Here is a 72,089-nt window from a genome sequence, read left to right on the forward strand (position 1 = left end):
TACCAGACTCTGTAAGACCAGTTTATATTTGAAGACTTCAGTAGAGACGGGTTAGTTGTAATTAGGAAAGGCACCCTTTAAATTCATGAAATCGAACTCTGAAAGATTCAGAATCTCACTTTAAATAAATATATAAACCCCCTCTACCTTATTTCTACATCAGAGCTAATTCAATCTGACTCAACATAGGACTGGCCCCAAACACCACTCAACTAGATGGTTTTATCTACACCTATTAAATGCCTTTTACAATGCAAATATTCTTTTTTATGCTATTTTTGAGATTTCAAATCATTCTTTGAAACTAGACAATTATGAATCAGGAAGGTCATTTTAAGAAAGGGTTAGGCTAAGCTTCAGAAGGGTTAGTTTCCAAATCAAAATTACATTTCCAAGATATCTTGATCTAATATGCAAACTATAATATTCTCCAGAGGTAGTTCAGTCACTATTAGTGTCTGCTCTCTAGGGGAACGCTTGAGATCTTGTCCTATTTTATTGTGAATATGTCCACTTGTTATCATTTCCAATATAACCTAAATCTCTCATATTTCCTAACTAAGCAAATTTAATGTAACCTTAGATCACTGTATGCACAGTATACTTTTCCTTGATTCCTCCCTATTATGTTCCCCATAAACTCTAATTATGTATTGGTTGAAATGGAATATTTTTACCTCTGCCTTCTTTTTCAGGTTAAGCTTCTGAGTGTACTTCGGTAAAACTTGAAAACTTTTCTAACTTTCCTAAGATAATTACTATTAGCTCACCTCAATCATCAGACCTTGTCTCTCTCCTAGAAGATGGGATATTAAAAATATCCTCCTCTCTTTGGCTACCTTCAACCCTAAAAAAAGTGATTTCTTTCACCTTTTCTATTGCTGCTAAGAACATGCGACTTTGACTCTATGCCTCATGGGCATTGTTTAAATCATAGAATCAACACTTTCTAACTCTTAGAGTCACAAAGGAGTTGAGTTGAGAATGAATCTACCTGGGCCTGTATATTTGAATATCCCTATAAAATACAGAATAAATAATAACCGAGGTCCCAGCCAGACACACCCAAAGCTGAAGAACCTGTTTGGGCTCTGACTTCCTTTGGTACATAATGTTTAGAAAACTGTCACATCTTAAGAAATCCTCCTCCCTATAATGCATGTAAATTTATCTGATTCTGGATCCTGGAGCCAGATAAAGAATCTTGACCATGCTTCCATGTAACAATTCTCTAAGCATGTGGGGGAAACTGCACATCTGCTTGTCCTCAACACAAAGTGCTTTGAAGCATGTTTCACCTAAGTATTCTCTTTCATAGCCTCACTCTCTGAGCTATCTTGAAATTTTCCCAAGTGTCCACAATAGCACATATTCTCTCGACTTTTTCTGTGTCCTGTTAAAAAGAAATTGCTCTTCCTTTCTCTCACAGCCCAGTACACATGCACACATTTGAGAATGGCAAAGAAATGGTATGAGTTTGTGCATTTGTGTTCATATAAAGTGTGATAATTTGAATATAGTAAAGAAGTGGCATAACCTTGTGCTTTAGTGTTTATTTGAAATATAATAAAGATCCAGGAAATGAATTGATAATTTCCATGTGCAAGGACAAATGGCTGGACATAACCAATAAATACCTTAATACAAAATCCAAACAAATATGAACTCCTTACAGTTCCAGGCCCTATGAGATCTGGCCCCTGCCTCTCTCTTCAGTCTTGTTTCTTTTGTTATACTCTTCACATAATAAATAAACTAAAAACCAATAATGTAAATCAACAAAAGCCAGCTGCATGGCTCTCTTTACAGTCCATAACCACAGTAAACTCCTGTCACCTCAGGGCATTTGCAAATCTTCTTCCCTCTGCCTCCATCATTTCCCCCTTTACTGACACCTATTCATGTTGAGATTCTTCAAATCCCACCTTAGTTTTCACTTCTTCAAACATGACTACCTGATCTTTCTGTCAGATAGAGCACCATGTGATTTTTTATAACAAACCAGCATTTTTCTTAATTTTGACAGAAACTGCTGAGTGTTGTTTGACTAATTTCAATTAGTTAATTAGATTTCTGATGGTTTTTAAAAATTTTTCTGCCTCCTTCACCAGAAAACATCCTCTGTGAGTCAATGAAAATCATCATCTTTCCCAATGATGATTAAAGTTCAACCCAGAAATCAAAGATGACTTAAATATATGCAGATATACACCATGTTCATGGGTTGGACTAAATATTTTTCAAATGCTCACTCTCTCAAATACCTATAAACTCACCACAATTCCCATCAAAATTTCAGCAGGATATATTTGTAGAAATAAACAAAATAATTAGAGTATTTAGGAAAGACGGCAAAAGAGGCCAGGCACAGTGTCACATGCCAGTAATCCCAGCAGCTCAGGAGGATGAGGCATGAGGATCAGGAGTTCAAAGTCAGACTCAGCAACAGTGAGACACCTAGCAACTTAGTGAGACCCTGTCTCTAAATAAAATAAAAAATAGGGGTAGAGATCAGGCTCAATGATCTAGTGCCCCTGAGTTCAACCCATTAATAATAATAAAATTTTAGAAAGAAGGTAAAAGAATAAGAACAACCAAAATAATCTTGAAAACCTATGTCAGAAGCTTAACACAACCTAACATCAAAAATTACTACAAATTATTAGTAAATGTCTTTTCCATTAACTCATTTTTTCACTAACATAGTGATTATCTGACTACCAGGGAGGAAAAAAACTAAGACAAGTGATGATTCTGACACAAAAGATACAAATGCTTGGCAAAACCCAATTGAATCCACTTATGAACAACTATAATTTCATCCAACAGTGGAATGTTTATGTCTATTGATAAAATAAAACCAGGGAATAAAAGAACCAGTGATTTGGATTTTGAATATATTCAGAATTGATCTCCTATATTAAGCAAATGAAGTGAGAATACTCACATGACCTCAACTACAAAAGGGTACTTTTAAATAACCACAGGTGATATTCAATCCTTGCATAAATGGAGAAATGATGAAATAGGGTATTGTATTGGGGTAAGTATTACTCTTGAAATATTTTAGGGTCATGTTCTGGAATGATGTTCCAACAGCAAAAGGAATAGCATCTCCTCTATCAAAATGTTTGGTAGGCATAGCAACCACAGTCATAGTCAGGCACATATCCAATAGCAATACATGGACTGAAGAGAGTCAAAGCCATAAACAGAGTCCCATAGTTTTCCCCACAGAGGTTACACTACATAATGCCAGAGGGTGGGTTTCAATTGAGGTAAAAAAGAATGTTTCAAAAGATTTAATGTGACCTACTACTCTGTTACCTTTTCAATTAATAAGTTGACAGGAAGGGCCAGGACATACTGTCAATTTTGTGATTTATGAAAAAAACAGTACTTAATGCCTGGCATATAGCCAATTTTTCTAGAAGAGCAGAAAAACCAATAGAATGCATATATAACCATAAAAAGGGATATATTTAATTGCATTGCATGATCATGGGCCAGGTAATCCCACAATGGCTGTCTGCAAGCTGTAGAGTCAAAGAAATGAGTAGCAGTTCAGTCCAAGAAGCTGGATCCTTAGAACCTGAGGGACAATTCATGCACCACCAGCATGAGGCTCAAGCCCTAGAAGCTCCCTGGAGAATCTCTGTTTTGAGCCCATGTTATAAGACTGTAACAACTGGATGCTAATATTCATGTAAAATGACAGCAGAAAGAAACATATCCCATTTAAGAAATCTCAGACTGTACACGTGGATGATGGACTTTCCCATGCTGCTTTTGGTTCCATCTGGACCACATCCAATTGGACAGTGCTGCCTGTATTCTTGAGAGGTCTTCCCCCACAGTTCTCTGACCCACATACCAATCATTTGGACACACCCTCACAGACACCCAGCAGTGTACTTATTAATTAGTTTTCTGTGTCAGTCTCCTCAATTTGATAACCAAAATTATACATCACAAGCAGTATATGCAAGTCACCCCACTCAGTTAATACTGAGAAGACCTGGTCCTTTGAAAGCTATGACAACTGCTTCAACAAACACATTACTATTTTTCTCCAGTTATATAGAGCACCATGCTTGTTTCATATTCAGATTATCCAGTCATTATCTTAAACCGTTCACAAATATATAATGAAAGTTCCAGTTCATCAGTCACTCATCTCAACACAAGATTTCAAACACATAGAGAAAGACTCTGTGGAGGACTGGGAATTGTATGCATGGAAATAAAACATTAAAATGAGTTTGACTAATGACTTCTACTAAGTCACTAATTGCTAAGTAATTTCTAGGTGATTTCCTCAGCACCTAAGGCTACCCTATCCAGAAAATCAATATTTTATAATCTTATGAACCAAAATACTCAAAGATATGACATTCTGATAATATGTTTTTACTTCTAGAGTCATTCCTCAATACATTTTTATCAACTCTAGGTGTACATTAGCTTTTAGGCCAATATAATGCAAGTTTCATTATTATAGCTCTACAATATGATTTGAAGTCAGATATTATAATGCCTACAGTATTGCTTTGCTGGTTTATAATTGCTTTGACTATTCTGCATCTTTAATTCTTCTGTGTGAATTTTAGGATTACTTTTCTAGCTCAGGGAAGAAGGTCATTGGTATTTTGATGGAAATTGCATTGAATCTGTATATTGCTTTTGGTAATATGGACATTTAACAATATCAATTCTGCCTGTTCATGACCCCGGGAATTCATTCATCTACCTGTGTCTTCAATCTCTTTCTGAAGTGTCCTATAGTTTTCATTTCAGAGGTTTTCTATCTCTTTGCTTTGATTTATTCCTAAGTATTTTATTCTTTGGAGACCATTGTGAATGGTATTAATTTCCTGATTTCTCTCTCAGAAGATTTATTATTAGTGTATAGAAAATCTACTGATATTTGTATGTTGATTTTGTAACCTGTTATTTTGCTGAATATGTTCCTTTACTCTAGCAGTCTTCTGGTGAAGATTTTTGGATTTTCTAAAATAGGATATAACATGGAAAATGATAATTTGAATTCCTTCTTTCCTATTTTTATTCCCTTTATTTCCTTCTCATGCCTAATTTCTCTGTATAAACTTTATAACAGTATACTTAACAGGAGTAGTCAGATTGTACATTCTTGTCTTGTTCCAGATTTTAAAGGAAATGCTTTCAGTTTTTATCCATTGACTCTGATGCTGACTTTGGGTTTTCTAGGTATAACCTTTATTATATAGAGGTAAGTTCCTTCTGTTCCTAGTTTATAAGTGTTTTTTTTTTTAAATTTTGAATGAATGATGAATTTTACCAAAAATGTTTTCTACATCTACTGAGATGAAAATGTCATGTTTGCCCTTACTTCTATATGTGTGGTGAATTACATTTTTTGACTTGCATATGTTCAACCATCCTTATAACCCTGGAGTAAAACAAAGTTTATCATTGTATGCAACATCCTTAATATGGAGTTAAGTATGATTTGATAATATTTTATTAAGAATTTTTGTAACTAAGTTCATCAAGGATATCGGTTGATAGTTTTCTGTCCTTCATGTGTCTTTATCTGGTTTAGGTATGACAGTGATACTGAATTCATAGAAAAAGTCATAAGTATTCCATTCCTTTCTATTTCATGAAATAATTCTGGTATAGTTGCATCATTTCTTTTTTAAAGTTCTGCTAGAATTAAGCTGAGAACCCTTTGGATGCTAGGTTTATTTTTACTGGAAAGCTTTATATTACTGCTTCTATCCCATTGCTAGTTATCATTCTCTTAATTTTTCTGTCCCTATGGTTTAATTTTGGCAGAAATGTCTAAAAATATGCCTGTTTATCCTAGGTTTTTGATTTTGTTTTTCAGAATATAAGTTTTCACAATAGTCCCTAGTGATCCAGTGTATTTCTGTGATGTCTGTTGTGATTTCTCCTTTCTCATCTCAAATTTTATTAATTTGATTCTTCTCTATTTTCTTTAGGTTAGTTTGACTTAGAGCTTATCAATATAGTTTATATTTTCAAAGACCCAACTCTTTGTTTCATTGATCCTGGTATTGGTTTTTAACTCTCCGTTCCATTGATTTTGACTCTGATCTTCATTATTTCTTCCCTTCTACTGGTTTTGGAGTTAATAAGTTCTCATTTTTCCAAGGGCCTTGAGATGCACTATTATGTTATTTATATGGAAGCTCTCTGATTTTTTTTTATGAATGATCTCATAGTCATAAACTTCCCTCTTAGAATGACATTCAGTGTCCCAGAGGTTCTGGTATGTTATATTGCTATTGTCATTTGATTCTAAGAATTTTTAAAATGTCTCTTATGATTTATTCTGTCATCCATTTATCTTCAAAAGTTCCCTCTTCAATCTCTGTGTGTTTATATACTTTCAGTAGGTTTTTAGTGTTGACTTCTATTTTTATTCCATTCTGTTCAGATAAGATGAAAGGACTTACATGTATTCTTTTTTTGTATACTTTAAATTTTCCTTTAAGGCTTTTTAAAAAAAAGTTTTCATGATCAGCTGGGAAGAAAGTAAATCTATATCATGCACAACCAAAGAAATGAAAATTTGTACCCCTTTTGTGTACAATGAATCAAAATGCACTCTATAAAAATAAATTAAAATAATAATAATAATAAAATAATAATAACAAAGGACTAGGGATGTTGCTTAGTAGTTAAGCACCCCTGGGCTCAATCCCCATTGCCAAAAATAAATTTAAAAATAAAGAAAAAAGAAAGTGAATTGGCCATTGTTGGATGAAATATTCTATACATGTCTATTAAGCCCATTTTGATTTATGTTTTTTAGGTATGAAGAGAATTTGCTTAATGGGTCTGAATGACCTATCCATTGGTGAGAGAGGTGTGTAGTAATCACCCAGTACTATGTTCCTGGGGTTTATCTAAGTATAGTGTAGTGTCTGTTTTATGTAATTAAATGCACCAATGATTGGGGTCAAAATTTTTACTATTATAATACCTTTTTGATTGATTGTTAATTTTACCAATTTGAAGAGATCTTTTTCTCTTCTGATTAATATTTACTCAAAGTCTGCTGCTTCAGATATGAGAGTGCTTGTTTGGGGTCTCTATTTGTATGGTATACTAATTTCTTCCATCCTTTCACTTTCTGTCCATCACTATCTTTTCCTATAAGGTGATTATCCATGTATATTCAATGTTATTATAGGAATATATTTCTTAAATACTGCAAATTTGATTTGTTTTTAAAATTTACTTTGGTTGTATTTTTCATTTGCTTAGATACTCCTCAAAGGATATTCATTCATTTGAGTTCTAGGGATTGTTTTTGATTTCTTCTATGTGCACTCTTTCTTTAAATATTTTCTGTAGTGCTAACTTGGTTGCCATGAACTTCTTTAGTTACTGCTTAACCTGGAAAGTTTTTATTTCTTTTTTGATTCTCAAAGATATCTTTGTGAATATTGCAATCTTGGTGAAAGCTACTTTCTTTCAAGGATTGGAACACATCATTCCAAACCCTCTTAGATTTTAGATATTGTGCTCAGAAATCATAAATAATTCTGATTGGTTTGTATCTTAATGTGACCTAATATATTTTACTTAAGAAGTTTTAAAATCTAGCCTTGTTCTGCATGTTATGTATTTAAATTATGTGTTATGGAGAGATTCTTTTGTTTGATCTTGTCTATTTGGGATTCTGAATGACTCTTTATCTGAATGTACATATTTTTAACCTACTCACTTTCACTCCTGAATGTTCTATCATTAAAACCCATTGGTGTCACTGGCTCCCTAATTTCTGCTGACATGCAGAGAAGTTGTCCTTGTCACCCATGGCAGCCAAGTCTTTAGCAGATAATTTAGCTAACAAAAGAGAAAAACTATTGGAATTGTCCTGTTTTAGTACATGGCAAATTATAGTAAGAGCAGCTTAAAACATCACCTGTTTATTTTATTTCAGTCTCTGTGGATCAGAAGTCTACGTACACTCTACTTGGGATTTCTGCCTCAGATCTTACAATATCAGAACCAAGAAGTCAGCCAGCACATCTCCCACACCTCTTTATCATATACCTGAACTAGAGTTTCCAAATCTTGTAAGCATGCCCCCAAAGAGTGTATGAAACCTACCTAAAATTCATTATTTGCTCTGAAATTCAAATTTAGCCCTTTTGTGATTTATCCACCCACCTCAAATATGATATTATCATGGAAAGGACACCTATCATCTTTGACAGGGTTAGAGGCAAGTCTCACATCCTTCCCACACATAAGGGAGGAGATCATATATTGTAGGTCATTGGGGCTTATCTTTGCATTCTCCCTATGAACAACTATGGATTCATGTCTTGGGCTCAATTCATGGCTGCATTTCCTCCAGAGAAGTTATCAATAAGATTACAGTTTATGTATATTTCCAAAATGCACTTCGTCTTTTCTCCCTTTCTACCTAATCTAAAAGGAATTTTATCTTCATGTCTGATTGATCATTTCTTCTTTGTACTTTATATTTGAGTCAGAAACTTGTCTCTTTTTAGAAATACTCCTAACCCTTCACTCTACTTATTATTAGTTTGGAATTCTCTTCTATTCTTGTCCCTTTGTATGTGTGTGTGTGTGTGTGTGTGTGTGTGTGTGTACATCTCAAACCCTCATGTGCATAACCATATTACAGCAATACTTTTGAAACTTGCATCTTTTCCTGTTTTTATCTACATGTTTGGATGAAGTATTTTAGTATTCTATTAATAGCATATAATGAAAGCTGTTTTATTGGTAACTGAGAAAATATTTGATGAATGAGACTACCTATCTAATCCATAAGAAGTGGTATTATGCCTCTAAGAATGACAAAATAGACATCCAACTCTTTTTGCTGATCCACTGCTCCAGATAGTCATCCCTTACAATATTCAAGGGCTCTAGGAATGTATGGCAGTTGAATCTGGACTATATTTCTGATAATCATTCTGTATCCCAAATGAAAAATGGGTTTCTACAGCCTAATGTAGAAATATTCTGTACTTTCCTGGCATTAGCATCACCATTTTCACAGAATTAAAATCTCAAATGGATTCATAGCCTATAATAGTCTACAAAAGAGAGGGACGGAAATGGATATGTGAGATCAACTAATCCCATCCCTCTTTCTGAGTTTGCGATTTCACCCCCAATAACCCTAATAGTGGGTGAGTCCACCTGGACTTAAACACAGCTAGTGGTAAAGCACCTGATGAGGAAGTCCTTCTGGTTTTAGATGATGTCATATATTAGGAATAGCTCTTGTTTTGAGATATTTATGTGTCATGATCATCCAGTTGCTTCAAACTTATTATTCTCTAGAAAGACACAGAGCACATCCATAATGCTAGTCTTACTAATTTTGCAATACCTCTTTCAGATTTAGATCTGTACATACCACCCCAGACTTCCTACAATTCTAGTTGCTAAAAGCCAACACATATTGCTGTAGATACTATCTTTGTTGGATTTTCTACTTTCTCCAATGCTGTTGTCTAAGTTCTTCTGGGTCCTACCTTCACAAAGTTCTTATTTTGGAGGGGGAGGTGGTAGGTAACAGGGGATTGAACTCAGGGGCACTCAACCACTGAGCCACATCTCTAATCCAATTTTTTATATTATTTAGAGATAGAGTCTCACTGAAAGTCTTAGTGCTTTACCTTTGCTGAAGCTGGCTTTGAACTCCTAATCCTCCTGCCTGCCTCATGAGCTCTGGGATTACAGGCATGTACCACTGCACCTGGCCCAAAGTTCTTGATGTTCATATGTTCCTTTTTTAAAAATCTGTCAAGACCCAATGTAAGCCCATATTTAACCAGTCTGAAAGTTTTTAAGTAGTTAACATTTTAACTTCTATCACTCCCCTTCCAACACTTTTTACATGGTTAGCAGTTTCATGAAGTGGACTTTGCTGTAATATCCTGTGTTTGTGCATGTGTGTGCATAAATTGATGAGTTGAGGGCACTGATTAATATGGAAAGAATTATCATACCTATATCTGATAAACCCAAGTCATAAAACACAAATGCTTGCAAACAAACCCATGAATGAAATGAAATAAGAACACAAGACTCAGCCAGTGAGAGACTATTTTTTCAGCATCAGTATTATGAGATATGAGACATTAAGTGTATCATGGACACTGATGGATCAAACTGGATACCACACGCACACAATTGGTATAAGTAGCTGATTATTAACCCTTCCAATCCCTGAGAATGTTGCAGAAATATGGAAATATAAGATCAAATATAAGTGAATAGCAAGTCTGTATTAGTTGGTTTTGTTTGATGATATTGAAATGTTTGTTAAAACTTGTCAAAAGAAAGTTTTATTTTGGCTCCCAGTTTTTGAAGTTCCAATCCATGCTCACTGCAATTTGTTTTGGGCCTCTGATGAGATAGCATGTGATGGTGGAGAACATGGTGCAGAAACACCACATTTGTCATGAACCAGAAAGCAGAGAGGAAGAGGAAATGACTGGGAACCCACTATTCACTTCAAGGGTACACCACTAATGACCCAAGGACTTCTGTGTTGCTTTGGCTATGAGATAAATCCCAAAAGCTCATGATTAAATCATCAGGGTTGTAGCCTAATCAGTGAATGAATCCATCTGAAAGGACTTCTCTACTGAGTGATATCTATAGGGTAGGAAGGATGGGGCATGAGGAAGTATGTCACTGGAACATGCCCATGGAGTTTCTAGCTAGACCCCTGGTTCCTCCCACTCTCCCTGTCTTTCTCTTATTCCTGGCTACCATTAGGTGAGCAGCTTTGGTCTGTGAAGTCCTTCTGCCATGATTCTCCACCTCCTGGTGAGCAAAACAAATTGGGTCAGAGGACCACGGACTCAGTTTCTGAAACCATGAGCACAAAACAATCTTTGATCCCTTTAAGGTGTCCTGTTCATGTAATTTGATAACAGCAACAAAAACAACTAACACAACCTTCACTATGCCCTACTTCCTGTTTCTGCCCACTGCCAATAGTGACGATTTGAGGATACAACTTTAAACACAGGAACTTTTGCAGGACAAATAAATAAATTTAATTAAATAAAAATACTAAAATGAAATACACTAATGCTCTTACAACTTTATTAAGATTATCTTAAACCAGAATTAAATCAACTACTTCTACACTAACTCATGACTTCATATTAAATTTCCTTTCTCATTGATCTCCCCATTCTGATACTTCATTATTGCAAGACATACAATTTGAGATGTGATATTTGTTTTAGTGTTGAACATATAAGTAATGAATCAACATTATATGAATTAGAAGAGATAGAAATAAGATAACATTTCAATCTCCCAATAAAAATCATTATATTAGCCCCAGGTTGAGTTTCCCAAACTTGATAAGACACAAAAATTTCACTCATTAATATGATACTCATAGATATAGAGACAATTCTTCTTATTAAATAAATTATTTTATTAAGATACAGCTATTTCTGTTCCATTTTAGTATAACACCAATTATACAGTGCTTCTGCTGACAGTTACAGAATCAATACAAGGAGAAGGTTTTAAGAGATTGCATTAAATATTCAACAAAATAATAATCTGCTTTCAGTGATGTGATGAAACTTCTTAGTCTACTTCAATTGCAAACAGAGGTTGTGATGTCAACTCAGGTGCCCAGCAGAACTTAAATCTTTTCTTCAGTTTAATCTTAATGGATGGGGGCAGATTTCGACTGAACTGGTTGGTGGAGTGGTCATTTCAAGGGCAAAGGATGGCTTGTTGCGATGATTAGCAGCAAGAGGAATAGCATCTTCTGTAGCTGCAGCAGCCAGAGCCATATCCACAGCCACAGCGGGAACCATATCCCCATCCAGAGCCACAGCCGCAGCCACAGCCAGAACCATATCCACAACCTGATCCACAGCCACAGCCTGAGCCATATCCACAGCCTGAGCCGCAGCCACAACCAGATCCATAGCCACAGCCAGATCTGTATCCACAGCCAGAGCCACAGCCACAGTGAGATCTATATACATAGATAGTGCCACAGCCACAGCCTGAGCCACAGCCACAGCCTGAGCCACAGCCACATCCAGAGCCGCAGCCACATCCTGAGCCACAGCCACATCTGTATCCACAGCCTGATCCATAGCCACAGCCTGAACCATATCCACAGCCACAGCCGCAGCCATATCCAGATCTGTATCCACAGCCGCAGCCATATCCAGATCTGCATCCACAGCCAGAGCCACAGCCCCAGCCAGAGCCACAGCCAGAGCCACAGCCAGAGCCACAGCCCCAGCCAGAGCCGCAGCCGCAGCCTCCACAGGAGTTCCCGTAGTAGTTGCTGCACATGGTGTCAGGAGGTGAGGTTTCAGTTGAGGAGTTGGAGGATATTTCTGAAGTTGAATGTCACCCAGTCTTCCACCACCTTTATATACCAACAGGGTTGCATGTGTCATAGCCACATGGGCTCTTGCCTCTCATTTTGTAAACATGTGCCTAAACTGAGCTCAATCTGTACACAATCATATTATTAGAAGATCATGATTTCCTTGAAGCTTCCTTAGGAATTTTCCCTAGGAATTTTCACAACCCTTCAATATCCACACAGATCTAGTTTGTAAACACACAATTTCATACCACTATAATTTTATCATATTCATTGACATTTCATGATCCTATCATTACTTCACATATTTACTAAATATGTTTGACTTATCAATTCTTGTGTGTTTGTCATGCTGTTCTTTCAAGATCATGAAAACTTTAAAGAACAAGATCTTATCACTAAATTGCCATCACCAGCAACAGGATCGGCATCTACCATCCCTCCTTTCTAATATCTTGTTCTTCAAATCACAATAAGTTATTTTTCATGAATTTTGGACAATATAATGAATATTTCAACATACTAATCATAATATCATAATATCTTTTCTTTTCTCTGGAGAGAATTTTTACTCCCAGGCTTTTTTTTTTCTGGAAAGGCATGAACTTCTCTTCCTTTTCTGATGCTAGAATTTTTCTTAAACTCCTAATAGGCCAATTATGATTTGTATCTTAAATAACTAGTCTAGAGTTTCCATTTTGAGGAATGGAAATGTGTTGTTCTAGTACATTCTTAGTTGCTATAGTCCCATTGTTCCACTTCTTAAAAACAAGACTCTGTTGAGTTTACTCAGACCTTAGTCATGATTTTGCCCCCTTCAGTGCTTCCCAGGCAAAGTAGTTAACCAACAGTTAATACTTCAATAGCTGGAATAGATAGGAAACGGAGATATTTTGGTCAAAGGTACCACATTCACATTAGAGTAGAGGAACAATTTGTGTGCTGTAGCACAGAATGGAAACTCTAATAAATAATGCCTGACTTTAACAATTATTAAAAGAATGGATTTATATGTTTGCAGCAGAAATACATCATGTTTATGTGAGGCAATGATCAGACCAATTTACTTGATGTAATAAGTCCACATATTTTCTTCATTGTAGTCTCACCAATCTTTTCCAAGGTACAATTTTAGTAAGTACACATACTTAGGCGTTTTATTCTGTCATTTTAATTATGAGTACAGTAAAATTGACCTTTAAAGCAAGTTCTTTGAACTTCACTTCACTTTCTTTCATAGTTTCTATGATGAATGGGTTTCAACTCCATGGCCATTCTTTTGTTGATAACTCTTTCACTGATTTTTCCCAAATCTTGAACTTCCTATAGATATTTTACACTAAATCTTAACTTCTCAATTCACACAATAATAAGACTTAAATGCTGCAACTGACCACCACCATATACCCACAAATTACTCCTAAACCTAAATATCTGTGCTTTAGTCTGTGTTTAACCAGGAGATGTAAACCACACAGCAGTTCAATTGGGAAAAGTTTAATTTCAGAAACAACTAGACTATGATAAACAACAATGATAATGTATGAGGAAACTCTGTATGGAATTCTTGGCCTATGAGTAACTGCTCACAAAAGGGAAAATTTAGAAAAAAATATTGTGTCCAATGAATAAGTAATAAAGAATTTATTGTGTTTTAATCAAAAATACTATACTGTACACTTAAAACTGGTGAAGATGGTACTATCATGTCAAGAGTTGTGATCATTAGAAAAGAAAAACAGAAATTGAGGAAAGTTATGGAGGTGATAAACATGTTTGTTCCCTTAATTGTGATGATGAACTCATGGGTATGTGCATTTGTCCACATTAATGGAACCACAGGCATTGCATGTGTCAAGTTCTTTATATCAATCAAAACTTGATAAATCTAAGGATGAAATAATTAAGGTAACAATCAAGCATGTGTACCTTCCACTCTAGTCACTGGACAAATAAGACCAGCACTCTATAGTATATGTAGTGAACCAGTGATCATTAGCTGGTGGTGTGGCTATGTGTAGAAAAGAGGCTGGACCACACTGAGATCCTGGGTAGTAAAGGAAGGACAAACTGTAGGGGAGTCTGTTAGGAAGCAAGCAAACCTACAGAGACTCATGCATGAGAAGTATTGTAGGTGCCAGTTCTGTGTTTGGAGTCTAAATTAAGATTACTGTCAGGCTGATGTCTTTTGGCATCTAGCATATTTTGATCCCAGGCTATGGTTGGCTTCGCCAGACATCCACACACCCAATTTACCCATATCCTGTACTTTTCTCCTATACCCAATTGGAAAAAAAAAAAAGAAGAAGAACCAGTGCCTTCTTAAATGTCCATATGCATCCTCTACTCAGAAAGTTCAGAAAGCTGAAGTTTTGCACAAATTTACAGAGAAATACTCAAAAGAATCTCATCTGTTATCACAGAACACAGATTGAAGATTGTGTTCAAAGCTGAGAGGCAGCAAATTGATATCTGGTAGTGACTCTCTTCCATGTTCCATGGGTTCAGTATTACAAACAACATTCTCTAGAAAACAGAGTGAGTAATTGTCTGGCTGAGACATTCACTAATCATATGACTATGGAAAATGTCTTCAACCTGGAAGAACCTCAGTTTCTATAACTGCTGAATTAAAGTATATGTATTTAAAATTTTGTTAAGAGACCTAGGAAAAACATACAGTAAATATAAAGAGCAGAGGCATAGATGCTCATGCATAACAAAAACAATACATTTTCCTCTTTATTCACTTTTCTTTATTCAAATATGAGCATTCACTAAAATGACAGATTTTTGTTCCGATATATGTGTTTTAAAATAGTAGTATTTATTTAATGTTCTTATGTTTTATGCATTTTATATATATATATATACACACACCAAAAAAATGCACATATATTTATATGCTTATATCTAATTGATAAGATATTCATATCAATATTTTCCAAAATTAATTATCTAAAGTTGACAAACCTTCTAAACACAAACTACAATGTGATTGAGCTCACTGCACTCTACTGAAGAATTTTATATAATAAAAAAATTTTAATATAAGATCAAGCAATATTCTGCATGAATATTCATGGAATATTTTCAAACTCCATAATCAAGAAATCCCACTGAAATGGTACCAAAACCTAACTTGGAAACAATGAGTACAAAATTAATTTCTTCATTTTCAGAAAGTCACTGGATAACTACGTAAAACCAGTCTCTGTTGGTCTAGTTTATATTTGAAAATTTCAGTAGAGATAGTTAGGTGTTATTAGGAAGGACATCCTTCAGATTCATGAAATCAAACTCTGAAAGGTCTATCAGAATCTCACTATGAGTAAATATATAAACTCGCTCTTCATCCTGTTTCTACTTCAGAGATAATTCAATCTGAATCGACCTAAGTTTTCCCAAAACCCAATCAATTAGATGGTTTTATGTACACTTGTGAAATGTCTTTTTTCTGCAAATATTCATTTTTTTATGCTTTTTTGAGATTTCAAATCATTCTTTGAAACTAGAAGATTACGAATCAGGTATGTCATTATAAGAAAGTGTTAGGTTAAGACTCAGAAGGGTTAGTTTACAAATCAAAACTACACTTCCAAGATATTTTGATCAATATGCTAACTAAAATAGTCTCCAAATATAGTCCACTCACTATCAGTGCCATCTGTCTAGGGGAACTCTTGAAATCTTGTCCTATTTTATTGTGAATATGCTTATTTATTAGCAGTTGCAATGTAATCTAAATCTCTTGTATTTCCTAATGAAGCATACCTAGTGTAACCTTAAATCACTGCATGCACAATATTTTTTTCCATTATTCTTCACTATTATGTTCCCCATAAAAGAATGTATTTGGTTAAAATGGAATATTTTTATCTTCTGCCTTCTCTTTTAGTTCAAGTGTCTGTGTTAAGAAAAATTTGAAGACATTTTTACTTGGCTAATATGATTACTATTAGCTCACCTCAATCATCAGACCTTGTTTTTATTCTTATTAGATAAGATATTAAAAATAGCCTCCTCTCTCTGACTACCATCAATCCTATAAAAATTGTTTCTTTCACCTTTCCTATTGTTACTAAGAACATGCAACTTTGACTCTGTGCCTCATGGGTATTGTTTAAATTACACAACCAACACTTTCTAAATCTTAGAGTCACAAAAGGAGTTGAGATTAGCATGAGTCTATCTGGGTCCTGTAAGTTTTAATATCCCTATAAAATGCAGAATAAATAATAACTTAGCTCCTACCCAGACACACCCAAGCTGGAGAACTCATTTGAGCTCTGACTTCCAATGCATTTAATATTTATAAAATTGTCATATCTTGAGAAATCCTCCTCCCTATAATGCATGTAAATTTATCTGATTCTGGATCCTGGAGCCAGAAAAAGAATCTTAACCATTCTTCCATGTAACAATTCTCTAAGCATGTGGGGGAAACTGCGTATCTGCTTGTCCTCAACACAAAGTGCTTTGAAGCATATGTTTCACCTAAGTATCCTTAAGTATCACCTAAGTATTCATAGCCTCCCTGTTCCTTCCTCTCACTCTCAGAGCTGCCCTTGAAATTTTCCAAGTCTGTACCATAGCACATATTTGTTCTACATTTCTTGCGTCCTGTTAATAAGAAAGCGTTCTTCCTTTCTCCCACAATCCAATACACATGCACACATTTGAGAAAGGGATAGAAATGATATGGTTGTGTATTCATGTTCAGATAAAGTGTGATACATTTGAATATGATAAAGAAGTGGCATAACCTTGTGTCTTAGTGTTTATATGAAATATAATAATGATGCAGAAAAAGAAATGATGATTTCCATATGCAAGTACAAAATGCTGGGCATAACCAATACATACTTTAATAAAATATCCGAACAAACTTGTGAAATTTAGATAAGCTGGCAAAAGAAGAAGAACAACTAAAATAATTTTGAAAAGCACTGTTGGAAACTTCACACAACTTAACCTCATGAATTAACTCAGATCTTTAGTAAATGTTTCTTCCACTAGCACAAGTTTCCACCAACACAGCATTAATCTGACTTTCCAGGGAGGAAAAAATTGCTAAAACCAGCGATGAATCTGACAACAAGGATACAAATACTTAGAAAAATCCAATTGAATCCATTTATGAGCAACTATAATTTCACCCAACAGTGGAATGTTTATGTCTATTGACTAACTACAACCAGGGAATAAGAGAACTGATCATTGAAATTTTGAATATAATCAGAATTGATCTCCTCTATTAAGCAAATAAAATGGGAATATTCATGTGGTCTCAACTTCATACAGGTACTTTTAAACAAACACAGGTAATATTCAATCCTTGCATAAATGGAGAAATGATGAAATAGGGTATTGTATAGGGGGAAGAATTAGTCTTAAAATATTTTAGAGTCATGTTCTGGGATGATGGTCTAACAATAAAAGTTATAGCATCTTCTGTAGCAAAATGTAGCAAGAGTCATACATGGAATGATGATAGTCACAGTCCTACAGTTTTTTTTTTTTTCCCCCACAATAGTTACTCTATATAAACCCAGAGGTTAGGTTTCAACTAAGGTTCAAAAGAATGTTTCAAAAGTTTTTTTTTACCAAATACCATGTTACCTTTTTCACTTAATAAGTTAACATAAAAGACCAGGACCTACTGTAAATTTTGTGATTCATAAAAAAACATTTAATGCCTGTCATAGAGATAATATTTTCTAGAGGAGCAGAAGTACCAATAGAATGCATATATAATCATAAAAGGGGATATATTTGATTGAATTGCATGATCATGGGCCAAATAGTCCCACAATGGCTGTCTGCAAACTGGAGGGTCAAAAAAAAAAAATAAGTAACTGTTCAGTCCAAGCTGGAGCCTTAGAACCTGAGGGATGATTGATGTACCACCAGTATGAGGCTCAAGACCAAGAAACTCTCTGGAAAGTCTCTGTTTTAAGTTCATTTTTAAAAGACTGTAGCTATAGGGAGCTAATATTAGGTAAAATAGCAGAAGAATAAAACATAACCCACTATGGAAAATTCAAGGTTGTATATGTGAACATTCTTGTCCATCCTGCTTTTGGTTCCATCTAGACCACGTCCAACTGGACAGTGCTGCCTGTATGCTTGAGAGGTCTTCCCCGTCAGTACTCTGACCCACATACCAATCATCTGGGCACACCCTCACAGACACACCCAGAGGTGTGCTTACTAATTAGTTTTCTGTGTGCCAGTCCACTCAAGTAGATAACCAAACTAAACCATCACAAGCAGAAAGCGCGAGTCACCCCACTCAGTTAATACTGAGAAGATCTGGTCTTTTCAAAGTTATGATAACTACTTCAACAAAAACATGACTGTCTGTTCTCCAGTTCTATAGTCTCATGCTTCTTTCTTGTCATTCAGTCATTGTTTTAAACCATTCACATATATATAAGGAAAGTTCCAGTCCCTACCCAGTCATCTGAACACATGATTCCAAAGATATATAGCAAGGCTCTGTGGAGGACTAGGAAGTATATGCCTGGAAATACAACTATTAAAAAGAGTATGACTAATGACTTCTACCAAGTCACTAGTTACTAAAGAATTTCTAGGTGATTTCATTGGGACCTAATGCTGCTCTATCCAGAAAATCAATATTTTATATTCTAATGAACCAAGATACTCAAGGATATGACACTCTGATAATATGTTTTTACTTTTAGAGTCAATTTATTTTTATCAACTCGAGGTGTCCATTAGCTTTTAGGCCAGTATCATGCAAGTTTTGTTACTATAGCTCTACAGTATGATTTGAAGTCAGGTATTATAATACCTCCAGTATTGCTTTGTTGGTTTATAATTGCTTTTGGCTGTTCTGCATGTTTTATTCTTCTATGTGAATTTTAGTGTTATTTTTCTAGTTCTGTGGAGAAGGTCCTTGATATTTTGATAGAAATTGCATTCAATCTGCATATTGTTTTGGAAATACAGACATTTAACAAAATTAATTCTGCCTATCCATGAACCTAGAAATTCATTTCATCTTCCTGTGTCTTCTTCAATTTTTTTCTGAAGTGACCTATAGTCTTTATTTCAGAGGTATCCTACCTCCTTGCTTTGATTCATTCTTAGGTATTTTAATTTTTTTAGGTCACTGTTAATGGTATTATTTCCCTGATTTCTCTGTCAGAAGATTTATTATTGGTATATAGGAAAGATGTTGATGTTTGTATGTTGATTTTGTAACCTGTTACTTTGCCGAGTATGTTCTTTGCTCTAACAGTCTTTTTGGATTTTCTAAGTATATGAAATAATATGGAATTTGATGATATGAATTCTTTTCTTTCCTACTTTTATTTCTTTTATTTCCTTCTCATGCCTAATTGCTCTAGCTAAAATTTATAGCAGTATATTTAACAGGAGAAGTCAGACTGGACATCCTTGTCTTGTTCCAGATTTTAAAGGAAGTTCTTTCAGATTTTCCCCATTAGCTATGATGCTGGCTTTGGGTTTTTCAGGAATAACCTTTAATTAATATATTGAGGTAAGTTCCTTCTGTCCCTAGTTTTCAGGTGTTTTACTAATCATGAATTTTGTCTTAAACTTTTTCTGCAACTACTAACATTACAATGTCATGTTTGTCCTGAAATCTATATATGTGATGAATTACATTTTTTGATTTACTTATGTTCAACCATCCTTGTAACCCTGGAGCAAAAATAACTTGATCATTATGTGCAACATTCTTAATATGGTGTTAAGTATGATTCACTAATAATTTATTCACAACGTTTGTATCCATCATGGATATTGGTCAATGGTTTCTGTACTTGATATGTCTTTATCAGATTTTGCTATGACAGTGATAGTGGTTTCACAAAAAAAGTTGTAAGCATTCCATCCCTTTGTATTTCATGAATTAATTTGTGGTAGATTTGCAACATTTCTGTTATAAAGAATTAAACTGAGAACTAATTGAATCCTAGTTTTTTCTTTGTTGGAAGACTTTAAATTACTGCTTCTATTCCATTGCTGTTTATCAGTATCTTTAGATTTTCTACAACCTTTTGATTCAATTTTGGCAGTTCATACAAGTCTAAGAATGTACCTATTTCTTTTAAGTTTCAAATTTTTCTCAGATATAAAGTTTTCAAAATAGTCCCTAATGATCCACTATATTTCTGTGATGTCTGTGGTGATTTCTCCTTTTTCATCTCAGATTTCATTAATTTGGTTCTTCACTATTTCTCTTATGGTTAGTTCGGCTTAAGACATCAATATAGTTGATATTTTCTAATACTCAACTTTTTTTCTCATTGATCCTTGGTATTGCTTTTTTATTCTCCATTCCATTGATTTTGACTCTGATCTTCGTTATTTCCTCCCTTCTACTGGTTTAGGAATTAATATGTTCTCATTTTTCAAGGGCATTGAGATGCATCTTTATGTTGTTTATATGGAATCTCTCTGATTTTATTCTGAATGAACTCATAGTCCCAAACTTCTCTTTTATATTGACCTTCACAGTGTCCCAGAGGTTCTGGTATGTTATATCACTATTTTGAGTCCTAAAATTTTGTCCATTTTAGAGAAGGTTTCATCAGCAGCTGAGAAGAAAGTGAATTTTCTGCTGTTTGATGAAATATACTATTCATGTCTATTGAGCATATTTGATTTATATTTTTTAGATATGAAGAGCATTTGCTGAATAGGTCTGGATGACCTATCCATTGGTGAGAGAGATGTGTAATAATCACCCAATACTATGTTACTGGGGTCTAAGTATAGTGTAGTGTCTGATTTATATAATTAAATGCACCAATAATTGGGGTAGAAATTTTTATTGTAATACTTTCTTGATGGATTGTTAATTTACCAATTAGAAGTGACCTTCTTTTTCTCTTCTGATTAATTTTTACTTGAAGTCTGCTTCTTCAGATATAAGAGTGTTTGGGGTCTCCATTTGCATGGTATATTAATTTCTTCCATCCTTTCACTTTCTGCATATGGCTATCATTTCCTGTAAAGTCAGTATCTATGTACATTCAATGTTATTACAGGAATATGTTTCTCAATTATGGACAATTTGATTTGTTTTTAAAGTATAATTTTTTTTCATTTACTTAGATACTCTTCAATGATATTTGTTCATTTGTGAGTTCTAGGGATTATTTTTGATTTCTTATGTGTGTACTGTTTAACCATTTTCTGTAGCGCCAGCTCAATTGTCATGAACTCCTTTAATTACTGCCTATCCTTTTTGATTCTGAAAGATATCTTTGTTGTATATTGCAACCTTGTTTGGCAGTGACTTTCTTTCAGGAATTGGAACACATCATTCCAGGTCCTCCTGGATTTTAGAGATTGTACTCAAAAATCATAAATAATTCTGATTAATTTGCATCTAAATGTGACCTAACACATTTATCTTAATGATTATTAAAATCTAGCCATGTTCTGTAGGTTATGCATTTTAAACTATGTGTTATGGAGAGATTATTTTTGTTGTTGTTGTTTTTCTTTTCTATTTAGGGTTCTGAACAACTCCTTTTCTGGATGTCCATCTCATTGTACAGATGTGGTCAATTCTTTTACTTCCCTGAATAGATTATCATTGCAATGAGTCTACCGCTCACAGCCATCTTCAATTCCAATGACTCTTACATTTGGTCTCTTAATTTTGTCCCAGGTTGCTTGTATATTTTGGTCATAGTTACTTATTTATTTTCTTTGATACTGTCTGAATATTCAAGCCAAACCACTTTTCTTCCAATTCTGAGATTCTGTCCTCAGCATGATCTACTCTATTAGAGTGACTTTCAACTGAAAAATTTACTTGATATATTGTGTTTTCACATTTTCAAGATTTCATTTTCAAGATTTCTATTTGGGACTTTTTCAATATCTCTATCATCTTATTAAATTTCTCATTTGTGTTCAATATTGACTATGTGAGTTCATTCACTTCTCGTGTTCTCTTTGAAATCATTGATCATATAATCAATCTTTTGAATTATTTCATTGGTATTGCATCTACTTCAATATCTTTGGAGTTAATCATTGCTGAATTATGAACATTAGCAGACATAATGTTACCTTGTTTTTTCATACTTCGTAAATTCCTGTATTGATTTACATGCATTTATTAAGAGGGTCTTCTCTTCCTATCTTACGTGTGTGTACACAGATGTCTTTCCAAAGAATTTTGGTAATAAATTTTTTTGTAAATTGTTCAATAAATTTCTAAATGTGTTTTATAATATACTTTCCTTCTAGTTCTTTGATTAGACTACTTTCATACACTGTGTATTGTGTCACAGACTGAGGATTCCACTTGCCCTGTAGGTCTCAATAGAATGGGGTCCTTTGTGTAGATCTGGCAGTTATGATGTATACAGCAGAGTACATGACATATGGTCACTGTAATAGTTCCTCCTTCTTCACTTAAGAACTCTGTATGCTCTAAAGCTGTATGGAAGTGGTCTAGGTAGAAACCCTTCATAGATGTGGTGTCCACAGCCTTTGTGTCAATTGTCTCTATTTTTTCTGGAACAGAGTATATCCATTAGTGGGACCTGAGGGTCCCCCTAGCTGTACCTACTTGAAACCAAATTGTTATTTTGTAATTTTTTTCTCTTCTCTTTTAAACTTGCCATCCATTAGTTATTCATGTGACTGCATGATTCCAAAGACATAGCACAGCTCTCCTGAGAACTGGAAAGTATATGTTTGGAAATGCAACTCTTAGAATGAGCCTTTTAAAATACTTCTACTAGTGCAGGAATTGTCAATTAGTTGGTAGGTGTAATTATTTCTACTTAAGTCTGTCATATTCACAAATTTAATATTTTGTATACTTGTGAACAGGAACCCATGAATATGACATTCTGAATGGTTTAATCCCAGAGAAAATCCTCAATAAATTAGCAACTACAGGTAATCATTTGCCCAAAAAAAAAAACCCAAAATAATGAATATCCACCAAAAACTAAAGGCTGCTGAATATTATATAAATTAAAAATTCCTTCAGGTATTTGGTCTATTTGGTCACTATGAAATGTGAAATAGTGGGTAACTTTTAACTCAGAAATGGCAGTTGATAAAGGTTAGGCAATTTAACTGATATCACAAAAATAATATATTACCAAGCTCAGTTTTCTGTTCTTCTTTGCTATACTACACAAAAACCTTTCTTTCTGATCAATGAACACCTGAAAAATTACACTAAGAAATTTTACTAATTCATGTGGTGATCCATTTCACTCTGTGATTATTCTTTTATAAAATCCCCAATCACATTGGGTTTCCTTATTCCCAAATCATTCAGGATCCTCAATAAAATTTATTTCAAAGTTTTGTTCCCAAGCTCTGCCATAAAGTATGACTGATTGCATTTTTAACCTACTCAAGTCACTCCTGAATGTTCTACCATTGAAACCCATTGATTTCCCTGGCTCCCTACCTTCTGCTGACATGCAGAAGTTATTCTGGTCATTCATGGCAGCCAAGTCTTTACCAGATAATTTAGATGACAAAAGAGGAAAACTGTTGCAATTGTTTTATATTAACACATAGAAAATTATAAAAAGAGCAGCTTAAAACAGCACCTGCTTGTTATTTCACTCTTTTGAATCAGAAGTCTAAGTACAGTCTACCTGGAATTTCTGCCTAAGGTTTTACAATATTGCAATCAAGATGTCAGCCAGGACATCTACCTTATCTCTTTATCATAGACCTTAACTAGAGTTGTCAAATCTTGTAAGCATGTCCCCAAAGAGTGCATGAAATCTAAAAATCATGATTTTGTCTGAAATTAAAATGTAGCCATCTTGTGTCTTATCCACCCACCTAAAACATGACATTATCATGGAAGTGACACCCTATCATCTTTGGCAGGGTTACAGGCAAGTCACATACAGTTGTAATCATTGGGGCTTTTCTTTGCACTCTGCCTACAAACAACTATAACTTTATTTCTTTGGCCCAATTCATAGTTGCATTTCCTCCAAAGGAGTTATCAAAAAGATTACAGTTTATGGGATATTTCCAAAACATCTTTGTCTTCCCTTTCAATCTACCCTATGTAAAAGAATTTTTCTCTTCTTGTCTGATCGACCAGCTCCTATTCATACTTCGTATTTTAGCTAGAAATTTGCCTCTTTTTAGAAACACTCCCAACACTTCACTCTACTATTATTAGTTTGGGCCCCTCTTATAATTTTGTTCATTTGTGTGTGTGTGTGTGTGTGTGTGTGTGTGTGTGTATACATCTCAAACACTCATGTGTATAACCCTATTGTAGTAATACTTTAGAAGCTTGCAGATTTGCATGTTTTTTTCCACGTTTGGAAAGCTGAGATGAAGTATTTCAGTGTTCTATTAATAGCATATAATGAAAGCTGTTTTATTAGTAACTGAGAAAATATTTGATGAATGAGACTACCTATCTAATCCATAAGAAGTGGTGTTATGCCTCTAAGAATGACAAAATAGACACCCAACTCTTTTTGCTGATCCACTGCTCCAAATAGTCATCCCTTACAATATTCAAGGGCTCTAGGAATGTATGGCAGTTGAATCAGAACTACATTTCTGACAGTCTTTCTGTATCCCAAATGAACAATGGGTTTCTACAGCCTAATGTAGAAATATTCTGTACTTTCCTGGCATTAGCATCACCATTTTCACAGAATTCAAATCTCAAATGGATTCATAGTCTATAATAGTCTACAAAAGAGAGGGACAGAAATGGGTATGATCAACTAATCCCATCCCTCTTTCTGAGTTTGTGATTTCACCCCCAATAACCCTAATAGTGGGTGAGTCCACCTGGACTTAAACACAGCTAGTGGTAAAGCACCTGATGAGGAAGTCCTTCTCGTCTTAGATGGTGTCATATGGTAGAAGAGTTCTTGTTGTGAGGAATGTATGTGTCATGGTCATCCATTTGCTTCAACCTAATTATTCTCTAGAAAGACACAGAGTCCATAATGCTAGTGCTACTAATTTTGCAATACCTCTTTCAGATTTAGAACTGTACATACCACCCTAAATTTCCCACAATTCTAATTGCTAAAAGCAAATATATATTGCTATAGAGATCATCTTTGTTGGGTTTTCTACCTTCTCCAACAGTGTTCTCTAAGGTCTTCTGGGTCCTGCCTTCACAGAGTTCCTGATGTTCCATCTGTTCCTTTTCTTTAGCTATGTCAATCCAAAAATGCAAGCCCAAATTTCACCATTTTGAAAGTTTTTACATATCAACGTTTTGAGCCTACATCAATCCCCTTTCAACCTACTTTTTGCATGGTTAGCAGTTTTCTGAAGCAGCCATTTCTGTAACATCCTGTGTGTGTGTGTGTGTGTGTGTGTGTGTGTGTGTGTGTGTGAATACATGTTTGTGCATATATTGATGAGTAAAGAGCATTGATTATTACGGAAAGAAAGGAATGGATAAGTTTAAGTCATGAAACACAAATGCTTAATTACAAATCCATGAGTGAAATGAATTTAGAACACAAGACTTAGTCAGTGAGGGACTCTCTTTTCAGCATCACTGTTCAAGATATAAGACATTAAGTTTATCATGGACATTAAGGAACCAAAATGAATGCCAGACACACACAGTTGGTATAAGTAGCTGATTTATTAATCCTCCCAATTCCTGAGAACATCACAGAATTATAGAAATATAAGACCAAATATAAAAAGTCAACGAGTCTGTATCAGCTTTTTGGGATTTTAACAATATACTCGAGTTGTTAATTTGTCAATGTAAAAGGTTTATTTTGGATCCCAGTTTTTGGAGGATCTAGTCCATGATCACTGGATAATTTTTTGTACCTCAAACAGGATAGCATATCATGGCATGATCGTTTGGTGAAGTAATGCCATTTATTTCATGAACCAGAGAACTCAGAGAAAGAAAAAGGTTTTGGGAACCCAATGTCTCCTTCAAGGTCACACTCCCAATGACCCAAGAACCTCTGTGGGCATAGCTAGAGGAAGTAGGTCATAGGCATGGCTGTGTGGATTATATCTTGTCCCCCCTGGCTTCTCTCTTTCTCTCTCCTTTTCTACTTTCTGGTGACCAGGAGGAAAGCATTTTTCTTCCACCGTGTTCTTCTGCCTTGTTGCTCTGCCTCACCTCTGGACCCAGAGCAATGGATTTGACTGACTGTGAACAACCTCTGAAACCATTAGCTCAAAATAAGTTTTCCTCTTCTCAGTTCTTCTGATCAGGTATTTTAATCACAGGAATTAAAACCTACTTAACACAACCTCCCACTATACCCCACTTCATAACTGTTCTACCACCTGTCAATAGCATCATCTTGGGGAACAAACTTTTAAAAAAGGATAATTGGAGAACACTTATTCAAGTCATAGCAATATCTGAAACAAAACAGAAACATGTCTGGAGCATTGAAACATTTTTATTAGGAAATAGTCATAATATAGAAGCATAGAATAAGAAGGTAATGTGCTTAAACTTGTACTATGACCAAAATGAGGTTTTTCTGCCTTCCAGAAACATCTTAGAAGTAACTCAGGTCTATAACTGAGGTCCTCAAAAGACCAAGCAAGACCTTTAAAAAGATAATCCATGAAGGCTCTGTATTGTCTCTCTTCAGTGAAATTTGATGGGATTGTGAGATATTGGAACAGAAATGGCCTTAAAACGCCCATTTTAGAAGAAAAGGTGCACTTTAATCATGTTCTAGCAGCAAGAATAGCATCTTCTATAGCAACATGGCCGATAGCAACAGCAGCCAGAGCCATAGCCAGAGCCATAACCTGAGCCAAATCCACAGCCACATCTGGAGCCATATCCACAACCACAGCCAGAACCATAGCCACAACCACAACCATAGCCATATCCACAACCATAGCCAGAGCCAAATCTACAGCCATATCCACAGCCAGAGCCAGAGCCACAGCCACAGTTAGAGCCATAGCCATAGCCATAACCACAGCCAGAGCCAGAGCCATAGCCACAGCCATATCCAGAACCATAGCCACAGCCGAAGCCACAACCATAGCCGGAGCTACCACATGAGTTGCAACACATGATGATTAGAGATGAGGGATCAGTAGTTCAATGGAGAAACAGATAGAAGTTTCTGAAGTCTGAATGCCATCTCTTGCCCTGAGATCTTTATATACGACCAGAAATGGGTGGAACATACCACACAGGCTCTATGGTCTCATTACCAAAGCAATTTTCATTTTTAAAAAGCTCATCATTCTAATAACAACTTTTCAATATAGTTATGTTTAGAATTTGTCCCCTATCTATGGTCATGTGAATTGTAAGAAAACACCTGTAACCTACACATAAAGCAGGTATGTCCTGCAGAAGGTAATCACACCTCATTTAGATGTTATTTTTGCTTCAGATCATGAACTGTTCTCTACTTCCAGTATACCATACATGGTCATGAGAGATTCCCCAGACTCTCCTATGTAAACACTGAAAGGAAACCTTGGAGCTACAGATGAGATGCAAACAGGGCATAAGGCAAGGCACTCTTGGCTTAAACCTGCAAAAAAGTAGATAGAGCTCATGCAGAACAGCCACTGCAGTTGTGGCTGGAGCAAGAGACAGATGAGTCAAAGAAGGTCAGAACTGATGCAAAATAAGACCCCGAGGCAACATTCCAAAATAAACCAGCCACCACTTTACCTGATACAAAATCCAATGTCCAAAACCCATAAAGATAAATGCAAATATTATTAAGTTACTGATTTTCTTATATAAAATCCTCTAAATTAAAATAAAAATAATTTTTACAGGTTAAAGAAATATTATAGGTTTGGGGAGAACGTTTCACTGTGCTGCTTTCTCTGAAACATCTTGCTCTTTACTTCACCAGATTTTTACCTGCCAAATTCCTACTGATCCTTTCAAGCACAGCTGAAGCTACATCTCCTATAAGAAAGATTCCTGCATCACCGAATGCATCAGGCTTCATCCCTTGCTCTTCCAGATCTCCATGTGCATGACTTGCTGCTGTCAATGAATACGATATTGGCACCATCTATTTTAATTATTTGACTCCTCAGACTATTGTGAATAACTTTAATAATATTGCCTTTACCTTCCATGAGTCTAACGAATGAGGCTCTCACTATGATAATTTTTACCTATAAAAGTTGCTTATTTTAAATTTTAATTTAGAGGATATTATTTGAGAATAATAATAAGAATAAATAATATTTGCATTTTCCCTTATAGGTTTTGACCACACTCACATTTATTATTTTGATTCATACAAAAAGAATGTAAAGTAGAAAGCTGTATTTTTCATTGTTTCCAATTTTAGGAGGGATAACTGACAAAATTGTTGAAGTAAATACAACATGAATGTTTGATACATGTATGTATCATGAAATTGTTAACAATAATCAAGTTAGTTAACCCACTGATTACCTCACCTAGTTATCATTTTTTTTCTTTCTTTTTCTTTTGTGGTAAGAATCATGTATACAATGATTTCATGTATACAATACAATATTATGAACTACAGTCACCATGCTAAACATTCATTCTCCAGAATTTATTCATTTTGCATAACTGAAACTTTTCAACCTGTGACCAACATCTCCCCATTTTCTGTCCTCTTACCCTTGGTAACCACCTCTCTATTCTCTGCTTCTATGAATTTGACTATTTTAGACTGGCATTTATTTCATTTTAGCATAATGTCCTGTAGATCCGTCCATGTCTTCATTAATGGAAGGATTTCCTTCTGCTTTAGTTAAACAATATTCCATTGTATGTATGTACTACATTTTCTTTATCCATCATCTGTCAATGGACACTGAGGTTTCTACATTTTGGCAATTGTGAAGGATGCTGTAAGGAACATGAGAATGCAGGTATCTCTTTGAGCCACTGCTTTTGCTCCCTTCAGATACAGATCCAGATGTAGGCTTGCTGGATTATGTAGTCGTTCTGTTTTTAATGTTCCAGTAATTTTCCATAATGGCTCTATGAATACAGATACCCACCAGCAGTGTGCAGGGTTTCCTTTATTCCACATCTTACCACTTGTTATCTCTTGTCTTTTTGATAGCAGTCACTATACCAGGAATGATGCGATAACTCCTTGTGGTGTGAATTTGTCTTTCCCTGATAACTAGTGATACTGAGCACCTTTTCATGCACCAGTACTTTTCTTCATTTTATACACGTCACAGATGAGAAAACAGAGGCCAAGGGTAAATATGTCAATTGACCAAGGATTTTCATCTGCTCAGTGGTAAAGTCAAACTGGTTTAACTTCTGCAATAACAGAAAAGCTACTATAGAACTCTACATGGTGTTTTATTTTTCTTCAGTTTTCCAAATGTAAAACACTGACTTCATATCACTAAAATTACCAGTGTTCTGCTACTCCTGCCTTACATTTCAATCACTGGGATTTTCTTTCCTACGATCTTCAACAACCTAGCCAAAACACTGTGTTAACACCAAGCCAGCAACTCAGATCCCCCCTACACCTGCTCCACAGATCTTCCATGTGCCACAGTGAGAACAGACAGCTTTACTCAGGCCACAGCCGTCTCGAAAGTACGATCTTCTTAACATCATGAAAGTTAGCTTGAGAAATTGTAGCACTGGGAGCAAATGATAACTTTTCTCTTCAACTCAAATCTTAACATAGGGAAGAGGTACCCTGGATCAGCAACTTCCATGCCAAAATAAAAAGCTCAGATTTTAGGTTTGCCTTCTAATTTTAATTGCCCCACTTTTGCTGTTTCTGCTAAAATATATTCAGTGTTGACTCATTCATCAAACTCCATGGCCCTTTCCACATTAAGATGTCACCTGCTTTCTTCCCAGCAGTCTTAGCATGGCAATATTTACTGGCCATGCTTTCACTGATTGCTTTTGTAGACAATGATGGACAGAATAACTTAAGTTTGTAAGAAGTTTTGACAACCTAATCATTCAAGCACTATTCCAAGGTATAGAATGTTTAGTTTAAAAATATGTGCTTAGGAAATATCAGGGAGGATAAATGTCCAGTCTCTATCCTTTTATCCCATGCTACAGGAAAGTTAGGGTTCCTTCCATCTTTTCTTTTCTTCACAAACTTACTCTTCCATTTACTGCAACCAGTATTTACTGTTATCATATTCTTTCCCCCATAAAATTTTTAGTTTTCATTGAAGGGCCCATACCTACTGCAAAATCTAATGAAAACTTCTCAAGTAGTTAATGATGATATAGTAAAAGGTGGGGAAAAAATCATAAGAAAATAAGCTACTTATTTAAACATACTAATTTTTTTACTAAAATACAGTAGCAGACATCAATTTACTTGGTATCACAACACATTAGAACTCATAACTATAACAAACATGCCTGAGAGCTATACAAACATCTAGCTGGAGAGTGCATCTATGTATGTCACATGAGAAAATTGAAATTATGATTAAAACTCTAGGATTAGCAAAATGTTATTAATATCAACAAGCATAACATATAAGGTTAAATCATATGAAATTGGCATTTTGTATGTTAAAATGATTGAATATCAGCAATTTCATAATAGTAACCTATTGATAAAAAATAATAACAAAAATGGTCTGGATTCTTATAGTGATAGACCTTTGCACGTTTCATTTATTTTTATATACTCAACAATCTGAACTAGCACTATTTTATCATTTTTATCTTGAGTATCAAAAGAAGTGCTTAAGGTGGCCCTGATCACACAGCTAACAACAGATGAAGCCTACCTTAGATACCAATAATGTGACTCCAGAAACTAGACTCTGAATCACAATCTATATAGTTTTATTTCTAAAAGTGTCGTTATTTGGATTACCTCCAGGAAATGATACCTTGCAGAGAAGGAGTGTAGTTAAAGACAATATTGCAGTACAGTTGGTTTCAGTTATAGTAACTACAGTTACTATAGACTCTCAAGATTTCTGAGAGCAATATTATAACCTCTCGTCAATGATTTGTATGGATTTCTCTCCTTTTTTTCACAATCTTAAGTAGAGTATCCCTGTTGTTAACTTTATGAAAAAAATACCTTTCTTCTCAGTGACTGGGAGGAAAAGGATAGTGGTATGCTGTTAATTGTTTAATTATCTCTTTAAGGAAAGGAAGCGGGTGTCTGATTTACCAATTTCCATCGTATAAATTTTTCTAGCATGACTGCTTTCTAGTTACCAATGGTTTAACAACTGACTTCCAAAATTCCTGAAAGATCTATACCATATTCTCCTACAATCTAAACAATTTAACTTTATGTTTACAACTTTAATTGATACTGAATTTCTTATGCACATGGTGTGAATTAGGTACCTCTTTGTGTCTCTTTGTGTTTACACAGATTGAACAAAGATCAAACCCACTGCTATGGTTTAAAGCTTCATCTCCTCCAAATAATTGAGATGGGATGGTATTGGAAAGTAGAACTTTTAAAAGGCATTTAGGTCACAAGGTATGCATGCTCATGAACAGATTAATGCTGTTATTGCAGAAACAGGTTCATTAATGTGGGATGGGTTTGCCCTCTCCTCCTCCCCCTCCCTTCTTCCTCCTCCCCCTCCCCACTCCTCTTTCTCCTTCTTCCTTTCTCTCTATTTCTCCTGCCCACCCCTCTCTCCCTTTCTCTCTCTCTTTGCCTTCTACCATGTTATGATGTGACCAGATGGCCCACATCAGTTGCCAGATACTTGATATCGAATGTCCTAGACTCAGACCTGTGAAAAATAAATTTCTGTTCAGTATAAATTACCCAGTCTCAGGTGCTCCAACAGCACAAAACAGACTGACACCCATTTATTAAATAAACCATCCAGATGAAAACTGGATCTTTGTTGGTTGCTTCCCAAAGTCAATGACTCAGGCACCTGTAGTCTCACTGCCTCAGACTTATGTACTCCTTGTACTTTGATAAAATGCTCAGAATCTCTGATCTTTTCTGGGTCCAACATGGCTTATCTCCCCAGCCAATGTCTTTTCCTGGCTGGTTTGTTGTGGCTGACCCTCCACAACAACACTATACAATACAAATACTTTATGAAGTGTGTAGAAAAATTCAAATGTTTCACTGGTCACATTTTTAAAAGGCTTTTTAAAACAGATGAATTCATTTTATACCATATTTTATTTAATCTATGGCCTCCAAATCAAGTAATATATAATCAATAGTTCAAAATTACTTGATATCTACTGTGTATCTTATACTTAATGGCCACACCTAGCTAGTGGCTAACATATTCAATGTTCAGCTCACTCAAGAGACCTAAGAATTCCTCCATGGGTGTGGCCATTGAGGAGTCTTCCTGGTGAATCTTGGTACTTTAACAACAGACTTCCAACTTATTTTCTTTCTCTGAATTCCTCTGCCTTGAATTCTATTTTCCCACCCATGCAACCATACTCCCACCTTATCATTTATGGCTTTGCTTATAAACATTCTCCATTTGAAGTCACTTCTGACCTTTGTCTAAATTACCTTTTCTCGTTCAGTCTGAATGTGAAGGTGGCCCCTTTAGTCCTTTTGACTAACCCCATCACACCTGCAGGCACAGCTGCTGTAATGTGAATATATAAATCAATATTTTGTGTCCGCCTGAAGATTTTTGAATCCTTAGAAGAGGGCCTGGGTATCTTGACTTTATCTCTGCACCAATCACAGTGCATAGCTAGAACATGAATTTTAAGATTGGTTAAAGGACCAAGAGAACAAATAACAGATTTTATATTTAGAACCTCTAGAATATAGTTCATCAATAAAAGCATTATTTGTTTCCTAATAAAGGAGTTTTCATGGTTAAAACATTCCTGAATCCAGAAAGTATGCCTTAATATAGCCTTCCCTTTCTTCCATAATGTGATTAAATATAAGAGCCAAATATTCAGTTTCCTAACCATTCTCTCTCTCTCTCTCTCTCTCTCTCTCTCTCTCTCTCTCTCTCTCTCTTTCACTCCCTCCCTTTCTCATTTTAAGATCCCTGTCTCTTTAGCATTATTACCATTCATTTTCTCATTTCACACAAGCTGGAAGTCTCAAAATTCTTGTTGACTAAGAGAATCACAACATTTCAGGTTTGGAAGACATAGTAAGTGCTGGTTTGTGAAGATTCTTTCCTGGATATATAAGCCATCTTAAAAGTGCCTACTAAATGACATCCTTCCTTGTTTCAGAATGTCTTTGATGACAAGGAACATAATGAAACAATAAGTTAGATTTTCAAAGAGCTGTAATTAGTAGAATTCCCTTCCTATGTTTGTAACACTAGCTTCAGAATCATGCAAAGCATAGTCTGCCCTCAGATCTGATTTAACAAATGTACCCGATAGAAAAAACACCCTGCCCTTTGAAGAAGCTCTGAGTCACCATCAGCTGGACAAATCCAGTTGTGGTCACAGCCCCAGCCCAGGACTGACTTTGACTGCAGAACTGTCTTCCTTGGGGTCAGACCTTGTGGACTTTCCCAGCTCCAAGGACTTCACGGAGTCAGACTTTGTGTACTGACCCCCTTGCAAGAATGGGACATTAGTTACTGCTGGTTGAAACATGATCGATACCAAAGCTAAAGGGGTTTTTCTGTTATAGGACTTAAGTAGGAGAGTTGTGGATGGTCTCATGGGAAAAGGACACTAAAGTCACAACCCCCCCAAAATAGTGTACCCTCTACTTCAAAAAGTTAACCAGGGAGCTAGACCAGGCTTTTTAAAGCTTTACTCTTTTTCAACTGAAAAAAAGGTGGCACTTCCTAATCAAAGCCAAGTTTCATGAACTTCTCTTTTCTCTTTGCGCTTCTTAATGAACTTTGCAGTCTTTCTTTGGCATGTTTCTTTCCAGCCTCGTTTTGACATCTCTTTCTTTGGCATCTACTGGCATCCTTTGGTTATCAGTTCAAATGTCACAACTTCAACATACGCCCTGAACTGACCCATCAGCCCTTACTCTGTCCTATTAGCTTCTTGACTCCCCATTACAAGTATCTGTATGAATTAATTATGTATTTTACTTGTTTTATTGTATTTTCCTATTTAGAATGCAAACACTGAAATCAGGAAACTTGTCTATAATTTTTCTTCTGTATCTTCAGCGTCTGGGATGGTGCTTGTTTAAAATTGGCAGAAATATTTGTTGATCGAGTGAATCAAATCACTAGTCTCCACCCTGATATGTGTACACAAATACATTTGCACCTCCATGGATGCATATTATGCAATAAAATGCTTTTTATTCTATTTTCCTTTCTTAGGTTTGATTCCTCGTGACCAACACCCAAGTCTGACAAATACCTCAGTAACTCTTGACAACAGTCTCTTCCATTCTTTCGCTCCTTTGAGTTCTCGGGCTACATTGGTCTGCCTGGGACTTTTCTCATAATCTTTTTTTTTTTCACTTTTTAAAATTTGTTCTTTATAGATATGCATGGCAGTAGAGTATATTTTGACTTACCATGGAGCATCACTCATTTTAATTCAGATCCCATTCTTGTGGTTATACATGATGTGGAGTTACACTGGGTGTGTATTCATATACAAACAGGAAATTTATGTCTGAGTCATTCTACTGTCTTTCCTAGTCACATTCCCCCCTCCCTTCACTTCACTCCCCTGGGCCTAATCCAATGAACTTCTCTTATTAACCCCTCCCTTATTGTGTGTTAGCATTTACATATCAGAGAGAATATTCAGCCTTTGTTTTTTTGAGACTGGCTTACTTAGTATGAGAGTCTCCAGTTCCATCCATTTATTGACAAATGCCGTAATTTCATTCTTCTCCATAGCTACTTTTCTCAGCACCTTAAGGATAGGTATCATTCCTGCTTTCTTTTCTTTTCCCCCTCCATTCAATATCCAGTGTCATTTCCAAAGCACAATTCTGAGGTTGTGCTCGGGTTGTGAAGGCCTGAGCATGTGATATATGAAAAGCAAACATAAAAGACATTATTGATATAAAATAACAATAAATACATGTATTTTATCAAGGTAGTACCTAAAGTTCACCCAACACAATGTTAGCCTTAATTTTCAAGACAGTTCAAAACACCTCAAGAAAGGAATAATTCACAAACAAGTACACAAAGATTCGTTAGAAACGAAAAAACATTTTTATTGAAAACAAGTGACTTTGACAACTGTAGATGCTGTGGTCGCCAGTGTGGTCTTGACAGGGAATCAGAGATTAAGGAAGAAAAGGCTAATATGTGGAAAGTAACGAGAAGACAGCACAGATCCTAGGGCCTCCCGAGACATGTTCAGCTGGAGGTCAATGACTTTCAAGCATGCAATTTTCTGAATGTAGAGATCTTGAGGTGTGGATCCTTGAAGAAGTGTTCTTTTGGAAGTGTCATTTCAGAAGCAAACGGTCCTCTGATAGCGATGTTTTAGCAGCAAGGAGAATAACATCTTCTGTAGCAAAATACCCGGGAGCCACAACAGCCAGAGCCATAGCCAGAGCCATAGCCACCATAGCCGCCATATCCACAGCCACAACCACAGCCGTATCCACAGCCATAGCCAGAGCCATATCCACCATAGCCACCATAGCCACAGCCACAGCCGGAGCCGTATCCACCACAGCCACCATAGCCACAGCCACAGCCGGAGCCGTATCCACCACAGCCACCATATCCACAGCCACAACCACAGCCGTAGCCACTGTAACCACCGTATCCACAGCCACAGCCGTATCCGCAGCCACAGCCATATCCACCATAGCCACCATAGCCACCATAGCCACCATATCCACAGCCACAGCCAGAGCCGTAGCCACTGTACCCACAGCCAGAGCCGCAGGAGTTGCCGTAGTAGTTGCAACACATGTTGTCAGAGGAGAGAGCTTAGGTGGTTTGAATGAGGATGGTTCTGAAGTGTAGATGTCCTCTGTTCTCCTGGGACCTTTATATACTGTCCAGAACTGCCAGAGAATGCCATTCATTCCCTGACATGGCCTACAAATATTTAAACAGCTGTCATGTGCCAGTCACTCTTGAAAATCAATAATGGTTTGCTTAAAATGAGCTCATTATTTTGGAGACTCTGGTTTTATTTAAAGAAAATCATTTTAGTTTGCTCTGCTAACAAATTGTCTCTAACAATTCATGGACCCAAATGTAAAACTGGTACCCATTTTAGAAACTTTCCATCTCCTAATAATATATTTTGTATAACAAGGCTTGGGGAAAATATGAGAAAATATTACCATCCTAGGCCAGAAAATAAGTTCTTTTCTCCAATGTAGATCTCATTAGAGTTTTGAAGAAATTTAGGTAAATTCTTGGGATTCTTCTTCTTTCACTACTGTTCATTGCAGCGATTTTAGAACACTGACAGCAAGTGTAACTTGGTTTGACCCCTAAAATTTCTTCTACATTCCAAAAAGAAACTACTAAATTTTTCTGTATATTCTCTAATTTTTTTAAAATTTTGCTTTCATAGCTCCAGCTGAAAAATATGCATTCTAAAAAAGATAGCTATCATTAGTGCTTGGGCCTGTTTTCTCTCTCTCTCTCTCTCTCTCTCTCTCTATATATATATATATATATATATATATATATGTATATATATATATATATATATATATGATAAATATATATATACTATCCATATGTATTACCATGAATGTTACCATCTATTACCCCAATTGTAAATTTCTATGATCAATACAACTTGGTACTTCACTAACAGGATATAAAATATCATTTTAAATAAGTATAAAGTATAAAACACTTTGTTGAATATGACTAATTAAGTAAAGAATTCCCGGGAAAAAGTATTTTTTTTTTTACAAACATCTATTTGGCATCACTATCACTAACAAGAGTTCAATGTCATGTATCAAAATTCCTCTGACTTTTATTATGACTGATGATCTTTGCATGGGTCCAGTTAGGTTACAATCAGTGGTAAGTGATCATGCAGACACCTATGGGATATTTTAGAAAAGCTATAGAACATATCAGAAATGAGTGCTACACAGGACTAAGCAGTATGCTTTGCCCTTTTTCCTTGTTTCTTCTCCAGAATACACAGCTGATGATAACATTCCTTGAGCAATAAAGCCCTGTAGGAATTAAGGAAGTGGACAAATTCCAGTCCCATTCCTTTTTTTTGCACTTACATTTATATTGCTATACTAGAAGAATGTTTGCTTAAACATATTGAATTACCCTTTAGGGAATATTTATAAATTCAAAAGATGATAGGTTTTTGAAGCAAGATAAAAAAGGAAAATCACATCCTTCCCACAAGAGGTGGAGAGATATAGAAACATGGTCAGGGACCCAGGGCCTGTTCCATTCCTAGAACTCTAGCAATAGATATAATCCAAAGATTACATCTATAATTCATTTACCTGCATGCCCTCTTCTGACTAAAACATATGCAATTATCACTCAACTATAAGAATCTATAATTTTCCTACAAGAATCTATAATTTTCCTACAAGAATTTCTCACTCAACTAGAAGAATCTGAACCATTCTTACAAGTGAGGTTTTCCTCCTCTCCACATATAGCTTTAAAATTATAATATGTACTTACATATTTTTGTTGATTGCTTTGCTTGGGAGGCATCCCTAAACAACTTAGCTAAATGCCACACATGCTAACTGAACTTGTCATAGGGAAGATACTGTCTTGGAGTTGAAAGTTTGCAAAGACAGATGATTCTTGTCCAGGATGAAGTATACAAATAAAGTGTCCAACCCCAAAAGGAGACATGATGATCTTCTGAAGTCACCCTATATTTATATTGCTCATTTTTTTGATCTCTTGTTTTTCCCATAATGCAAGAATAATAGGGACAACCAAGCTATTGTCACATCCATATCACTGATTGCCAGTCATGAATAATTTTACCCTCTTGGAGACACTTGGTAATATCTGTGGAAATTTTCAACTATTATGACTTAGGGTGTAACTAATGCTATTGAGCATCTGGTGGTGGAAACCGAGGATACTGATAACCCTGGAAGGTAAAAAACAGCTCCCAACAGCAAAGAAACATCTGGTCCAAAACCTCAGGAGTGCTGAGGTCTAGAAGTCCTCATTTATGGTCTGTAGGGGTCTAATCCAAGCAAACTTTTCCTTTCACTTTATAGCCAACATCTTACCTTCATATCAACAAACATGCTATAGACAAATAAAAGTAAATAAAAACAAAAACAATGGTTTTTATTTGTTTTTACTTATCTTACTGGTCTACATTTGATTTAAATCATCATTTTCAGAACCAAGCAGGCTCAAACTTTTCAATTATCTTTTACCATACTAGCCATGAAATCCTAGTTAATAGATAACATAAATTCAGGAAGATCATGTCTTCTATCTAATACTTGGATTTAGATAATAAAGGAGTGAATGGTGGGTGGTGCCTTACTTTACTGGATGCCTTCAATGGAGATTTTCACAAAGCTGCCAATTTCAGTTTTTGATAACCTTCATTATAAGACATTTATCCTTCTGTGGGAAAATATTCCTACCTATTTTTTTCTGATATTGGTTACTGATCTTATCTGATCACTCTATTATAATTCATCTCTAAATATAGCACAAAGAAAATAAATCCCCTCCAGTTTTTCTTTTCATTTGGTTTCATTCCTTTTATATCACCCTTGAATTTCAAAACTATAAATTCTACTTCACAAATTCCCTAGAATAGACATTTTGCTTTTCAATACCACTGTCAACACCAACTTCCAGAACACAATTCATGTGAATTATTGAAAACATTTCCTATCTAGATTGCATTACTTCTAATACCTTTCCATTCCAGTCTCTAGATACTGGTCCATAAAGGCAAATGTGATTTCTGTTTTCTGTGTCTGTGAATAATCAGATCTGAATACATAACCTGGCACATAATTTGCAACTTAATATTTCTTCAATAAAATAAATGGATGATTAGGTAAAACGCATGTTCCAGTGTTGATGTGCCACTTATACACTGAATTGGGGTATGTGCTTAAATTCTCTGAAAACCAACTTTCTCTTTCTAAAATGGATTCTAAACATTTTCACTTGATCATTTTTCATGTTTCCTGCCTCTTCAGTGCTTTGGGGAAAAGCTGTACTCAATAAATGTTCCCTTGATTCCATTTTCCTTACCCCATAGTTTTAAATTCTCATCTATAATAATTTTTCAATCATATTTATTTGTACCAAAATGCTGATTTTGTCAGAATTTAATATAATAACTGTAGTTTAAACAGGCTGTTCTATGGTATACATATGTACTCTAATTTAAAACTTTTATGATGAAGAAGCAAAATCTTTCAGAAAATAAATTACTCTCCAGGTGACCTTTGTACATTCTGAGTGAGCCATTTTGTATAGTAATTTATTACAAAAATACAGCATCAAGCCTATATTCTGGGCATGGCAAAAGGCATCTTTTCAGTGCATCCATCAATTACAAGAGACTATATTGTATTCATAAACTATATCACTTCAAACATGTTAGATATCTATCATGGAAAAATATCGTGATTTTTTTTGAAATTCCAGAACATTCCAAAGATTAGCCCACAATAAGAAAATATTTTTGTTTTTAGGACTATGGCTGTTTGATAGCTTCCTTTAGTATCATCTTACAATAAAAAAGTTTAGATTCACTCAAAAAACTTGAGTAAAATCCCAATATCCATATGGAAAAGTTTCTACAAATTCCATGACCTGGGGATGTACCTACATGTCCTTCTTGCAGTATAATATATTTTTTTCTAGCTTCCAATTCCAAAAATCAGGTCTAAATTCTTATTAGACAATGCACCACACACTATGGCATATGCCTGTTATCCCAGTTCCTCGGAAGGCTGCAATTTGAAGCAGGTGGACCACAAGTTCATAGCAACTTAGCAAGACCCAGTCTCATAGTAATGTTTTTAGAAAGGACTAGGCAGTAGCTCAGTGCCATAACACTTGCCTAGGATCCTAGAATGTGGGAGGTCCTAAGTTCAATTCTCATCACAAAAAAAAAAAAAAAGGAAGAAAAATAAACTTTTCCTTGTATGCAGTCTGTCTGTATTGTAGTTTGTAAATATCTTTAAATGCATTACCCCAATTTATCCTCACAGCCTGGTGAAATGAATAAGGCTGTCAGATGAGCATTTGAAGGCCAAAAGCTGAGACTCAGATCAACTACACTGCTGTCCCAGTGCACCCAGTTGGTGAGTGTCATCCAGCATGTGCTCCTCCCAGCCAGCCCTCTCCAGGTCATTGACAAGGCACATGCTCTCTGGAAACACTTGTGAGAGTAAGAAAAGGCTGGAACTTCCTCTCCAGGCCTAGTTGGTGGTGATAGTGCTTCTGGTCGTGATCATAAGTGCATACGATGGCTTATTGTCCTCCTCGTACCTGACCCACCAACTCCTCTTCATTCCCTTTTCGTGGAACTCTTTCTTAACTCTCTCATCACTGAGTGATTCCTCTTTTATTAGACCTGCAACAAAGAGCCCTATGATCACAATTGCCTCATTCTGTTGTTAATTGTATCATGTAACTCACACAGGATTACGAACCCACTGAGGACAAAGAGATAAGTGAGTTAATGGCTGGGGAGACAGATGACAAAAACAGAGAGAAAGAGCAAGGGAGAGGGGGAAGTGGAAGGGGATGGATGGGTGGTAAATAGGTAGATAATAGATAGAATAATTGTCCACAAATTCTGCATTAACACAAGCTTTTTCTCTCCTAGCCATGAAAACCATCCAGAGCAATGACCACAGCCAAGGCAAAGACTACATCCATAGTCTCCACAGACATCTCCACGTAAGTACCAACTCCTGGTTCTGTAGGTGAAAGAGTCAGGGGTGGTTGTAAGGGAGATGATGTGCAGACCCCAGTGTTGCCTACAGTCCCAGACCTAACAAGCAGACAGTAAGGGGTTGTAGAGGTTGAGTGTGCTGCTCAGGCCCAGGCATGTAACCATTTGCTTACAACAAGCTCATTTTGCTGGGCACTCCGATTTTATTAAGAAGTCTTTTTAATTTGCTGCCACCCAAGTTTTAGCTCTAGGTTGTAATGGCACTGGAACAAAATTGCCTTCTTTCTCAACACCCTGAACCTGCTGAAAAAAATATATTTTTCATGTGATTCTACAGAAATCAAAACACATGTTTGGTCTTCTAATTAAATTTAGTCAGTGCCCTTGAAATTGTATGTGTGGGTGTGTGTGTGTGCATGTGCACATGTAAATATATTTTACTTAAATCCTCTTAAGCAAGACTAGTGTTTGCTATTCTCATATTACAAAAACAATACTAAGATTTAAAATTAAAAGTGACCTGATCAGAATCATACAGCTGTATGATGATAGAGTTATAACTTAGTCATCAAACTTCAAATATTCTATAGGTCTGATCCCAAGATGAAAGGTAGGATTCAATAAATCAGCTTTCACACACACACAAAAAATGAAATGTCAATATTGGCATTTCATAAAGTATAAACATCCATAACTTTCCTTATTATCCTAGCAGTTCTTATATTTTTATTTTCAACCTTTATAGATTTGTATAAGCCAAATGCAATTGGTAATTTTTAACTCTGCCTTCTGTGGTGTTCCAAATACCTCTTAATGAGCAAAACATGGACATTTATTGATAAATGTGGACATTTTATCTATCTACCCTTCCTGTCAGCCTCATCAGTTTCTGTCCCCCAAGGTCAAAATTGCCAATTATTTTTCTTCCTGAAAAAAAAGAGTTAGGTAAAAGACAAGATTAAGACAGAATGAACATGGCATTTTGTAAGTGTTTTAATTCTGGGTCTAATGCTATGTAGAAGTATATGAGCTTTAATCATGATCATATAAAATGAAACCACAAAGTACAAAACCATCCTGGCTTAGGCTTCCAGCCTTGATGTCAAGATCCATTCCTTCCTCTTCAAAAATTCCCCAATTCACAGGCAGCCCTTCAAAATTCCATGAATCCAACACACGGCAAATTCTTCCCTGCCCTCTCTGCAGACAAGTTTAGAATGATATTTACTCCCACAAACTTAATCTGATTATTTGCAAGGCTGGCACTAAACAAATGAATTCGATTTCACAGTCGTGTATTGACAGCACGCCAAATAGGAGACATAATCAGGGCCAGTCGTACATCTATGCGACCAGCACCATTCACAGGTCCTGGTGCTCAGAACCCGTGCTCAGTGCCTAGCGCTCGGCAGTCACCATCTTCAGATCATGAGCATTACCTTTGAGTTAATGGTGTGTGAGTAAAGTCTGCTGGGACATACGCTGGGGGCTTGGGATCTTCTCCCACACATTGCCCCACCTCCTGCCATCTGCCCACCTCCCCAGAGGAGGCCCTTGGTTTCCTGCTCCCTAACCCAGTCATTGTTGAGGGTCCCCTCAGGAGCCTGGGTACAGACACAGGAAGGAAGAGAGATGGAGCACCTAGGAGGATCTACACTCACCAGGCACGTGTTCCCACGCCCAAGAGCACAGAGCATTAAAGAGCAAACAGAAAGAACCTCCATTGTTTGGCGCATGTATATTTACGATTGTTATGTCTTGTTGAGGTATGATTCCCTTTAGCAGTATGAAATGTCCTTCTTCATCCCTTCTAACTTTGGCTTGACGTCCACCGTATCTGATATGAGGATGGAGACTCCTGCTTGCTTACACAGTCTGTGTGAGTGATAAGTGTTTTCCCAACCTTTCATCTTCAGTCCGTGGATGTCTTAGCAAATCAAAAGAGAGCACAGAAGGAAGGAAAGGGAATTTTGTCCTGCTTCTTAAGTGGAGAGCCAGATTTGCAGTTTGAACATTTAGAAATTGGTCCTGGCCCTTGCATCCCAGTTGTGCCCTCACTCTGCATGGTGGCTTCCCTTCACAGGGAAACTTTTTCAATGAGTAGGCTGCACCCGGAGGGTGGCCTGCCTCTCACCCATTAAGGTTTCAGTTCACAGCAATTTGCTTTCCACCCCTTCCCATCCCTCTACAGCTACTGTCATTAGTCACCAAGGATGGCCTCCGCTGGAGACTGAATACAGCCTACCATTATTTAACCTCTCTGGAGCATTTCAAAGAATGAATTTCCATCCGCTTACAGAATTTCAATTTCTTATCTCATAGTTTTTCCCTCAGAATATGTAATGTCCTACAAAATGCAATGGATGAAAAATCTGTATTTGCTAGTTACAACTCTACTGGTCTTGCTGTAATATAGTCTCAAATATATTCCTAAATACATTCTTAAATCCATCCATCTCAAAGTATGGATATTCTGTTGTAAAGATGTCTTAGTTTTGACAAAAAAATAAAGCAGACATGACCAAATACTCTGATAATAAACAAACCCTTGTGAGTTTTACTACATGTGCTGAATTGTCTCTAGAATTGACATCATGAAATAATTTGAAGTTCATTAACATTAGTATGCATTGCCAGTTAAATCCTTCTGACCTAAAAACATTATTTTGTATAGTATATATAAAAGAAAGTACCCTGTGATCTAAGTACACTTCTTTTTCCTTATGGAAACTCAACAATGTCATTAATGTTGCAGAGAATTTATTGAGTCATTATTTCACACACAGGAAAAATATGCTTCAACAGAAAAATCTATATATGCTCAATAAATTAAACAATGGCTTCAAAAATTTTTAATTATTGGGACTGGGGCTATAGCTTATTGGCAGAACTCTTGCCTTGCATATGTGAGACACTGGGTTTGATCCTCTGCACCACATAAAAATAAATAAAATAAAGGCATACTGTCCATCTACAACTAGAAAAAAAGTTTAAAAAATAAAAATAAATTTAAAATTTTTAATTATTTATTCTAGAAAAAATATTGTAAAAGAGGCTGAAGTTATTTTAATCTGTTTTATTGAAAGGATGAAAATGAAGCTGAAGAACAATAGATTTTTCCAAAAGTGTTTCCATTAAGAAATATTTTTAGTTGGTAAGGAAATGCCCCAGGAATACCCTGTACTGAACGTGGAAGAGTCCCCAATGCATCAGAGTCCCTGGGGCACATATCTCCAATACTGGTTTCCTCTTGGAGTCAGTTCCATAAATCTTGATGCAAAATGCTTGTCTAATGTGGTCTTTCTCTGTTCCCAGTTTCCTGCTGATGTAGGTTCATTCCACTGAAGGCTAACATGACATCTTCAGCCAACCCTTGCAAGCCAACCCAGAATCTATTGGAACTTGCAAGAGAAGTTGCCCCTCCTAATCTGATTCTTCCCGTAAAGGCCAAACCTCAGTAAGACAGCACCTCATGGATTCCTTCTCTCTAATATGGCCTATAAGGTAGTTTCTCTAATCATCTGACAATCTACCTGCCATTTATGCTTGGATCAACTTGAGTCTTCTGACTCATGTCTGATGATTTTTCTCCCAAAACACCCTATGCATAACTAGGAGCAACCATCTCTCCTGTATCATAAGATGCCAGCAGAGTACTGGTAAGTTGACTTGCTGGAAAATAAATTTTTAGCCAATGGCAAAACAAGCAACATGATGTCACTGACATGCCAACCAATGATGGAATTGGACAGAGACACACACTCACACAGAGAATTTGCCCTTCCAGCTGATGCAAGCTGGATGCCACAGGCCACTGCAAAAGTGTCATCTTACTGTGGTACTTAAAACATAGATTCTGGCTTCCAATTCTGATTATGCCATTCATGATCTCTAAAGTCCTAGGCAATTCACTTAACTTTTCTGTGTATCAGTTTCTTTATCTTAAAATGTATATAATAGTACTTGCCTCTCAGGGCTGTGAAGATAGTTTGAGTTAATATCTGTTAATCACTTAGAATAATAGCATTTGGCTTGTAGTAAATGCTGTTTAAAAAGTTTTATTTTTAATATACCATGAAATGCATGATCTTGCTATGTCTCCCCTATGTCAGGGTATGGATTCTTTAGAGCCTAGAACTTTATCTTACATCATTAAATTCGTATCACCTACTAAACTGCAAACATATTTTATCAATGTTTGATAAATGAGTGTTAGTAGTCCTGAATATAAAATAGAGATTGGCTCATAGCAGGTGAGCTTTTTGTCTTTTCTCAAAGCATCAACACACACACATACCCCACATCCACACACTAACATTTTATTTGCTCCCTACTTTGATTTATTCAGGGATAAATAATACCTTTCTACAATGCAATCAACTTTCTAAAATTAATTCTATTTGACTTGTCCCTCCATTACAGAAATTTGTACAAAAATCTTGTTTTTTCTGGTTCTGTATCCAGCATTATCATTCTTCTCAAGCCTCTGTGTTTCAAAGCCACTGTTTGTTCATAGAATCCCAGTGATTATGATAAGAAGAACCTCAGGAGAGCAAGATCTGCCCCTCTCCTGGATGCTAGAATCACATCTACAGCATATGCACAGACTGGCGGTGACTTCAACCACACCCCAGCAAGTTCAGAGATATGGCAGGTCGACTTCTCCATACTTACCCATATGCTTTTCATACAGAACCAATTAGTGGAGGAACTTCTTATGTTAAGAAGTTGGACCCACTGAGCATTCTGTTTATTCATTCTGATTATGGCTTCTCTAAGTGGATGAAGCAAGTACAGTACAGTTCTCTAATATCCTCAAATATGCAATGACACAGACAATGTTTCTAAACCCAATTTCTACCATTTGAAACACTATAACTTCCAGCTTCATTGTATTTCCGGCTGTCTCTCCATTTCCAAATAGTGATATTCTGGTCATGTAATGTTGACTTCTTTCCTTGTATTTCTCTTATCTTGCTTTTCCATTTCCATCATGATAGGCCTAATTCTGGTTTGGTTTTCAAGCAGATCACTATGACTGGTTCACAAAACTTGTACATCACCTCCAAGTGCAGAATATCATTATTGCTGCCATTCTTTAATGACAGTTAAATTGTATCAGAACATAGAAAAGGGAAGAATCACTCCAGGAGTTCACTCTTTATTTTCCTCAGAGTAAAGGCAATCCTAAAGATCAACAATAGTCATGCTGAATGTACTACAGATTTCAAAAAGTTGGAGGGAAGGACTTTGAACTTTTTCCATTAAAGAAATGATAAATGTTTGAGAAGGCAGTGTGTTTATCTTGAACTAAACATCACACAAGATATACATGTATCAAAACACACATTGCCCATTAACTTGTAACTTATGTTTTTGTATCAGCCAAAAGATAAATTTAATTCTTAAAATCAATGTTTGTGCAAAATACAAAGCCTCAAATTCTCATCCATTTCTGTAAATTCTTCTCTACCCAGTTGTGACTGATAAACTTTGACAATTTGTATTCATTAAAAGATAGACATCTTCCCTACTTTCCCCCTGAAGCCAAGCATTTTTCTGCATTTGTTTATCACTTTTCTTCTCTCTCCAATAGTTCTATGTCAACAGTCTTAATTGTGCCAACAGTGGTACTAAGTTACAAGCTCCTATTAAGCAGTCTAAGGTAGTTCTTTGTGGTCAGCAGAGTTCTGCATTGGCCTTCATGGGCCCACCCACTAGAATCCATGGTTTCCTGCAATTCCCTCACCTTCACTATGGGCAATTTTGAATAATAGAATATAGTAAGAGTGATGGAATAGCACCCCCATGATTATTTTACCTCATTGGGCAAAAGTAAAGGGAATTTGGCAATGTAATTAAGTGCCCTCATCAGTTAACTAAATCAAAAGAAATATTATTTTAGGTATGCCTGACCTAATCAGGCAAAGAACTCAATGCAGCATATCTCCCCCTCCCTCCCTCTATCTCCTTCTCTCCTTCCTCCTCTCTCCATGCCACCTACCTCTAACCCCATTGTTGGCTTTGAACAAGCAGAGGAATTCATTCAACAGCACCAAATAAATGACTTCTGACTCCAACCTAAGGAAATATACCATATCCTTCTAGTTCAGCCCTTGATGAAAATATCAACTGGTCAAAACTTGATTTTAGTCTTGTGAGAGATGCTGATCAGAGCACTGAGTTAAATTGTTTCCTAACCTCTGACCTGTGAGATAATAAATGTATATTGATTTTAGCAGGTACATTTGGGGTAACTCGTTGCACAGCAATAGATAACTAATACATATGCAAAACCCTGAGAGTTACAAAGTTGAAGATGTGTAATTAGTCTTAATACTACCAGATATTTTTAGAAGCTCCCTTTTTATCCTGCGTTATCAATAACTGCCAATCCCTCTCTTTCTCTTGACCTCAAAGTTGCTCTAAAGGGTATGTTCTACTCATTTTTGTCTCCTGTTTTCTCACCTATTTACTCCAGCTAAGCAAACTATTCATTTCCACTATTCTACATAAGTAGTCAATATTCTAAGATTATCATATTTGACTTAATTGTCAAAACTAAGTGATGTTTTTAAATAATTAATGTAGTATTTTATGAAGAAGCAGAAATTAAAAAGTTCAGTGACTAAAATATAAGTTCTTACTTCCAATGGCCTTACTGCACCTTACTTAAAAGTACTTTATATAATGATTTATTATTTTAAAATGCAATCAAAGCAATCTGATATCATGATACTGTGGTATTCAGAAACTAGAGTATAAACAAATACAGTCCTTATGTCACATCCTATTTGTTCACATAAGGTTATTTATGTTTCTTTGCGAATAGGTACAATGCCTAGCTTCAAATTCTGTGACTATCAACTGATTTTGATGACTCTTGATGATTAACTCTTACAAAGTAACAATACCTAAACTAAAAGTTACATTTAATCCTTACAGCACTGTTATGAGATAGATGCTATTATTTCTTATCTCTTATTTTTAAAAACACAGTTTCATAATGAAAGCAAATTTCCCAAAATGGGTAATCAAGGAAGAGAGAGAAGGCTAGATCTTCAAAATCAGAAATTTTCCTACTAGATCCTGGTAGCTCAATCATTATACGACAAATAAGTTCAGGCTTAGAAATGTCCATTTTTAAGAAACTAAGATAATTATTCTCATAAAAGGAGATTTTAATGGTGATCCATGTTTTCTCATGGAGAATACAAAGAGATTTCCATGAATCAAAGTATCACAAACACCACATTATTGTGAGTGTATCATGTTCCTCTGTTATATCCTCCATGATCTCCATAGAATCTTATTTTAATCCACATCAAAATATATTTAATTTACATAATTCTTTCATGAATCTTACTAAATAATAAAAGTTTTTCAAATTCCCTTCCTTGAATGTCACTTCTTAGAAATAACTACAATTTAAACATTGGTGTGATTAATTCTAGACCTCTCAGAAAAGGACTAGAGAGAATTCTTCAGCAAGAAATAAATGGTTCTAACTCCTCTGTAGACTGTTTTATTTTGGGTAGAATGAAATAAGGTTCCACAAACATAACCAGGATGCTGGCCATAAGGAGAACTAAATTACTCTGCATATTAAAATGGGGAAAGAAATTTGGAGATTGGAGATGATACAGTAATGGTACTTAAGGAAGATGGTGGAATATTTGATAGGCCTTTCACTGCAAGACTGTGTGCATGCAGAGATGTACCACCCTGAAGCATTCTGCTCAACCATGTTCAGAGTGTTAGCGTGATTAACCACCATCCAGGTCAAGAAATAAAACCTAGTGTTCCCGGATGTTCTTCCCCTCCCTCCTCCTGGTTGTCTTTCCAAAAGAGGAACACCAAGAGTGGAATCAAGGTATGACTTTTAACACCACAACTTAGTTTTCCCTGTTTTTAATCTCTAAATAAGTGGGGTCATGCCCATATACCACTTTGTGTCTAACTTCTTTTGTTCACTGTATTTGTTCAATTCATTCCCATTTTGCATATATACAGTTAATGTGTCCTTTTTATTTTTTCATAGAGAACTTTATGGAAATATTACAATTTAGCTATGCAGTTAACTGTTGATGAACATTTGAACTCTTTTAGATTTTGATCATTAAAAATAATGTCACTGGGAATATGTTTGTACATATTTTGGTAAACATATATATGCAGTTCTTTTAAAAGTAATCTAAGAGAAGACATTCAACCCTTGACTTTCTGAGTCTGGCTTATTTCATTTACCATAATGTTCTCCAGTTCCATCCATTTACCAGTAAATGCCCTAGTCTCATCCTTTTTTATGGTTGAGCAAAACTCCATTGTGTTCATGTACCACAATTTCTTTATCCATTCACCTGTTGAGAGGTATGTGGGCTGGTTCCATAACTTGACCATTGTGAATTTTGCTGTAAACATTGATGAGACTGTATTCCTATGGTATGTTGATTTTACTTGTATCATATGTGATATGCATACACTGATTTTAAAAGATACTGCCAAGCAAGCTGTTTCCAAAATTGTTGTACCAGTATAAATTTCCTCTGCCAGTAGGTTCCATTCATCCACATCTTTAATAGCCCCTCTGATTGTCTGTCTTTTGCACTTTTGTCATTCCATAAATGTGATAGATCACATGATAGCTCCCATTTGCTGGTGGTTAGTGGAGATAAAGGCCTTTATGAATGTTTATGTGCTGTTTGAATATCCTCTTTGTTGATCTGTCTAGTCAAGTCTTTTGTTCACTTTTCTACTAGGTCTTTTTATTCCTCGTGAATTTATAATCTTGATTAAATGAAAGCTCTCAGTTCTAATATGCTCTGGTGTGTTAATTTCTCTTTGATGTATTCATTGTGTCTGTGATCTTTGCCTATCCTGATATCCAGAAGATATTCTCCTACTTTTGTTAAAACCTCTATTTGTTCATTTTTACCCTTCATGTTTAGATCTATTATTAATTTAACAGAATTTTGTGTCTGGTATAAAGTACGAGCAAATTTCCTTTTAGAAAATATAGATATTCAATGACCATCATCATTTATTTTAAAAAAATTATCTTTAAAGCATTGCATACTGAATCATTTTTGGCACAAAACAAAGCCACATATGTATGTGTAAGCTTATTGTTGAATTCTTTTTTCTTTCATTTGTCTATTTTTTATGAACAAGCCAATTTCTCACAGTCTTAATTTCTGTCATTTTTTAGGTCTTGATATCTCCAATGCTATAAATCCTCCAGGTTTTCGTGTTTGAAATTGCTTTTGTACTGAATATCATTTCCAAGTCTTCTTCCAAAACTGCTATATATTCAATAGTATCCTTGAAGATAAAAGAAATTTGTTGTTCCAAGTTTAGGTAATATTTCCACTCTATTCCAAAAATTTCATGTTTCTTCTTCTTTATATCCATTCTACTTTTCATTGACAAATTAAATTTCCCTGCTTGTGTACAAACATACTAATATGGTATTTAAAAATCCCCATGCATTTCTGAAGATGAGTGTACCCTGATGAATATTTAGATTGAGCTCACTGAAAACTTAAGATCTACCTATTATTTTTGTTGCAAGAAGCTCATGAAGTCCCAGGACATAATTCATTCAAAAAATATAAATTGACTGAATAAACAAAGAAGCATATTATTTAGAAAAGGGGGTGATTTTCTTGAAGCAGAGAGAGTTCATAATACAGAAACAGAAAATACAAAGAGACTACATTTCCTTTTGAAAAATAATCTAAGTTTCATATTCAGTCTTCAGTTTTTGTAGGACTACTGACCACTCAGGCTCTACTGGGAAAAGTCTAAAGTGTGTTCAAGCAGGTGGTGACCTGGTTGTTAGTTGGTCATAGTCCTGTGAAGTGAGGGTCCCAAAGTAGATTTGATCTTGGAAGTAACACTTCAGGGGCAATGGTTGAACTTTTGGAGCAGCAATAGGAATACTTTCTGGAGCAAAATGGACCAGAGCCATAGATTACTGTACGTACATCTCTGCTTGGATCCAAATTCAGACCCATAGCCACAGCCATTTCTGGAACCACATCCATAGTTCAGCCCTCTGTGATTTTTTACAGCCATTACTGAGCTCATATCCACAGCCCAAGGTATCAGAATTAACAGGCTGCAGAGGGAAGTTTCTGAAGTCAATGTCACCCACAACCGATTAGAACTGATTTTTCTTCTAATCTACAAAGTAATTTGCAAAACTGAGTGATTTATTTTGTTAACTCCAAATTTGTTGAACAGTTTCTGTTTAATTTGCTGCTACTGAGGAAGTATATCAAGCCAATTACCAACCTTCAAGAAAATCAGCATCACTCAAGTACATGCTATTAAAACATATATTCAACAATTGGTTTTAACCCCCCTTCTCCCTCTAATAACCTTTTTCCATAATCCTTTCAGATATATTGAAAGTGACATTCAACATTTCCCATATGATATTTCAAAAGCCTAACACATACCCCTACCAGAGTCCTGTCTGGCAAAACCCAACGATTAATCATTGGAGATTCAACAGAGGCATCCCTCCTGCCAAGATCCCCCCAAGTCCACAATTTCCTCTTTGAGAAGCTGTGATCATAAACTCTATCATGATCCTTGCCATAGTGCACTGTGATTTTCTGTTTCCCCATCTTCCTCACTGAATTTCATTTTCTTGCTAATAATACCTTTATATTTTATTAATCACTAAGACCCAGTCCAATGTCTGATTCAAATGATGTTTTAATAAATGAAAGAATGAATGTGTAAGCAAATAAATTCATTGATTAATGAATGACAAATTCTAAAACTCCATTTTTGTCATCTTAATATAGAGAAAAATTAATTTTAACAATAATAGTTTAAACAAACTAAAATTAAAAGTCGTGTTTGGTTATAAATGTCTCTTGCATTAGCCAATGCACTTGTCAGAAGTGTCTGATGAGAAATGTCATGTCATTTATTCTTCTCATTTTATAAAAGAACAATTGAAACATTAAGGTTGTTATTTACTAGATCACTCATCTTTTTAGCATCAGAATTAGAGTCAGTTTTTATTAATACTATGTCTATAGTTTTTGTTTCTTCAAACAAACAAACAAACAAAAAAAAAAAGAAATGATTGGTGAGATTTTCTTTCCCTGTAACTTATATTCACTGTATCCTCTAAAATTTTAGGACTCTTTCCTTTAATAAATTTCAGTATTTTTGATTGAAACCTGTGGCACTATCCATTGGGCTACATCCCAAATTCTTTATATATATATATATATATATATATATATATATTTTTTTTTTTTTTTTTGAGACAGGGTCTCACTAAGTTGTTGAGGGACTCACTAAGTTGCTGAGACTGGCCTCAAACTTGAGATCTCCTGCCTCCAGGAGTCTCTAGGATTACAGGTGTGTGCCACCAGATCAGGCTCTGCTTTTCTTCCTTTTCCTTTAATTTCCTCTTTGACATCTATGACTGTGGTTGAACCAGGAATTCTCCCTAACTAGACTACAAAAATTAGTCCTTACATTCATTGCAAATCTCACTTCAAGCTCAAGGTGCTGTTTTCTTGTAGTAACATTGTTATTCTCTCGTATGGGAGGGAGGGGTACAGAATTTCTCACTATTTACATGACAAGAAGCTATATAAAATTAGAATTAGATGCAGAGAGAAATTACAATAATTTTCCAGTAGTTCAAATTTTGAATTTTATGTAATAAATGCTGTAAATTACAACCTGCATATTAAAGATGTGTCTCTTATTCAAACCTTCCTCAGTCATGTTTAATTTCCTTCTCAAAATAATCTTCTTAAGTGTAAATCTTTCCAGACTCCAGGATTTATTGTAAGTGTATTTTCCACTATCATTACCACAAAGTACTTTTTTAATAATAATCTTTATTTGCATTATTTTTTGCTTGCTTCTCTGTCATCATTAGACAACCTGTAAGCATTTATTAATTAAAGCACATGCAGTGATTTAGATAATAAGTTTTTTTTTTTTTTTTAACTTTCCTAGGTTTAAATTTGTATTTCAGGGCCTCCACCATGACCCTGCACACAAACTCTTTGCAATCCAATGGCACATCTTTTTCCAGGTTCTCAGGCGGCATTTCTCCATGACTGAACTCCAACGCTAACATTCATTGCAACTGCTCATAAATAGAACACCAAAAATAACCCTTGTCCCAAGTGTCAGTCCCTCTTTTATTTCCCTGTTTTCTAGCAGAGTGAACTGTGCTTTTTTTTTTTTTATTCCTTGATGATATCTTCAGCACTTCTTATTCATTTGCTACATCTACTACTGAGTTACTACCTCTCTTCTCCTCTTTGCTTTAACTGCTTATAATTCCAAACACATTGATCCAGCCTGCTACAGAAAATTTCTCAGAGATGTTGCTCAAATACTACAAAACCCTTGTCCTTTATTTTACCCTTGTACTCCCTAGGACCTTAAGTTATGTCTTGTATTTTTGTCAGGTTCAATAAGAATTTCTTATACAGATGAATGAGTAAATCATAAAACATATAATAATCTCATTCATCCTTACATATCTTCTTCTTCCTATGTTTCAATTCTCAGCAATCGCCACCATTTCAATCAAGCCACAAACTAGGGGGTTGTATTTCACACAACCACCCACCCACACCATGATCAGCCCTGATTCTACCTCTTACATGTATGTCTGGAATCTGTACCATCCCTCAGCCCATCCTCTATTTATATATCATCGTCATCGTCATCATCATCATCATCATCATTTTCTTCTTCTTTCTTTCGTTACTGTCATAACTTATTTGACCTTTCTAATACCAAATGATTCCTACAAACAACTACTATATTTTTCAAAACTACAAACATGACTGTAAGTCTTCGCAAATTCAGTTTAATGCAGTAAAATACACATCCTTATCTCCAACATGACATACCATATATGTCCTTGGCTCAGCCAAACTCACAATACGATAATATGAATCCTAGATTGCAGAAGGCTCCTAAAGAACATCTGTTGAATATAGTGAACAAAGAGGTGCCTGGGTTTTTCACACTCCTCTGCCTTCTCACACTCTACTTTATTCTGCATGGAATTAATCTACCAGCTTGCTACCTGGCAAACCCAGATCATTTTAGAACCTTCTCTTATACCAGGCAGTGTCCTGCATAGTACTCTGTTTGTGGCTTTGCAGACAAGTAAATTAAACACATGAATTCAGAAGAGTAATTACTTTTATCTCTTGTTTTATTATAACATTCATTTTGAAGCTTATATACAAAGTAAAGATTCACCAACAAATCTTAATTAAAAACAAAGAGGATCCTAGGTATAACTTTATTATATTCTTCACCTTGTGGTGTTTATGTTTGTTTTCTTATAAAGATCAAGTACAACTTTAGGGCAACAATTTTTCCTTATACTCCCATTCTCTGTACATATGCATCCATTGGTACATAAAGGCTCTCATTAATTACCTGATGAATTGAATTGGATCAAATCAAACAAAATCAGGTTGGAGACAAGAAGTTAATTCTTGCAGAATGTTGAATGCAGATTACACAAAACAAAAACCAACTCAGAGAATCTTTATGAGGTTATTGTACCAGATAAAAGACAAAGGATTTCTCACATAGAGCAAATGAAATGTCACTCCAAAGAAGGGGAAGCCATAAGAAACACAAACAATTTGGCAAGAGATTGACTCTGTAGTGAAGGAAAAGGAGAAAGAATTTCAGGTCTTTGCAACTGGGTAAATGTTTATAGTTAACATAACTTCGATTCTATCCATGTGAGCTCGTGGGGACCAAGGAAAGATTCCCACAAAGAGTGGTGAGAAAATGACAGTTTACATTACTTGGCAAGATCAGTGATTAAAATGAGTAATGAGAGCTCTGATTTTCCTCTCCGCTGGGTATTCCACACCCAGGAGATGCTCATAAAAGCAATGATCTAGTTATTAACTTTACACCTTTGGCTAATATTACAACCACCACAATGCCTTATTATAAACACAGTTTGCAGTTGCTACATCATTTATTTTGTCATCCTAATATAACAGCAAGTGGGGCAACAATAACAATGTTTATATGTGGTCTGCCTGACTCAGTGTTCCTTCTACCAGTTATATAGAAGACCATTTCTTTCTCAGTAGCTCTAGATCACCAACGAAGTGTAATTGGCTAAACGTCTGGGAGAACATAGATTTCAGTGGTAACTGGTCATTATTTCTTTAATTACAGGAGAATTCACAGGAAGCCAGTGTTGGTCTGTGCTTCTAATTCATGCTGAGCAGAAGCCTGAGAAAGGGCATGTCTATTGGCTTGAGTCCTGTTGGTGCTGATGTTAGAAAACCAAGTGATGCGTCTTTCATAAGTATTAAGCCTTTGTTTGCAACCGTGGACACTCAAAACATTAGAATGAAATGACAAACCATGTGTAAGATTTTGTTGGGATATACTTGGCACTAATTACAAACTTGCTGGTCATTTCAAGAGAACGACAACATGATTTCTAAAAGGAAAAGAACTGAATGTGAGATCCATGAAAAATTCTACAATAACTAGACTTTAGAACAGGCACAAAGAAGATCCATGATGGTTCTGTCTGAACTATATGACACATAGTGAACTAGTTCAATCTTTTACTTAAGATAAAGTTATTAGAGGTTCACACTTGGTATGACCATCTCCAGTTTCAACAATGATATTCAAAATCAGGAGACTACTAATTCCTGTTTAGATTAATTAGAGTGACCAGGGGCTTTCAGATCAAAATCGGAATTGTTCAAAAGATGAGTATGGAACAAAAAAATAAACAGACCATAGTCTACAAAACATAACAACTTTTGATATTTTCAACAGGCAAGTAAAAGAATTCATTTGAAACCTACTTTTCTTTCTGCAAGATCCAGAAGTAAGAAAACACACAAAGAAATTACAGTGCTCCAACTTGATACATTTTGTAGGGTATTAACTTCGTTCATCTGGAATTTTCTTCTTACAGAGAACTGAAGAAGCTCACAGGCAAGAATGCTTGGCTCAACAATAAAGACCTTGTGCATTTGTAGGATGCTTCTCCCTTATTTATTCATCTTCTGCATGATTCTTCTTTAGTATTTCTGTCTCAATAGATTACTCTTTATCTAGTGTGGACTGAATACCAAATGTAGTTTTCTTCCCTGCAAAAGAAAAAAAAAAAAGATATAAGAGATTTAATGCTTTTAGATTCCCTCCTCAGCATTAAGTTGGAGTTCTTAAATTGCCAATAAAATCAGGGAGTACTTTATCAGATGTAATGGTCTGGCACTCAATTGATTGCATTAATCAATGGCCTGAGGGGTTCATTAGCAAAAAGGAGTGCCCTGGCTACTCCATGGCAGCACTTCTTCCCACTGGTTTTCTCTTTCTTTCTTTCTTTCTTTCTTTCTTTCTTTCTTTCTTTCTTTCTTTCTTTCACCCTCACAAATACGTTGAAATGGGAAATTTTAGCAAATGTAAAAACTTATGGGAGAACTAAGCACTTAATTCTTTTAAATAGCTGAATTACTGTCTAAACGTATTATTTTAGATCTCAGGGAATACCTATTATCTTGTGAAGATAAAATCTAGGTAATTTCCTAGCTAAATTGATGAAAAACACAATTCTGTGGGTCAGATTATATGAGGTGCCAAAGACAGATGTGGTTTAGGATTTATTTCAAAGTATCTTAGATTTAATTAAGAACCTATATGGTTGATATTTATTACCTGAAGTAGTAATTCAGAATTTTAAAAATATAGGGAGAGAGAGATTAAAGTCTTGTTCATGTCATAAAATGAAAAATAAAAACACTGCTGTTAAAATTAATTCATCTGTCAAACTAAATCCATTCATTTATAGGTACAGACATTTCATACGGAGATGACAAAATGAGCCAAGAGTTGGAAGGCACCTTGACCAGCTTATGACTTATTGTGTAAGTAGAAGAGTATAGAACTCCACAGAAATGAAAAAAAAAAATCACATGATATTATAGTATCCTAATACAATTATTCATTATATTTCCTGTAATATGGAAAGTAATTTATGAGATATATATTTTTATAATATTTGAGTCTGCCATTTTTCATTATTTCCTTTTTAAAGAATATGACCATCCTAAAACTATTTTGTTTTCATTTTCACAGTTTATTCTATTTTTCCTTCAAAGTAAGTGTTTTTTTAAACTAAGTAATAATCCCAACCTCTCTGCACCTCTTTTACTTTGTATCATCCAAACAATCTCTTTTTGAACTTTATAATTTCTTTCTAAAACTCTTCTTGGCGGGGGTTGGTTATTAATAATAATAGAGGAAAAACTTTGCACACATAATTTTCTCTGCTTTCTGCATGCAACTTTTAAATATAAAGCCATCAGCTTGGTTCTCTTTAAGAATGAAAATTTAGAAAGAACCAAATCATTTCCTGCAAAATTTAGCAGGTTGCAACTTTGCAATTTCTTTGTGTGTTTTCTGCATTATGGATTTTGCAGATATAAAAGTCACTGGTAGCTACTGTAATGAATTGTCTACTCCTTGCAAATCTGGGAAAGCCATATTCTTTAATAGTCTTTGCCGATTTCCTCTGTATCTCCTGTGGACATCTCCCACAAACTTCATGGGAAACGTGAACTTCTGTGGTACACTGCCTGAGACCCAAGAAATACCCAACTATAGACAAAGAAAAAGAAGCATGTGCCAAGAACTGAGGAGGGTGTGAAGCATCGCAGCCTTGAAATATGAAAAATTCAGCCCTGTAAAATGGAGATAAATGGAGATACTTTTTATGGCAGATAAAAAAGTATAGAGGGGTTCACCATGTGTCATAGATAGTAGAGAGGCCATCGCGAATTCTCTTGGTGCCTGTTTTAATGTCTAGTTTATCATGAATCTTTTTCATGACTTTCAATGACTTCTTATGATCTATAGGGCCACAGTTAGACCTTCTTGTATCAAAACTTCACTCCTTTTGGTTGCTAAGTCATATTCCACTGTGTAGATGTACCATGTTATTTAACTCATCCCTTAGCTGGTAGACATTTGATTTGCTCCTGTCTGTTGGCTAATATGAATAATACTGCTCTGTGTGTTCATGTACACGTTTTGGGACACGCAGATGTTTTCATCTTCTTGAATGCTTATCTAGGAGCCGATATGTATCCTATGGGTCACAGAGTGACTTGATGCTTACTCTTTTGAAAAATGGCCAGATTGTATTCCAAAGCACCTGCACCATCTTCACTGCCCACCAGAAGCACCATTCCTCCCATCTCCCCTACATTCGTTGTATCTGGAGTTTTGACTGTAGTCATCCTTGGGGTGTGAAGTGAAATCTCATTAGAATTTTTATTTGCATTTCTCCAATGTCCAAAAGACGTTGAGCATCTTTTCTTGTATCTATCGGTCATTTTTATGTCTTTGGAGAAATATCTACTTGGTTCCTAGTTCCACATTGGAATTAGGTTATTTATCTTTTGTTATTGGGGTGGAAAGTTTCTTTATATATTCTAGATAACGTCCTTCATAAGATTTGTGATGTGAATATTCTCCAATTCTATGGGTTTTCTTGATCCTGTCCATTAGAAACCAAAGGCTTTTAATATGATGAAGTCTAATTTACCTGTTTTTTTTTTTTTCTTTTGTTACTCCTGTCTTTTCAATCATAACCAAGAAGTATTTGCCTAAAGGTCATAAGGACTTTCTGCTATATTTTTCTAGAGTTTCACAAATTTAGCTCTTAATATATCAAATAGATCTATGATCTATTTGGAGCTAATATTTGTGTATGGTGAAAAGACAGGGTCTAACTCCATTCTTCTGCACATGAATATTCAGTCTTCCTCATACCACTTGCTGAATTGAATATTCTTCTCTAACTATGGAAAGGATATGTTAGCATTCAACAAGTATTCGGTTTATACATATGTAAATATGTTTTATGAAGATTCAGTAATGTCTTATGATATTTTACAATTTTAATTTATTTGATTCTTCTCTTTTATTTCTTTAATGAATTTTTAATTTTATCAGAGGACTAAAGATAAAATACACAATTCTTTAAAATTAAAATGGGGATGGAAATCACCACAAAGAATTACTATCATCCTATTTTAAAAATGCATTAAAGCAATGTCCTAGAATCCCATGGTAATTAAAAAATATAGTGAAATAAACATGGAATTGGAAATCAGAAAGCTCTGTTGAAACTCCAGTCATCCTTATAGGATATAAACTCACTGATATGCAGTTTCTTCATTTTTAAAATGAGATGCTAAAGTCTATCTTGCACTAAACATTAGGTTATGAAGATAGAATAAAACAGTTTTTGCAAAAGTGCTCTGTAGTAAAATAGCAGAGAAAATATAGTTTGCATCATTACATTAAAAACTATTCACACATGAATGTATTTCACAAAAGAATATATTGTGTTTGTACATGCTGGACATTGACCTGGGACCAGCAATACTATGGAGAACAGGAGATAAGATCACAATCTTTGCTGCTGAAGAGTTTTCTGTTAGGAAAGGGATTTTTAGGCTCTATATGAGCACAAATTTAGACTTTGTACCTTTTTTAATTTTCAAATTTACCTATGTAATAATTATTCCAGAATTTGTAACAAAGATGTGCCTAAAGAGATAATAAGACAGTGAACAATGATATTTTTTTTAAAGCTCTAGTGTTTGACATCACATGATCATGGGTACAAACTGTTGGCTACTGAGGAAACTTCTGCTGTGATATATTTTGCTTATTGAAACCTGATGGTTTTTAAAACCTTAAATTTTACTTTTAATCAGTTAACTTCTTCTTCCATATGCAAAAATCTCCCATTTCATTGTTTTCCAGTATCTGGGCTAATTTGTCCAAAGAGTTTCCTATCTAGACTTCATGAAGTATAAGCTGTATTGTAAAAGTGAACATTGAACATGATCTACAAAAGAAGTAAAAATAGACTTTCTAATAAGAAAGGACACTGCAATATATTTTATAATTCCTCACTAAGATATATACCCACAGCTTAACAGATTGGTCAATAGAAAGTGATGGGTTGGAAGAAGAGAGTTATAAAAACAAGAACCAAGCTGTCTTGTCTTATGCTCACGTCTGTAGATCTTTCAGGTCTCCATTTCCTCCCACCACCCCCACCCCCTGCCCCTGATAATCAGTGTTTTGTTCTCTAGCTCTGTATATTTGACTTTATTTTTTTAGATTTTACATATAAGCAAGATCATGCATTAATTTTCTTTCTGCATCTGACTTACCTCACTTAGCGTAACATCATTCAGATTCATCCATGTTGTGACAAATGGCAAGATCTCACTACTGAGAGGCACAACAATCACAGTGTGGTCACAGATGGAACATACTGCCATCCTTTACTCTCAAGTGTATCAATCAGGATAACAAATTATATCAGCATCCTATGATCACTGTCTCAAGGACTGACCTGCCTCAGTTGAAATCCCAACTTTGTCATTTACCATTTGTGGAGCCTGGAAAAGTTTAAGAGCTCTGTCCCTTGGTTTCCTCAGTCATTGGATTTTGAGAGTACTAATAGCAAGCAAATGTCAAGCATTAAATGAGTTAAGATATGGAAAATACTGAGAGCATTACATGGAAATGAAAATTATCGCTTTGTTATTAGATGCAGGCTTTGGCTACTCTTGCATATTTTAAAACCAATAACACATTCAGAATACAAAAGAAAAAGAAAAGAGCAATACACCCTTCTGGCCTATGGTGCTGCAGAAGAAAAACAAACATGAGCTAAAAAACCAACTTAAAAGAGTATCAATTGGATATGCATAGCATTGACAGAGAATGTTAATAGGGACCTGTGGGATTGTGAAATTTTTAGAAGGAAATAATTATTAACTTTGCTACACATTACCTGAGGCAAAATGTATGCTAATATTTCATTGATATTTAACAGTTGGATTTGAATATTAGTTTTAGCTTATTAATCATGGAATAGAAATAGGATCATTTAGAAAAGTTTGTGGATTAAACAGATATAAATAAAAAGAACTGTTATGAGAATAAGGTAATTTTAATTAAACACTTTATGTATTATTTTAATTTTGAAAGAAAAAAGTAGAACTCCAAAAACTACTTTTCTCCAGGATTCTGAAAACCTTATGGACAGTGAGAAATAAATGAATTCACTTTGCCTCACAGAATGGTAACTATGGGTCCTGCTAATGTTTCTAGAATCTGAAATACAGAAATTAAAAAGATATAATTTAGGAATTCCATGGTAAGTTTTAAAATGATTTATTTAAATCAATTAGCATATATGTAATTTTCCTTTCTATAAGAAATAAAGAAGTAAACAATTAGTAAAACACGTATTTTTAGCAATTATTTCTAAAAGTAATGGAGGATTTGAAATGATTCATTGACTTTTTTTTTCCCCACAGAAATGCTACAGCCAGATAAAAGGTCGTTAACCTGTATTAGAAGCCAAGCCATGGTTATAAAATATATTGTACCCAAATCCCCCAAAGAAGAACCATGCTCATGATTATTGAAAGAGTCACAGACAAGAACCTCAGAATGGATAGAAGCTTTTTATTTCTCATGTTTTTCCAAATTCTGAGTTCTCTCCATCAGACATCTCAGCAACACCAGGAAATAAAGCAAAGAAAAAATGCTCATTCAATCAGAAGTTTCAGAAAACTACGTCATGTACAACCAGAAGAATGAGAAATTATACTCCATCTATGTATGATGTGTCACGGTGCATTCTACTGTCATATATAACTTATTAGAACAAATAAAAATAAATTTTAAAAAATTGAAAAACAATTTTTTCAGAAAATTCCAAAAACCTCCTAAGTTCATTTGATAAAAAGTGTGAATAAAGTATCAACTTTCTGCTTCCAATTAGCATTAAAAAATCAACAGAGATCTTTCCTCTTATCACCTCCACAAATGTTTGGACAAAAGAAAATCAAACGTCTCTATGGAACTAATGAGGAGCAATACATTGAAAGGATCTGCACTGAGCTGATCTGAGAGATAAATGAGCCATAAAAGAGCTGGAATCCATGAGAGCTTTCATTGCTGAAAACAGATGTCCACTTTGAGTGTAGGCAGCCCAGACAAAAAGGCTAATCCTTATGGATTGCCAATATGAAAGAGAAACCAGGCCCCTGATTTCACCCCAATTCTATAAAGCACTTGTGTTCTGATTTCCAACAGAGGACCCACAGATGTGTACTGGTAAATCACATGGGAGAAAAATACGTTCCAACGTAAGCATCCAACTCATGAACATAACAATCTCTTTAATTGAAAGCCAGCACCACTTTCTTTTAATCTACATCTGACATCACTGTGGTACTTTGCTCTGAAGGCTGTAACTGACAACACATAAAATGTAATAGCAGCCAGGTAGAGCATTACAGTTCCCGAAATGAAAGGATATTTGCCATAATTGAAACACAATTGCCATATGTGCATGAGCTATAAGCGGCATGTTGGAACAGGGCATGCTCTGATCTTAAACACACCTTATCTTGACACTCAGCACCTGGAGCAAAGGCAGGTTCACAGTGTGCCTTTCCAGATAGACAAATAATAACAGTATTTTAGGTTTTATAGTGTTCTGCAGTTTACAAAGTGCTTTCGTATATATAATCTAGCAGCAATAAAAATTATGAATTCTGTTTTACAGAAAAGCAAGACTTGGAGATATTAAACTACTTGCAGAGGGTTAATCAACTAGTAAATAGTTGGGGAAATGGCAGCTAAAGTTCCCTTTTTCTACATACAGGTCTCTTTACACAGTCACTCTAGACAATGTTCTTTTAAAAAGTTATCACAGAAACAACTAACTGGGTTACAGAATCAAATCTGTTCCAGTTCTCATTACAACTGCATGATAAGCAGATGCGTTGAATGAACTAATGTCTACATCCACTTATGCAATAAATATTAATTGAATGTCTTCTGTGTACTAAGTCCTGGGAATGCAAAATAGTCCCTGTCCCCAAGAATAATGATACGTAAGTAATGAATTCTGTGTTTGTCAGCTTTCCATCGCTGTGACAACATATTTGAGATAATCAACTTAAAAGAAGGGAAGATTCATGTTGGCTAATGGGTTCAGAAGTTTCAGTCCAGAGTGGCTAGACAGGTTGCTTTGGGCCTTTTCCAAGGCAGAACATTATGGTAGGGATCACATTGTAGGGCAAGTTTGCTAACTTCATAGCAACTGCAAAGAATGGGGAGAAGAAACAGAAACAGACGGGGGTCTTCATATCTCCTTCAAGTACACATCTCCAGTGACCTGACTTTCTCCAGTGTGGCCCCACCTCCCAGGGTCCACCATCTCGACCCATAACAAACTCCAAGATAATATGACAAAGCAACCATAGAGATGGGTGCTAAGTCAAGTTAGAAGGTTCCGGAAAGCTCCAAGATGAATAAAACTTCACGACACAAAAAATCAAGGAAAATATTTCCAAGAGAAAGAAAAAGTATAAAAAGGTAAATAAAAGGGAGAGTCGTGATGTAGTTAGGATGCTGCGGGCATTCTGACATCAAGAGCCCGTGACTCTTTGGATCTCTTCCCTTTTCTACCTCACTCCCTTAGTGATCTCATCTAGTCTTGTAGTTTTAAAAGCTCTTCTATATGCTGACAGCTGCCACATTTATAACTCTGACCTAGATCACTTCCTTGACTCACGTCCACTTACTAAATAACGTCTCAACTTGGATATCTGATGAGCATTTCAAACAGAAAAAGGCCAGAATTGACCTCCTGGTCTTACCCGACAGACACATACCTCTTACAGTCCATTTTATCTGAGTTTCAGACTGTTCTATTCTCTGTCCCATTCAACATAATCCTTGGAATCACACTTATTATTTACACCTCACATTCAATTACAAAGCAAAAACAATAAATTATACCTTTGAAATAAGTTGCCATTCCTATTAGCATCACCACTGGCTAATTGCAAATAGCCTTCTACAGGTCTTTTGGTGCTCACTGTTGCCCATCCCTATACCTTAGGAGGATCTCATTGACATAAGTAGCTAGAGAGTCTGCCAAAATTTAAGTCAGGTTGTGTCACTACTCTGCTCTAAACCCTGCAAAGAGTCCCATCTTAGAATAAAAACTAAGACCTTCCACTTAGGTCCTTTGGCCTAATTCCCTCCTGCCCACCCACCAACTTCACTGCTAGCCACACTGAAACTTTTCGATGCACAGAATCCAGCCTCTGCACTCACTGTTGACTCTGCCTCAGATGTTTTCTCCAGATAAACACCAGTCATATTTCAACCCCCTTCAAGATTTTCTTGAATGATATCTTCTCAAGGAAAACTTCACAGACCGCCTTATTTAAAATTTCAACTTCTCCCTGGTACTCTCAGTAATAATCCCTATTTTTCTCCAAGACTGTTCCACCACCTGAGATTCTATCTTTTACTTAATTGTTGTAAATCCCCCAATGCTAAAAGGCAAATTCTACAGGTACAGTGAGTTTTGAATGGAATAATAATTACAAAAGAATAGGTTCCCAAAATTTATTTATTAAGCAAATGACTAGTGGGAACAGAGGATGTATGACAGAATTTCATAAGGGATGAAGCTTGAAAGCTAAGCTATTTTTACAAAATGATGTTAATTATATGTAAGAGGCCCAAGCATGTAATAATCAGTTTTCTAGAGACAGTCTCTGTGGTTTTTGAGTCACTGTCCAAAACATTCCATTTTGAATGAAACACCATTAACCTTTTTCTGTGATATGATAGGAAATTGGAACTTCCTCAGTTAGATACTGGACGCTGCCAGAAAACTCATAACAGATGCAAGACAAATGCAGATATGTGTCTTAAAATGTTAATTGAATAGCAACAAAAAGACCAAAACTGAAAAAAAAAAAAGAGGAACTGGAGATTGGGAAAAGAGGAAGCCAATACAAACTTTATAAAATGGAGATTATCCTAAACTATGGGAGGAGATGAGATGCTTAGGATGAAGAGGATATTTGATGAGGTGGAATGGGAAACTGTCAGCAATATTTGGAAATTAATTACCTTAAGGAAAGAACAGAAGTCGATGCCAGTTGCAAAATTTTTAGCCTGGTCAAGGGTGCAGGGTAAGAGGGTGTGGTGGACACCAGAGAATGATCAAGACTGAGAGGTGAAGTATTAAACTGAGATCAGGCACAACTTGATGACATATCTGCATACATCTAGAAAACATTTCATTCAAATATAGGAAAAAATGTTCAACATCTCTAGCAATTAGAGAAATGCAAATCAAAACTACTCTAAGATTTCATCTCACTCCTGTCAGAATGGCAATTATCAAGAATACCAGCAACAATAAGTGAAGGAACACTCATACACTTCTGATGGGACTGCAAATTAGTGCAGCCACTCTGGAAAGCAGTGTGGAGATTCCTCAGAAAACTTGGAATGGAACCACCATTTGACCCACCTATCCCACTCCTTTGTTTATACCCAAAGGATTTAAAATCAGCATACTACCAGGATGCAGCCACATCAGTGCTTATAACAGCTCAACTCACAATAGCCAAGCTATGGAATCAACTTAGATGCTCTTCAACAGTCAAATGGATAAAGAAAATGTGGTATATATACACAATGGAATATTACTTAGCCTTAAGGAATGAAATTATGGCATTTGACAGTTAATGGATGGAGCTGGAGAATATCAAGCAAGATAAGTCAATCCCAAAGAACCAAAGACCAAATGTTTTCTCTGATATACAGATACTAATCCACAAAAGGGAGTGGGGTGGTTAGGGAAGAATAGAGGTACTTCGGATTAGGTCAAGGGGAGGGGAGGGAAGGGAGGTGGTATTAGGATAGGAAGGATAGTAAAATGAATTGAACATTATTACTTTATGTGCATATATGATTACATGACTGTTGTGATTCTATACCATGTACAACCAGAAGAATGAGAAGTTATACTCCATTTATGTATTATGTGTCAACATGCATTCTATTGTCATGTATAACTAATTAGAAGCAAAAAACAACAATAATTTAAAAAGTATTATTAAAAATAAAGACTTCCTATCTGCCAAGAGGAAAAAAATGAAAGCCAAAAAAAGGAAAACATCTCATCCAATTGGGAAGAAAAACAACTGGATACACATGAGAAATTTAAGATCAGAGAAGAGATTTAGGATATATCCATGTATATTTTGGGAGTTTAAAACATCTTGGGCTATGGCTCATTGCATATTTTGAGCCATACTAAAGAGGAGGAAAAATCTCTTTCTCATTTATTTCCAGTAAATAACTATTATATCTTCAAGTAAAAGGATCATATACTAAAGGATGATAGTGCTATACATTTTCTTGAATATATATCCAGACTTGTATGAGAAATATCTTCAATAATTTTTTCCAGACTCATTCTTTTTAAATTCTGTTGCTTTTTTATTGTAAATATTTTTTTGCAACTTCATGATTTGATATCCATGTACATTTTGAAATAATCATGATTTTTCAAATTAATCAACTTATCCATCATCTCATTTAGTTAACTCTCTGGGAAATGGAGGGCTTGAGAAGAAATAGTGTCGCCCCCTTAGCAAATGTTAAATATACAGCACAGCCTTGTAATTGTGCTAAAAGTCACCATACTGAAAGTGTCTGGAACCAAATGGTCTTGCATAACTGATACTCTGTACCCTTGATTGACACCCCCCGATCCCCTCTCTCCTACCCTTGGTAACCACCTTTCTGCTCTCTGCCTCTATGTGTTTTACTATTTTAATTTTCCATTTGTAGGTGAAGTCATAGTGAATTTTTCTTGTCATTTCACTCTTATTTTGCTTAGTATAATGTTGTCCAGCTTCATCCCTGTTGTCATTGACAGCAGGATTTCTTCCATTTTATTTAAGTAATATTCTATTGTATGCACATACCACATTTTCTTTTTCCATTCATCTGCCACTGAATGCAGAGGCATTTTTGTATCTTGGCTATTGTGAATTACACTGCAATGAACAGAGCAGTACAGACATCCCTCCAAGATCCTGATTTCAGTTCCTTAGGGTCAATACCCAGACGTGGTATATATAGTGTGGCAACTCTGTTTTTAATGCATCTAGGACCCTCCACACTGTTTCCATAACGTCTGTTCCAAGTCACATTTCCATCTACAGCATGAAAGAGTTCCCATTTCCCAGTCTCCTCAATTACATTTGTTATCATTTGATGTTTTAATACTATCATCCCAACAGGTGGAAGGTGAGGTCCCACTGGGGTTTTAATATTTATTTCCCTAACAATTAGTAATGCTGAGCATTTTTCATTCACCCATTAGCCACTTGTTCATCTTCTTTGGAGAAATACATATTCAGGTCATTTACCATTTTAACTGGATTAATGGGTTTCTCTTTGAGGTGTTTAAGTTCCTTACATGTTTGATTATTAATCCTTATTAGACACGTGCTTTACAATTATTTTCTCTCATTCTGCATGTTGCTTTTCATTTTGTTGATTGTTTTCTCTGCTGTGTAAAAGTCTTTTGGTTGGTTTGGTTTGGTTTGGTTTGGTTTGGTTTTGGTTTGGTTACTGGGGATTTAACCCAGGGTCACTTTACCACTAAGCTACATCTCCAATCCTTTTTTATTTTTTATTTTGAGACTGGGTCTCACTAAGTTGCTTAGGGCCTTGCTAAGTTGTTGAGGCTGACTTTGAACTTGTGATCCTCTGCCTCAGCCTTGTGAGTTACTGGGATTACAGGCGTGCACCACCTCATCCAGCAAGACTTTTGATTTGATGTAGTTGTACATTTTTGTTTTTGATGCCTGTGCTTTTGGTGCTATGTTCAAAATATCATTGCTAAAACCAATATCAGGGAAATTTGTCCCCATGTTTACTTTTTGGAATGTAATTGGCTTCAGGTTTTACATTTTAGTTTTCAATTCATTTGGAGCTGACCTGAGTTGATTTCATATATGATGTAAGATACTGATCCAATTTTATTTTTTTGCTTGTAGATATTCAGTTTTCCCTACATCATTTGTTGACTATCTTTTTCCCATTGTGTATCTGTGGCATCCTTGTTGGAGATTGGCTGGCCATATAGGTGTAAGCTTATTTCTGAACTCTCTTTTTCATTTATCTATGTGTCTATGAGTAAAGTGAAGTTGTTCTTCTTAACCTCTTCATCGTATCTCTTCTTGGTTTTCCCTGAAACTGCTTGTCTGCATTCCCAGGTATTTCTGTCCATGAATGTGTCAAAACTGATATTTTTTGTGGGGGGGTAGAGGAGGCATGCAGGAAGGCTAGAATGTTCTATTATGCCATCTTACTGAAGTTCTGCCAATTTAATCTTTATTTGGTCACACATTTCTTCCTGGTGACACTTGCATAGCCCTTTTTAGCTCCCTTATCATCCTAAACATAATTGAGTTAGATTTGAATTCATCTAATGGCACATAGTAAGATCTACTCTAAAACATGTAAGAAAGATTGCTTATACAGTCACCAACTGTAAAATTAAGAACATGTTCTCCACCAATCCATTTTTGTGAGAAGCAAGGTATTGTCTTGCTGGCTCTGATGCAGTGATGTGCTGGGGATTATGCTCTACCACCAAGTTATTAAGCTGTTGTTCCTCTCCATAAGATGCTAGGAGGAGGTATTTCCTCTTCAAGTCAGGACCTGAAGAAACAGTCTTGGGTCTACATGTATTTTCACTGAACTGATCTCATAAATAAGCTTAAGTTGACACTTTCTGGTTGGATGTGGTAGCACATGCCCTGTAATAATGGCTTGAGAGGCTGAGACAGGAGGATTGTGACTTCAAAGTCAGTCTCAAATTTAGTGAGTCCCTGAGCAACTTTGTAAGACCCTGTCTCAAAATTAAAAAATAAATAAAATACAAAATAGCTAGGAGGTGTGGCTTAGTGATTAAGCACCCTTGGGTTCACTCTCTGATACAAAAGAGAGAAAGAGAGATGCTTTCTGAAAATTTTCAGAAATGGAATTAACATCTCCTGGCCTCATGCTCATATTAAAACAATTCCTAACATCTTTGCTATTTTAAAATATAGGTTTTATTATTATTTAGATATGATGAAGCCAACAGGTCAGGAGCTAACTGCCATTGAAAAGGTAGTTTGTCACATAGGTTCCAAGAGGAAAAGGCACATCACACCACAGGGAGCCATGCATACAAGCAGTGGGCTGGTTCACAAGACTGGGAGATAGAGGACATGGAGAAAAGAGCCTTCACTGTGGTTCCTGTGGGGAAAAGCAGGCAAGGCAGGGTAAACAGGTTTAGATTTGGCTAATTTGAATAATGTTGGTGGTCTTTGGGGTGCAGAAAGGGTCCCTAGTTGTCTGGTGCTTGATTCTGGGACTATTTGGACAGGTAGGTAGTGGCCCAGAATGGGAGTAGATGGAAGTACAGGCTCTGGATTGGCTGGTTTATATTTGCAAGACACACTCATGAGTTACTTGTCTACTCTCTCTAGGAACTGGTTAGCCCTGGGGGGGATCTGAGGTGGGGACCAACCCTCTAAGGTCAACAGGGCTCCAGAAGTCAAAGCATCAAAATACAGAATTACAAGATATGGTTAGTGATTTTGCCTGTACTTAATACTTCATTCAGTAACTTGAGAACATTTGTCTCTAGACACTGTGTGGTAGTGGAGCAACTTTATTCACTCTCAAGATGAACTGAACTATGCATACACGATCTACACCTCAAATCCCAGTGCATGCGCCGCAAGCTCAATATCTCCTCTAGAATAGGACAACAGAAAGCGGATAGAATGGAAGAATGAGTTTACAACCTTGGTTGCTTCAGTGGTTGCAGCAAGTGGATTAAATATCTGCAAGTGATCAGATATCCTAATTTATTGGTGTTATCTGTCAAGAACACTATTAATGTTTTTAAGCACCATTTAGTATGTGATAAATGCTATTCCATCTCATTTGAAACACCATATACAAGCATGGCAAAGAAGTTCCAAAATTCTCTGTATGTCATGTAGATTGTCCTTGGCTAAAGAATGATGATTTAATTAGCTTGCTCTCTCACTCTGATCATAGACAATAATCCTGTTATTCTACCGTGTGTTGTAATTATACCCTGAACAAAAAACTGAAGGGTGAGAACAGAAATCACAATGCACATAATTATCAAATCACTCAGCCTTTGTCGTGTCTGCTACAATGTCACTTTTTGTGACTGCTTCCCATTACTGTTCCCTCTCTACAAATATATTTTTTCCAACAAATTCACAATGTCATTTATTATGTGAGTTCCAGAAATCTCTCAGCAGAAGAGTAAAGTAGAATCACAGTAGGTTTCATCAACAACTCAACATTTTCTCCACCTTAAAATTTTTTTCATCACTTCTACATGTCCAAATGTCTTATGTCCACAATGCAGGAATAACATTTAATTTTATATCACAAATTCTTTGGCAATCAAAAGAATATAATTTAGGGGAAAATCTTTTCATGAAGTTAAGATTTAAATATCTTCCAGAAAAAAATCTGTACCTCAGGGTCTACATTAAAGCGTAACAGGGCCACTTAGGATTGATTATATCTTGGGAAATTTACTGAGTACTTATTAGGAATGAGGAGTGTCTGACCCCAATCCAGACCTGTTGAACCCAAGGTGCTACAGTTTGGATCTGGAATGTCCCCTAAAAGCTCATGTGTTGGAGACTTAGTCCCCAATGCAACAATGTCCAGAGGTGGGGCTCTTGGGAAGTGACGATATCATGAGGGCTATAAGCTCATTGGTGAAGTAATCCATTTGATGGATTAATAATATTAATGGATGACTGGAAAAAGATGGAACCTAGAAGGAGGAAGAGCAAGGTGGAGTAAGTAGGTCATTGGGTGTGTGCCCTGGGGGATTCTATTTTTGTTCCTGATCTTTACAGTCAATCAATCAGTATGTCCCCCTCCTCTCTCTTTCTCCTTCTCCCCCTCCATCACCCCCTGCTTCCTGGTTCCACCATAACCTTCTGCCATGTTGTTCTGTTCTACCTTACCCCAGGCCAAGAGCAATGGAGTTGAACAACCGTGTACCAAACCTCTGCAAATGTGAGCCAAAATGTATCTTTCCTCCTCTAAGATGTTTTTCTCCAGTATTTGACAGAGCAATGAAAAGCTGACTAGCGTGCAATTTTGTTTGTCATAAAAAGTTAACATGATATGAATTCACCACCGTTAAATTTTAGAAACATTGATCTAGATAGCAGATACTCTCAGAATATTTGGATGAGGCACTCCGGCGGTGGGCCCCGCCCACACAGCCAGCTTCTCCAGGTTCTCGGAATGGAACTGGCCCACTAGTGAGAGCCTTTCTGACCAGAACAAGCTCCGAGTCCCGGAGACACTGCAGCGCAACGTACTCCGGCACACAACCAGCTTCAGGGACCAGGATAGGGCAGCCAGAGACCTCCCCAAGTAGCCTGGACCCCTGCGATGGGAGGTGCCTTTCAAGTCTAGCTTCTCAGACCAGACCGCCCAGTGAGAGGTTTTCTACATAGAATCAGCCACAAGTCCCCGAAACAACGGAGAGCTTCGATCTGCAAGCAGCCTCTGGGATCAGGGCAGGGCAGCCAGAGACCTCTTCAGGCGGCTCTGCCCACTCCGGCTGCAGGCTCTCTTCACAGGGCGATCCAAGAAGGCGGCCTAGAGGGTGACTGCACCCCCAGTCGCTCCAGAACCCAGGAGTTAAGAAGGGGAGGCATTGAGAGACTCGGACTGAAATAGAGCCACAGGTGAGTCTGCCCACTGGGTAAAGCTCGGCTCGGGTGGCAGGCACAGATAGAGGTGGCTTATCGGAGCCAGGCAGGGCAGCTAGTCTTCCCAAGGTAGCCTTCCACACTCCGGCAGTGGGCTCCTCCCACACGGCCAGCTGCACGGTGCAGGCCCACAGTGAGAGCATTTCCGCACAGAGCCAGTTCCAAAACGTGGAACCAG

The 72,089-nt window shown here is 35.9% G+C and overlaps 2 protein-coding genes across 2 annotated transcripts; both read right to left on the bottom strand.

The window, feature by feature from the left end:
• Positions 1-27,095: 27,095 nt before the first annotated feature.
• On the bottom strand, positions 27,096-27,446 carry LOC124992478 (keratin-associated protein 6-2-like). Its single transcript, XM_047563260.1, has one exon. The coding sequence runs from the start codon at positions 27,444-27,446 to the stop codon at positions 27,096-27,098; it is 351 nt and encodes a 116-aa protein (XP_047419216.1).
• Positions 27,447-35,755: 8,309 nt separating this feature from the next.
• LOC124993758 (keratin-associated protein 21-1-like) lies at positions 35,756-36,193 on the bottom strand. The gene is made up of 2 exons (XM_047565535.1): positions 36,012-36,193; positions 35,756-35,891 (listed from the first exon to the last, which is right to left on the bottom strand). Exons 1-2 carry the CDS (start codon positions 36,191-36,193, stop codon positions 35,756-35,758), a joined length of 318 nt encoding a protein of 105 aa, XP_047421491.1.
• Between the last annotated feature and the right edge of the window lie 35,896 nt (positions 36,194-72,089).

This window comes from Sciurus carolinensis, chromosome 9 (assembly GCF_902686445.1).
Source record: "Sciurus carolinensis chromosome 9, mSciCar1.2, whole genome shotgun sequence".
Taxonomy (NCBI): domain Eukaryota; kingdom Metazoa; phylum Chordata; class Mammalia; order Rodentia; family Sciuridae; genus Sciurus; species Sciurus carolinensis.

Excerpts from the sequence above, each read along its gene's own strand:
- LOC124992478 (XM_047563260.1), bottom strand. The coding sequence starts at position 27,446 with ATGTGTTGCAACTCATGTGGTAGCTCCGGCTATGGTTGTGGCTTCGGC.
- LOC124993758 (XM_047565535.1), bottom strand. The coding sequence starts at position 36,193 with ATGTGTTGCAACTACTACGGCAACTCCTGCGGCTCTGGCTGTGGGTAC. Across the intron at positions 35,892-36,011 it reads AGTGGCTACGGCTGTGGTTG|TGGCTATGGCTGTGGATACG; the intron begins TGGCTGTGGATA and ends TGGATATGGCTC.